The following is a 72,089-nucleotide window of genomic DNA, read 5'->3' on the forward strand; positions in this document are numbered from 1 at the left end:
TGTCCATCCTGTTTCTTCTGCATAAGTGTCTGGATTGCAAAAATCCTGACCAAAAATAGTATGACTGGTACATTTGTTGGCAGCCTAACAGCAACAGGCCAGATATGGAGATTATATAAATGTTCCCCTATCAGCATTAAGCAGTGAGATCCACAACTGTTGGTTAGGTTGAAAGAGAGATGCTTCCTCAGGTCAGGTTTAAGAGACATAAAGCAAAAAAATTTGAATAAAATGACAGATCTAGTATTACTCACGTTATAAGTAGTATGAGACTAGAAGTTAGGTTCCAATTCTGATATTAAATTAATTAAAAAAAAAAAAGAGAGAAAGAGAACTTTGAAAAGTTCTCTTATCACTTTGAAAAGGACCAAATGGAAAAGCATTTTCTCAACTACTGTGGATATTTTTGTTTTCCATAGGCTTTCTCTGTAGTGAGAGGAGAGCAACATCTGTGGAAGAGCCTCTCTCCGAACTGAGTTCAAAAAGTCTAGTGACCCTCTAGCTGCTCAAGGCTATATAGTAGTCCATGTTTACAAGCACTGCCCGGTATGTCCAAAGCAGCAAGGCTCTGATCCCCGATTGTGGCAGCTAAGTACTTCTACTAGATAAATTATAAACCATAACTTTCCCCTGCAATCTGTCACTGATTTTTTGTTTCCAAGGTAAAATTTCCAGTCAGATTATTCCTTGGCCTTGGAATTTCACATGCTGAAGTCAACACAAGTATGTGGCATTTTACTTGAAACTTAATCTTAGGGGCAAGCTTTGTGCCTCTTAGTAGACTTAGAAGTCTGAAGTAAGACTCAGCAGTGCAGTAATTGAGTGATTACAGTGCAGTCATTGTAATCCTTCACAGTTTCACTCAGTAAGCATTTTTTTGTAAGGGATCAGCTCAAGAGATGAGATATATTCCTTTTTCTGCGAGACTCCTGTGAGTTGTTCTGCAGAAGGGCAGTAACTACAAGGCTATTTCTCTGCCATGCATGTGCATATTATTTCTTTCCAAGTGTGTTAATAGTTGGAAGAGTGACTAAACATGGCATCTTGGGAATTCTGTGTTTAATTCATTCCCTCTCTCTCTCTCTCTCTCTCTCTCTGTTTCTTTCTCTCAATGACTTACAGATTCACTTTCTTAAAAGTCAGGGGTGAGGGGGAGGGGATTTGAAAACCAAGCGGCCTGTTTTCAGAGTTACATTCGCTAGCCATTAACGTTCTCCAGTTGGAATTTTGCTGGCAACTTGTGACTGATGCACGAAGTGGAATACAGTTCAAGTGCTTTCCCAGTTTTACTGTTGATACTATGGTAACTAGTGAAACTTCAGACGTTTTTAGTTACAAAATAAGCAGTTGTGACACAGAAATGCTTTAGGATCCTAAGTGCTGAATACAGATTTATATCTTTATATACTTAGTCAGCACACCTGAACGGATACAGGTAAATACTTTTAGAAAAAGAGACAGGAGGCACTTCTTTACTGCTTAGCTGACCAGGAGTATCTGCAAGGCTTTTCTTGGAGATGATAGGGGAAGTCCTAACTTCTCATCAAACAACCATTCAGATAACCTTTTTAATGCAGGTGTGAAGGCATAAGTTGTCAATATTAGGTGGCATTGGGCTATCCGAGCTTTTAGGGGGTTGTACAGATGACAACGTTCTCTCTGTTTTTGCTTCAATTACCTGCCTTGCTTCTCTTCCTTCCTTCTTCATTTCTTTGAAGAGGAGAGATGGTATTTGCCATGTGCAAGAGAACTCAGCTTTCATTTCCATTTTGACCATCCCTCTACTCCGACTCTAAATATATCTCCCTCCTGCCCTTTTTTGTCTACCTCCCCTCTGAGACTTCATGGACCCTGTGACCTCCAATGGAGCTCAGCACTGATGACTGTACGCCTAAAGACAATTTCCTGTGGGCTCATTAGTATTGTGCTGGGCTGCTGACATTGTCTCACACTGCTGGGTCACCTATACCGGCTTCCTCTCCTGTTCTGAGGAGCTGGGCACCAGCATCCAGATTCAACTGGGAAACCACGTTTACATCTATCCTAGAAAATTAAATGTGGCCAAGGTGTGGGTGACTCAGACACTGGATATTCATTCTGTGCTGTTAAATTCAGTGTGCTCCTTGGCACGGTTTTGATCCATGCAAACTCTCTCCTAGACAATAGTTGAGAATATTTATCCTTCCAAAGTCAATCTGTGGGCTTTAAAACCATCTGGCCTGTATGTGGGAGCTCTTATGCTGACTATTTTAGAGTGCAGATCTGAAGGCCAACCTCATTTTCCTCATCCAGCTGTCCCTGTTGGCACAGTTTTGATTCTACATTTCCCTGCATTATAAAATCAGTAGACGGGAGTGCTGGGAATGGGTTGGTCCTCCCACTGGTATGTCATGACAGTCTAATTGCAGCCTATCTTGGTTATTGCAAAACTTAGAAAAAATCAGTACTTTGTAAATATTTACCTATAGTGCTATTTCTCAATTTTTCCACTGATAAAAGAAAGGAGAAAATTGATGCCTACTTGCTTTTTATTCAGCAGTGCTTGCGCAGTGAGTTAATAGTTTGAATTCTGTTGTTTTGTAGTTGTTGACTGGTTCTTTCAAGACTGAAGATGGAGTTTGGGGCTTACTAAAATTGCTTGACATATGCTGGATTGGTCCTTGAAACAGTCCTCAAGAACCTGCTGTATGCCCTAGTGGTATTTCCAGGTTAGGAAACTCTGCATCTTTGATATGTGCTTGACAAGTCTCCCAATAGAGACAATTCAATCAGCAAGTAGCAATGACACCTCCCTCTAACAAGGAGTCCATTGCAGATGTGTCATCTCAGCAAAATAAAATTAAAATCAAAGGACTCCACTATTGTCCTGCCTTTCACCTGGTGGCCAACCTAAAGGATAAGGCTGTTTTACACAGGGGTGAAGAGAGACTAATCTTCAGCATGTCAGTGACAGAGTGGAAATAGTTTCTGAGTAAGTTCTACCTTCCTATAAGTTTTGAGGTCTGTGATACCTGCTGTCATTAAGAGGAAACAAAAGCAGAGTAGGTCACGTTCAGTTTGGGATTTTGTTTTTTGAAGAGTGCTGATCATTTATACCTTAGGCCTTTTTTTTTTTTTTCTTAATTACAGAAGAAGAGCTGCCAGGCAATTTTGAAAGATTTATTGCTACTTAACTTAATACAAAAACTGAAATAAATACAGGCGCTACTAGGAAGTGATTTATGAATAACTTATTTGAATCAGTTTTTAAAAAGTAAAATGGTTTTATTTTTGAAATACTATAAGGTTCATAGCAAAGAAATTGAATGGTCCTTAATTTCACCCTGCAGGATTATTGCTTTAGTAATTTAGGTGGGAGTTTTTTTCAGTATGCCTCTGAGCAAAGTATTTAGGTTTACTCAAATCAGTTATGGTGCATTGGCTCAGCCCGTAAAATAAGAACAGGAGAAGTAAACTCTCCCACTTCTTTTCTTGTGGCTGGAAACTGTAGAACTCAGGTCAATATATCAAATTAGCATTTACTTGTATTTCTTGCAATTTTATTATTTCAGCCCATATCAGAACAGTGTAGCTGCACCTGTGGTTAGGTGATTCATGTAATGCTTTTATACAGTGGTTATCATGAGGAAGAACACTGTAAGTTGTCCAGTTTAGTCGTTCAACTTTACATTGCTTTTGTACTACATTCATATAGGCCTGTGTGGGGTCAAACTTTTCCTTAAACATATGTTTTATTTCTCATGTCTATGTCTTTGGGGAAAAGAAAAAGTTTGAAGTAGTGTTGATTATACCTGTATTTCTGGGCTGTTGCGATGTTGGTGTTTCTCTCTCTTAAAATTCAGAGACTTGCACCTTGTAGAAGGCTTGTAGGTCTTTTCATATGTTTTCCTTTAGTTTTCCTTTAGTTTACATTTGATCTAGATCATCTTACGAAGATGATCATCTTAGCAAGAAGATCATCTTCTGCATCTGTAGACTCTTCTGAAGAAGTAACCATTTTTGGCTAGGCAGCCTGCACTGGTCTGAGCTTTTCTGTGCAACTGCCTTCACAGCTCAGCAGCAATAAAGCTGCAGTTTGTGTTTTGCAGCGGTGCAACTGGTTTTAAAAGGCATTAGTTCAATGGCAGCGCACACAAATTATAACAGGTGCTTTTCAGATGTTCTCGTCTTTATCCTCCTCTTCACTTTTCTTATATGCTATAGTACTGGGAATAGTGAAAAAAAACCTGGAAAGAATTGTCCACGGGTTGGATTTGAGGAATCCCCTCAATGCTAAACACGTTGAAATCAGGTTAAATCTCATAAAGGACATTGTAGGGCCAATGAACTTCAGTAGTACAAATGCAAATCAGACGAGTAAAGCTCTTATCTGTCTATGGGGATCTGTGTGTCTTATGTGTGAAATATGGCTTCCTGCAGCGCTTTGTGGCATTAGTTTCTCATCCCCAGGAACGGGTTTGAAACTCCTGTCCAAACTGCAATGCATATTATTAAAAAAACAAAACATAATATTCCAGGCAGTGGGTAGAATAGTTGTTAAGAGCTCTGCTAGAAACATAAGTGAAATTTAAATTCAGATGGTGATTGCCTAGTTCCCAGTTGACAAAAGTTTAACGACCTATGACCACTTGCTGCTAATAGAGTCACTTAAGAACTTGACTATTGGTATTCTGAAAGAGAAGTAGAACAGTTGCTTATTTTTCAGTGTTTGCCTGCATGATGTCTTTGTGTTGTGAACCCATTAGATACCACAAGACAGGCAGATTGGGATTGAGCCATTAATTGAATAGGGGAGTTCTCCATACCTCAGCATGTCTTTCAGTCTGTTGATGGAGTCAGTACGTGAGGATGGTGATGGGGAACCTTGTAGGTAGGACTGCTCGGTATCACTATAGTTTGATAGTCTGTAGATAAGCCAAGTCATAAAAGACGACTGTTCTTACTGGAGACTTTTGGCTTTCTGCTTTTCACTGCAGTCACACTTGAATTGTCTCTGTGCCATAAACCATCCAATACCAAAACAAAAGTTGTGTTCCACTTCAGAAGTTAACAGCATAAATTGTGAGTCAGGAGATCCCAAACGCACACCTACACAAAAGGTGTTAAGAAAACATACAGATAGTCAAGCAGCTGGTCTGGCTATATAAGCATGTGCTCACATGCACTGGCACTCACACACACATATGAGAAAAAACATTTGTTACTTCAGACCTTGTTTTAAAGTTATCATTGGATGTCAGTTGGACAGTTGTTAGTGAGTTTCAATATTCAGTACAGATTTTTTAATTAAACAAATTTATATTGCTGGGTAGCATGGTAAATGCTTCTTCAGTAAAGCTGAAACTAATCAAAATAGACACTATCAAATTGTCTCTTTGAACTCGGCTAAATATACATGAAGATATCCAGAGACAGAATACCTCTGTGACTGCTTTTCCACAGAGGATGTTTGGGTGCTTCTTTCTGCATATCAGCACAAGATTTCTGAAGGTTTAAATTCTTGGCTAAGACTGGTAATGACTGCAGTGCCAATTCAGACAGAGAAGAGTGCTGGAAAAGTGGAAAAACAATAATACCCTGGGGTTGTAGAAAGATGAGATCACTCATGGATATGTTGAATGCTAATATTATGTGACTGCCTATGACCACACCTTCCCAGGGGCAGAATCATTCAGTCAGCTTTCAGTGGCTAAAGGGAAAAGTTTCTGGATACAACCCCTACAACTGCAAGAATAATTTGTCCAGGGACAGGTTCATTCTTGTTTGACAGATTTTTCAGTGTTTGGTTTGAAGAGCAAGAGGATCTAAGAGGTTCAGTATGTCTCTTCTTCCAGTAATTTAGAAAAACAAAAGCATAAAACTACATAAAAATGAAAAAAAAAAAACCCACCCCAAAACTAAGAGGTGTGAGAAAAAGATGCTCCTCTTACTCCTCCCTTTTGTATTGTGAGATACTTGTCTGTGCAGTATTGTTTCGTTCTTCCTCCAGAACTGCGTTATAGTGCTGTGTGGCCTACAGGCTATTTGGGCTTTGTTCTTCCTGACTGTGATCAAGTGGCAAGTGATGCCAACAGAAGTGGAGACTTGGGAACTTCTGTAGAACGCTCCAAGGTTCAGATGTTAACACACCTGAGTATAAGGTGGTAGTTTGCATGAGTGCTCCTAAAAGCAATTTTTCACTCATTTGCACATGTACTTTCTTCCTTGGGAATCTTCACTGTGCACAGTGAGCGAAACAGTTTTTTGGTTTTTGCTTTTTTGGACAGCATTTCCCTGTTTTATTTCCAGAACTAACTGCATAACTCATATCCCAGGACTTTGGATGGCTGGAAAGACTCACAAAATTGTTGGTCGACAGCATTCTTTTCACAGAATCACAGAATAGTTGAGGTTGGAAGGGACCTCTGGATAGCATCTCATCCCCCTGCTCAAGCAGGGTCACCTACAGCAGGTTGTCCAGGTACATGTCCAGGCAGCTTTTGAGTATCTCCAATAACGGAGACTCCACAACCTCTCTGGGCTACCTGTTCCAGTGCTCAGTCACCCTCATAGTAAAAAAGTATTTTCTTATATTCAATAGAACTTCCTGTGTTTCAGTTTGTGCCCGTTACCTCTCATCCTGGCACTGGGCACCACTGAGAAGGATCTGGCTCCATCTTCTTTACACCCTCAGAGGGGTAAATCCCCTCTGAGTCTTCTCTTCTCGAGGCTAAACAGTCCCAGCTCTCTTGGCCTTTCCTCATATGAGAGATGCTGCAGTCCCTTGATCATCTCTGTAGTCCTCCTCTGGATTTGCTGGGCTTCTTCCGTGGACTTGCTGGGCTTCTTCTGTGGACATCTTCTGAAATAGCATCTCTCTTCTGTTAAATACAGTACTATTGATTTGGTTAAAAGTGATGGTAAAGTGGTAATAATAGATCACAGTTGATCATTACTTATAGCTGTCAGCCTAGAGAGAGATTATAAAATATTTGCTTTTCATTATTTTTAAAAGTATATATCTTTCTAAAAGAAACCTCAGTGGTCTTGTAGATACATAAATACAGTGTGTCTGTTAGAGATGGAAATAAGCATGACAATTCAAACATATCTTACATATAAATAGCAGGAAGTTTTGTAGGGAAAGATACCTAGTTTTGGTTTCTATGTTATCTGGATAAGTAAAACAGGGTGCAAAATTTCAAGCTACTTTAAAGAATTGAGACTTTAATTAAAGAGAAACCCTACATTTTACCATGCAACAAATTTATTCAGCACCTTGAACTCAAGGCTAAATGTACATTGGGCTAGAAGATTTCACAGAAGGGCCTGAAATCTGAGTTGAGGGAGGAGGAGGAAAAACAACCTTTTTGTGGCTGTGTGCAAAAGGACTGGAATGAAGGAGATGAGACTATACGTCATGACTTCTAAAAAGCAAGTTGATAAAAGGCAAGCATTTTAGCCAATCAGAAAGAAATAGAAGGCTGTAAATACATGGAAAAGCATGGAAAAAAAGCCAAATTACTGACATTCATTGTATGCAGAGAGAGCATAAGGAAGGAATCAAATATGAGATTGAAACGGCAGTTTGGTACATTCAGTAGCATGAGTGGAAGAGAACACTAATCCAGTTAAACTGCCACGTTGAGTCATTTTTTGATCATATAGAGATTACACTGGCATCTGGGGTGACATAGTGGAAAGGCATTAAGCAATGTAGAACTGAATGGAGATTGTAGGTGGAAGGCCTAGAGATTTTGAACCAGTAATATAAAGGTTACAGAAACTAGAGCAGTAGATGGGATTGCTGGAGTATGAAGAAGAGTGAAGGTAAGGATGCTGTTCAGAGAAACTGTTACAAAAGGAGAGTTGGATGTGGAAAAGCCAGGGAGAGCAGTCTTCTTATATATTCAAATGAAAGATCTCTCGGATACCTAATAAGCAATTTGTAAATGATAAGGACCGATATTTATTGGCTTTATCTTGTATAGCACCTTACAGTTGCAAAGAACATAGCAGTTACAAAAACAGCGTGGAATACATTTCATATGGATATTATTTCACCAAATTACCTTTACCTTTCAGCTGAAGTGCAAAGACTGTCTTCGCTCGAACTCGTTCAGTTCTTAAGTCTTTTCTGTGGCATAAGCCATAACCGGTTCTCCTAAATGAATACATTCCTGCCTTTACCAATCCTTTAATATTTATTTTAAAAGCTATTGGTGATACTTTTCTTGCACTGTATACATGTTTTATTGAATAACTTGAAGGAAAAGTACAAGCTGGTCCCATCAAAAGTGTTATTTAGCATTTTCAGTGTTGTTAGATACTCTGGCTTGTTTCATGGTAGCTTTCAGCTACTGAACTTTCAAAAGATAACATGAAACATAACAGGAAGCAAGTTTTTAGGGTTTTTTTTTCCCCCAGAAATTGAGTTTATACTTCTGTTGCTCTAGTAAACCAGTGTTTTTATGGGAACTTTATGATTTGACCAACACAAAAGTCTATCCAGCTCTTCCTCCCTCCCCCCATGCAATCTATGGGACTTGAAAAATTAGTCAGTTAAATACCATATTTAAGGACAAGACAAAAATGAGTTGCAGTTTTTGCCATATCTCATCAAGTGGGCTTTATTTTTAAAGCAAAATGTCTTTTGTTTATTCCATGATGTTTTTCTAGGAAAGAATAAGTTTGGTACAGGAAATTAGAAGGTAATCTTATGGTTCACGTCTGTCAAGAGTTTTAGTACTCATTCACATTCTGTACTTTCTGTAGTCCCAAAACTGTTTCTCATTTCACTTTCATTTTCTCCAGTAAGTTCTTGATTGATAGAATTAGATGCTTACATATGTAGGGAGAATTTTTGGATGGAAAGGTGGAGTTAAATTTGCTCAGGTAGCATAGATTCTGGAAGGTTAGTTGAGTTTTGAGGTATCTGACTGTGATCATGCATATGGGAAGGTACTGTCAGATAACTTTCCATTTGATTTCTGAAGAAAACCAGCAGAGGTGCTCCTGGGAGAACGATGCTCCTATGAGCAGCAGCAGCCTGGAACGTAGCCAAGAGTTTTCTTCCAGGCCCAAGGCTCTCCATACTTCCCCGCAGTATTCGGGAGAGAGTTTTCAGTTTTCTCTACTGGTGTTCCTACCTCAAAGCCTGCAAGCCCAGTGATGGGAGCAGTTTTAACAGTTTCTCAGTGCTGGTCCCTACTCCCTACATTGTTTGTGCTTTTTGCCCACTCACACTTCCATACGCGTTGCTTGCTCAGGGTAAGGAAAAGAACAGAGGACGTTAAGAAGGTAAGAAAGGAGGACAAGAACTCCTCAGAGAGTTTCTTCTCAAAGAGAAGGGGTCCTGGGCAGCAAACTCATGTTTTTTTAGTAATCTTCTTCTCCTTGGCTCCATGAATCTCACTTCTCTTTCTGAGTAATATCATGACTTCAACAACCTTCCTAGTATCCTGGTGGTTCAAGTTACTGTACTGGAAGGTGGAATACAGCCTAATTCAAGCTAATTCAACAGAACCTTCTTTCACACTTTCTGTGCAAGTGGTTAGGTACTAACCTATTATATAAAGATGCATAGCACCACAGATCATGGTTGCTAGTGATACTAAGTGTGGCTGTTGTGTTTCAAGTTGCACTCAATATTCAGTAGATGGTAGGTGTGCCATGAACATTGCTTTATGAATTGGCTACCTCATGGATTCCTACACTGCAAATCTTAGACAGGTTTAGACATAAGATAGGAGCTAAGATGCTCTGCTTGGCCAAGGTGATGGTGATTATGGGAACAGCAAAAATCCAGAAATATAAATAAATGAATGAACAGGAAAGAAGGTGCTTATGGACTGTTGATAGTAAAATGTAGGCATGGGTTTTTGGAACACGACTACTAGACTTGAACTTTGAAATAATACCTAAAATTGACTTAACATCCTGAGTGCTCTTTATGGAATTGATTTTAGTTATTCATAAAAATATGAGGAAAACTGTGTTATAATAAAAGATGTAAAAAAAGTGTTTAATTTTACTTTCATAATCTCATAGGAATATATGAGTCTATAATACTTCGGATGAATTTCTGAGACAGAAAGGTGCTTCCAATATGGTATAGCATTCAAATTGCATACTGTAACTGAGGTTTTAGATCTAATATTTATGTCTGGAGTTTCTTTCATTCACATCTGAAAAGACAAAGGTAAAACTGTTCACTTCTTACTCCTTGAAACAGCTCCTTGTGTTTATTAAAGAAGTGATGCTAATTTAGAAGAGCTACGCCAGAATTTTGGTGTAGATAAAAGGTAGTGCTAATTTCAGCTGAATGCATGCCTTCCTGACATACACAATCTCTTCTGCCTAGATAATTGCATCCTCACAGACTAGAACACTGCTTCTTTTGGAAATACTGTTCTAGTTGCTAGATAAGTAGTGCCAAAACTTGCCACTGAAAAGTTTCTGCAAAATGCACTTACAGTTTCTTTGCTCCTTTGGGACAAATCTCTGCGGATAGCATTTCTGGTTCTAAGAGATACATGGGAATGGGGGAAAGACACATGTTTAAATATCTATTTCTGTGGCGATTTATTTTGGTTGGAAACCAACAATGGAGTTTTTCAGTTAACTGAGAGCTATGACATTTCCAACTGTTCTGTACTTTAACATGCTATGATGGTAAATATGTTTGTTAGAATGTTCTGCAGTTTCATATCCGGATGTGTGCTGCATGTCATTAGCTGATGAACGTTTGCACTCAGAGCAGGCATGACTTCTGATAAGTAAGAATAGGCCTTACCTGCAGCCAGTGTCTCCACTATATAAGAAGACGTTTTCTCTCTCAAATTTAAAATTTTACAGTTCATGATTTCAAAAATATCAGATCAATTCTTTGAGGTGGCCATTTCCAGCTGAGAGGTGCTAAGCAAAGCCCATGTTTGAGCTATCTCAAAAGGAAAGAGGATTTTTTTAATAGCAAGAGTATATTCATTTGATCCCTATAGCTGCAAGTTCTGAGAAGATTTAGGATAATGTTGCAATATTGCATGACAGATGTGTGTTTGAGTCTCTCTGTCTCACTTGAATTCCCCGTGGACAAAAAGGACTTTGTCGGACATACTCTCTTGAACATTTACTCTTCTGTCAGCCCTGGAGAGTTGATTTGCTTTGTGTTTCGGTAGCACTCCTTTTTTTCCATTTCTCTTATCCTCTTTGTTATCTCTGTGCAGAAAAGGTGAACTGTTTTCTCAGTGACTAAAGGGATTCCACCCTTCTGTAGCTGTAGCTTGTTTCAAGATTGATTCTCTGAGTAGCATTAATTCCGCTTATAATTGGGCTTGTTCTTCACACAGATATAAGTGAATTATAGTAATGAGCAAGAGACCTGTGCAACTGTTCAAAGTGTCATGATTGCCAGGCATCATTCTGACACGCTAAAAACTGAGAATGTGTGGATTTTAGAAGCAAAGGGAGCGTAGGCAAGGTGGTAGTACTAGAGGGAATGACTGTTGCCACTGTAATTTACTGAAGAGTTCAAAGGGGAGCTTTGACGGTCCTTGGTTCTTTTCCTGGGACTGTAAGCCAAGATTATTCTTTCTCATCAGATTGAAACAGGGTGATCTAAACACATACCTTGTACTAGCTATACTTACACTAGTGTTTTGCTTTGGAGCAGCTGTGCAGGTTGGAAACACATCACATGGTTGGCTGCAGTTACCACACACTAGCCTGGCTGATAGCAGTGGTGCACTCAAACTAGGTTCCTTGTGGAGGAAGCTAAACTAGAAACAGCTGTTCAGGCACACACCAAACCCTCTCCAGCCCCCAGTAAGAACATAAACAGCTTTTGGACGGTCTTGAACAACACGTATATTGGGGATATTTGCTCCAGGGGACCAGGCTAAATCTAGTCCAAAGAAAAGACCCCAGACCTTGAATAGGCTAGATGTAGGGTCCTCTGCACAAATTACTTTGATCTGTTGATCCACTACTACTGCACCAAATTACTTGTTAACGTAGACACAACTGCTCCGGCTAAAAGTGATTTTTACAAGCCCCTTAGGAGAACTGCTCTCAGAACAGTGTGTTTTGTGGGCTGTAGATAAGGACTACAGGTCGGATCAGTACAGGCCTTTGCAGCTCTTCTGAAACTATGCTTTGTGATTTTTCAGTGCAACCTTACAGTGCTTAGAGATGCAAACCTTTTCTGAAAAACAAGTTGTTAGCCGCCTCGATGTCATCTGTGCAGCAACTCAAGAGAAGTAAGTGGAAAAAATAGCCAGCTTATTGCGCTTGAGGAAATCATGTAAACCAAAAATGAAAATCTGTATTAAAGCTTGATGTATGTTTTTAGATTTAGGGGAATATGCTGCAGAGTGTTCATGGGGTTGTGCAGGCAGGCAAAATGGAACAGATTTTAAAAATATGCTGTGATATACATGTAAAATGGAGCTCTCTTTTTTTCCTGTTCATTGTTTGCCATGGGTGCAGTTTAGAATTAAAATGTCTCATAATTCTGATACTGCTTAACATCTTGGTCAGCCTAGGAAAAGTTGTGTCAGTTATTATTCTGCTAAATGCATTCAGTGGTCATTATTAGGTTTTCTTCTGCTATATGGTTAAACCTGTTGTGTTTCCACTTAGTATAAAATAGGGAATGAAATTTTCAAAACTTCTTATCAGTGTTACTCACATAGATGAGTAGAATAGCTTGTATCTTTTTTTTTTTTGTCTGTGGAGGAGAATTAATTACTAAAAGAAAGGGTGTAATAAATACTTGTCCTTTATGTGATGAGATACAATATAATCACTGCTTTCCAAACTGCTAGTCCTACCAGAAATGGAGCAGCTATCTGAAATCCAAGTTTTCTAGCTGGATGCAGGCAATTAAATGCAGGATTTTCAAAGTAATTTCTCTCCTAATTGTAAATTGTTTAATCCTGTATCTGATTTTAACCTGCAGCGTGTGTGCACATCTTTTGTCCTAAGGCACGTATTGGCACTTGAGGAGACCCTATGGTAGTCATTGTTATGTTACGAAATAAAATGTACTCATTGACATCAGGATAAGTTATAGTTGGAAGAGTAAGAGACAGGTTATAAGGCGTTAAAACAAGGCTTTTGCACTTAGCAGCACTGGCAATTAATAAAAACAGGAAGACAAATTACAGTTTGTGAAAAATGGTGCACCATCTGGAATTGTGAGAATACTGCTGACATTAAACTGAAGGAAACATGGTCTGGATGGTCCTCTCTTTAGTGTAGGTGACTGAGAAGAATGGGACTTCTAATTGAGAGCGACTATGAAAATTTATTTTAGATTATAAGCGTCTGACAGTTAAATGTGGTGTCTTAACAGCTTATGTAAAGCCTTGACTTGTCAGCCTCATTAACCTCTTGTGTGGGCTTTAGCCCATTCTTAATATGAAAACCCTGCTAATCTGAACTGGAATCCATTCAGTGGCATCATATTGTCTTCTGAAAAACCGTGCTCTTTGTCAGGACAAGCGTGAGGCTCTGAAATGTCCCAGGAGTTTAACTGCATCTTGGCTTTCCCCATGTGTGAAAGGGGTTCCCTGTAGCTGAAAGGTAAAAGCTTTGAATGCTGGTGTTTACTTTTAAGCGCGCTTCCTTCTCAACAGTCCTGTTGTGAATCTGGTCAGTAAGAATGGAGGGTAACTGGAAAGGAGTTGGTGGCTCGCAAGGAAGGGTTATAATTTCAGCTGTAAGATGTGTAGCTCTGTTTAGCTGTGTGCCAGTATATAGAAACAAAGGTCACTAGTACATCGAGGGGAAAAAAAAATACGGTCCTTGGTGACTGGTAACATATTGCTTAATGCACTGTCATAGTTAATTAGCGGAAATAGGTTCGATGCCGTTGTAGCCACCTATAATATTGTTTCCAGTCCTCTTCTTGGTACACACTACTCTTCTGTGTTGCTCTTCTATTGCTCATCTCCTTATTTTTCACACTTCAGGCTTGCTTCCGGTTTTTGGTGCTACTAGGGTGAAGCTTCTGTTGTTCCTTTCAGTTACTTCTGCTGCCAAGCAGCTGGTCGGATCCCTTCTGAGCACGTTACATATGCCTTTAGAAAGGAGCAAAAATGCCACTTACTCAAAAACAGTGCTGCAAGTCAGAGGTGTGCCTACATGCAGAGGTATACTGTCTAAGAGGTGCTTGATTTCAGAAAAGAAATAGTTTATGATGGATAGAGTTGTGTGACACACAACCAAGTTCAGCGTAATAGATTGCGTTCCATGCTGGTCTTTCATAGTCCTTTATTAGGAGACAATACTGCACATAAAACTTTATCTCCATGGAAAACCCTCTGATCAGTCTAGCCCTTTAGCATCTCAGAAACTTCCTCTACTACGGAATGGGTGGTTATTTGTGTATCTATAGGAAACTAACAAAAAATACTTCTGTTGAAATCATATCACTTAATGGAAAGAGACAAGCTCCTGTTAAACTGTTTTTTTTTTTTTTTGTCCTTTGAACTGTACGTTTAAACACAAAATTGAACCTTGCTATTGTTTACCTATCGGTCATTTTTATTTGCTGTGTTTCTTTTCCCATTTTGAAGTTTCCCAAGCATTTAATGAATGTTTTAAAAGTTGGCTATCTGAAATACCTGATGCCACTTGTGAAATAAAACTTTACTAGGGTCTGTTAACAGTTTCTCAAACTTCAAAACATAATAAAAAGAAGGGCATTTTTGTCAAATTACAATATTAAAAATTACAATATTAAAAATTCCTCTTATAGTGAAGTTGTAGGCAGAAAATACTATATAATGTAGGGTTTTTTCCCAGATAATCCTGTTGCAGATTTCTATGAAACTTACATGCAGATAGCTACGTAACACAGTAGAGGAGGGCTTCTGATGAAATAACATATTTAAATAGTACATATTTTCTTAAGTACAGCTTTATCTGAAGTTGAATCCTTAGCGATATAAATGGGATTTAATAACATCTTTTTTTAATGAAAGTTTCTGGAAAAACTGAGGCAAACAATAGTTTATACTGCTATTTCTCATGGAAAATCTCTATTAACTCTTTCAATCACTTAATAAAAATTCCTTTATGTTATATATCAACAAGGGACTATTCTTCTTTTAAGTGCAAAGGTAATCAAAAATTTGTAAATCAAACCATATGCTTTCGTCGTCATTAATCAGGATGCAGCCAGTGTCTCCAATGTATTTTAAATATTATGGAGAGATGTTAGGTAAATTTCAGTTCAATCTTCTGTAGGTTTTCAGCATGAAAAGTAGTTAACATTTATCATATTTTTATTTATCAATTAGAGCATGTGATTCAAAGATGCACAAAACATCCTATATATGAAAATGTAGTCATGCCACTATTGTGACTGTAATTGACTGCAGTGGGACTTCAAGACAATTCAGTCACAGATATGTTTCCCTTCAAGTCAGTGGAGTAGAAATCGTGGTGATGTTCTCAAAATAACGGTTCTATTTTACCTGGTAGTTAAGGGTGTAAAACTTGTGACTGTCAGAACTGTGACACAGTTATGAGAATGAATTTTCCTAATAATTTCTTTATCAATGCTACAGTGACTTTTATAAATGTGTAGTGGAAAGAAAAGGCAATCCAACCCTTCTGGTAATGTCAGACTTTTGGGAAAACTTTGTGTAGGTTTAGTAAGGTCAACTTTCTGTTGCTTTATATTACATTTCTCATAGTATGGTCGGTTTATCACTTCTGGCAGCAACTCTTACCCTAGTCAGATGTGGAGTAGGGTCCTACAGAGTTTTGCATGTCTGCTTAAGATTTCCATTATGTTTATGCTCCTTCTAGATATTTTACTTCTAATATGGCTTTCAGTTACCATCTTTAGGCTGTGACATCCAGGTGTTGAGAATTTATTTCTCCTCATGTCAAAGAAGCAACCTTGGAAAACGCTTATCAGATGGTTAGTATTGCACATTTAAATAACACCTACTAGCAGAAATAAAAACGTATTCTCAAGAGCATGCAGGTATGAGACTTCCTAAAAGAAGGCTGAATGTGTTATTTTTCATCTTGGGTAATATCCCTCTATGGAAATATCCTGTAGAAATTCATTGGGGTTAAACAAATGTATGCTTTTTCTATAGAAATTATTCAAAAAGCATATATGCCTCATTACCGTGCTTTTTATTTTGCAGAGATTTCACTGTCTGCAATTCTGTAGTAGGACTACCACATTTAGCTGTTGATTGTTAACTTCATATAAAAAGCCATCAAATATTTTCATAAGCCTTGTAGTACGGATTGTAGTATGTAGTTATATATGTGTGTGTGTGTGTGTGTGTATATATATATATTAGAATCGGTTATTAATTTTAATTATTCAGAAGCAGGAGGAAATGCTTTCTTTGTCTTACTCTTCTAAATTAAATTTCATAGTGCAATACAGAAGTATGCTGAAAGTACCTCAGCTAATCAGAATTGTCCAGCAATCTAACAGGGCATATGAGTGAATCCTGTAAGAACTTTGATACTTCTTTAAGAAGTAAATGGAGGGATGAAAAATGACTAGTTTTCTTCAGCAGAAGATTAAAAGAAGGTTTATATATGTAAATAAGGTATATAAAAATAATATTAAAAGGTGTAGGTGTGGGTATGCATGCATATACATATATACGCATATACCTTCTTCATGACAGAAGCTGAATGTTGTGGCAAATGCCGAGCAGTGAAGCTCTACATGACCTAAAGGAACAGGCTTCGTCCGTAGTGAGGACAAGAGTGATAACGTTACTTGAAGCAACCTCTACACTGCTGGTTTCAGTGACAAAGCATATGGGCCGGTATCTTCTACAGACATATAGTTTACTGAGAGCACTTTGGGGCATTGAATAAATAGTAAATATAAATACATCATTTGGAAGGAGGAGAACGTGATTGGGAACAACCAGCATGGATTTACCATGGGTAAATTGTGTTGAACTAGCCCATGCACCACTGTGAACAGACTGGATCCAGTTTCTCAGTTACCTCCTTCTGGGTACTAGAAGGCTACTATTAGGTCCTTTCCCAAAGCTTTGACTTCCCTGGGCTGAGTACAGTTCCCTCAGCCTCTCCTCGCAGGCCAAGGGCAGCAGCCTCCAACCATCTCAGTGGCCCTCTGCTGAACGCTGCGGTTTATCGATGCCTTTCTTGCATTGGAGTGCCCTAAACTGGATGTAGTAGCATTCTACATGAGGTCTAACACATGCTGAGCAGGGAAGGATAATCTCTTCCCTTGATCTACTGACTGTGCTCCTGGTTAGTCCAGCCCAGGATGCTTTTAGCCTGCATCACTGCCAGGGCACACTGTTGGCTCCTGCTCAGCTTGCCGCCTGCAAGACCCCCATCCTTTTCAGCAGAGCTGCTCCCTAGTCAGGCAGTCCCCAGCCTGCATCACTGTTGGGGGTTATTTGCTTCCAAGTGCTGGACTTAATTGTTGAATTTCCTAAGGTTCCTGTTGGCACATTCCTCTAGCCTGTCTAGGTCCCTCTGAATGGCAGATCTGCCCTCAAGACTGGTCCCCCCTGTCTGACGTCATCTGCAAGTTACATAAGCATGCACTGCATCACCTCTTCCAGGTCACTGATGAAGCTGCCAAGCAGGACAGGTCCCAGGAGGCACCCCTGTGGTGCTCGCCTTCTCACTGACCTCCAGGTAGAGTATGATCCATTAATCACTCCCCTCTGAGCCTGACCATCTAACAAGAATTTTTTTTACCCATCTAGTTGTCCACCCATCCAGATCATAACATCCCAAATTAGACATATGTATATTTGTGAGACAGTGACAAAGCCTTGCTAAAGTTGAGATACATGGGCTACTCTCATCTGGCCCACAGCTTCATCTAGCTTTTTTATCATAAAAGGCAGTCAGGCTAGTTCAACACAATTTACCCATGGTAAATCCATGCTGGTTGTTCCCAATCACGTTCTCCTCCTTCCAAATGATGTATTTATATTTACTATTTATTCAATGCCCCAAAGTGCTCTCAGTAAACTATATGTCTGTAGAAGATACCGGCCCATATGCTTTGTCACTGAAACTTGCACAGCTATACATAGCTGGAGAGGACATTCACTTTAGCATTCTTTCTCTGTGCTGGGAAGACATTGCTTCTGAAGCCTTCTGAGATGTTGCTTAACATCGAGCTTAATAGCAATACCTTAACAAAGCAGTTAGATATGGCAGAGAAAATCTGGAGCCCAGGCATTACAGGTTGAATGTAAGTCCATTCCTTGGGTGCAAGCTTTAGCAACTTTCTTGGGGGAGAAAACTTGAGCCTATCTTACCATGAGGCCAAAAGCAATCCTTCCTTCCAGTGATGCTGGTGGGGGCATGACCCAGTCTGTCCCCTGTTATTCCATCTGTCTTTGTGATTCTGTCAAGTGCCTGATATTGGGCTGAGAAGATAGGCATGTAGTATTTTCTACAGAGTCCCAAATTCACCTTCATGAAGGGCAGCTGAGTCTATGAATACCCTCAGCAAAGGGTATACTGCCTTTCATCCATGGCGGTATTGTGCTGCCATGTTGTGACGTGATCCGGTGGAGCTGGGTCAAAGAGCATGTCAGCTCTTAAGCCATTTCCTGTTTCTGTTTTGATACCTGAATTGCTCCCCTGATTTGGATGTTTCGACTTATGCTTCTTTTTCAAAATGTACCATTTTTAATAAAGTTACATACTTATTAATTTAAAAAAAAAATCTATTTTTGATGGTTAGGAGAACTTAGCAAAAAAGTGTTTTTGCCAGTGTAGAAAGAAAGTGACAGCATGTTGGCATAGGAAATTACTATGGTGATTCTAAAATTTAGTAACTTGTGTAGCATTCTTTCTAGTTCAGATGCACTTTACTTAATTTTACCTGTAACTTTTTCTTTGTATTTAAACTGAACAGTACACAGCTCTTCTTGGATTTAACTTCCATCTTTCTGTTTGTTCAAGTGCATTATTACTTGACTTTCTGTTACTCATAAATTGTCAATATGTTATTGAACTCATAGCTTAACTGTTTTCATGAAAAAATACCAGCTCATATGCCTCTGGCTTGAACTACCGTTTAGGAAGGCCTCAAGTGCCTGGACTCACTGAAACCCTTGGTATTCTTTTTCCATTGATTTTGGTGAGTGTAGGATGACCGTCTCAGCAATATGAAATGAAGCAGGTTCAGTTTTACTTCTGTGGCAAACACAGATATTTTTCACGTATAAATCAGGATAGTCTTCACTTTTCTATCCAAGAAAATGAAAGTAGCAGACAGCAGCCTGATTAGGTTATTTAGGCCAGTGTTGCCAAGTGCTGATTAGGCCCACATCAGAGGACAGGAGTGGAGCCATGTCCAGATGAGTTAACATGGACTTCCTACTTCACAGTTAGTCTTCCAGGAAAGCACCTGATGGGCTCCTTAGCAACACCGAGAGACTGTTAAGCCTCATTTAGCATTCCTCCATTTGTCTGTAATGCGATTAGACAAACTGGTGATCCCGTTTCAGTATCTCTGCATCCTTTCAGCTGTGTGAGTCAACAATTTAGAAGAGCATGGAAAACGTACAGAAATTTATGACAATAAAAAAATTCTTAATTTTTTCCATATGCACAGGACTAGAGTATCTAAACATGGGTATAGGGTCATGAGAGAATGCAATATATTGTAACTTCTTAGGTAGTAGACTTCGCTGTTTTGTATGATCTGACTGATAGATCTTTTCATTGTTTGTACTAAATTTATAGTAAAGTTTATATTGTGCTGATTATGTGTATTTTAGTTTCAGTATGATTTCTTCCACTTAAGAGGCTTTCTGAGCGAGTCAGTACAGTAGCACGTATGAAGCTGTAAAGGAGCAATTTTTACCTTTTTACTGAATCACTTTATGTTGAACAGCAATAGTTACCTGTTATCATGGGATTACTGGTTCTGTAAAAGCTTCTAGGTGACAGTGTGTACCTAATCAAAGACCTAATATTACATGTTCTTGCCTACTATCCATTTCATTCTTTTAAACAAGTAATGAGTATCAGTTTCTAGCATCTCAAATATGTTAAAAAGTTTGCCTTTTAAAGTAGAAAGAGCGGTATTCTTGAATTTTTTTTTAATGCTTTGCCTGTGATCTAGGACTGTAGCAATACACCAAATCATATCTGAGGGAGAAGGGTGCATTCTGAAGGAGCTGCCCAGATTTTGATAAGGCCCAACATTGGTCTCTGGGAGACCGATGACTGGAGAGCCTGAGTTTAAGGCAGCAAAAGGACAACTTCCCAACTTTGTCACAGAGACTCCTGTTTGTGTAATGTTGGTAAAATTACTTATGTGTAGATCAGTTTCCTAACCTGTAAAACAGGTATATGGTCTGTGCAAGGCATGTAAGTATTCCAGTATAAAGTAAAGCCTAGGAAAAGCATTGTGAACTACCATGGATTTTTGAGGAGTTTGGGAGCTTAGAGCAGCCTCCACTAACGCTTCCTAATGTGATTCATGCAGGCCCACAGATGCCTTCCCCCAATTTGAGAGGGGCTACATCTACTTTTGACAGGAAGGCATAGAACATGGCTTACTTTTACAAATAGTTCCTGCAGAGGATCACTGTAGGACTTTATATAATCCTGGAAGGAAGAGTTATGAGTGAACAGAAGTGTGGTCCATGCCACTGCAAGTGCCAGTCCATCCTTTATCGTATCTTCACGATGGTGGTTTTATCCCCTACAGGGGAGAAACTTAAAACATGAAGTTCCAAAGTCTCTGATAAATAAAAGAACGTATCACACTACATATTTCTGATAGGAGTTATTTGATTTTTTTTTTGTGGGACTTTGCATATTGTATTAGAAAGTTGCACATGCAACAGCTCTTCTGGCTGCACGTTCTAAAGGAAAAGCAGTTGTGTTACAAAATATTTACGGAGTTCTTTGATTTAAAGTGAGTACCTTGTTCTTGAAAATAATACTATCATCATATTTGAAAAGAGATTGAATGGTATGTTGGTTTGCAACTAGTGTTTGGTGTGTCCTGTCTAGTAATTTGAAGTAGAAATGAATGTAGCATGATGTAACACATTAAACACAAATTAGATTCAGGTTGGAAAACAAACATACAGAAATGGATTCGGATGGTGAGAGTTCAACAGGGAAAAGCCCAAATACTTATCTCGGCAGTGATTGCCCAAAATGTCTGGGAAGATTTGTGACAGAGTGAGTGAAAAAGGAATTTGGAAGGAATTCTTTATTCTCACCAATCAACCTCCTTCCCTTACTTTCCCAGCAGTCCAACTGTGTGAGGTTTGCGAGCAGAGAAAACGGATATCTGTAGAAGATTCCGACTTCTGCAAACATTCCTCCAACTTGTTACAATGTAACCCCTTCACCTGTCCAGCAGATCCCTAAGAAAGCCAGACAGCAGAGACTACTATATGACAGGGGGTGGAAGAAAAGCTTGTTCTGCATAACGGAGACAATCCGTAGGGACATAAAGTAACAAAATGCCAAGAACTCTTGAAATGCCCTAGATGTTACTGACTGCCTGTGTGACTAGGTTTGTGAGCATTTATGTGCAGTAGATTGAACTGTAGAATCTCCGAAATGAGCAGGTCACCTTTGTGCAAAACTTCAGATACTTCATGTGACTAGTTGCATTGGAGAGATTTAATGGAGAATGTTCTTCTTCTTAGACTGTATTTCCATCACTCTGTATGCGAAACGTTTCAGTAACGTTGGGGGGGGGGGGAGGGGGAACAAAATGCCTGAAGTTCTGAATTTTGAAAATAAGTACTCTAGTAGTTCACCTTTGGAAGTGTTTAAGATTATTAAAGCACACAGTGATTTGCAAGGCACGCAGATCAATTTTAGGTTCTGCTGGCAGGACTAGGTATATGCCTTTGAAAACTGGTCCAAGAATCCCTTTTACGTATACTCACGGAGCAACAGTCTGTACTTAATCTGAAATTACAAATAACATGTACCAAGTATTGTGAAGGCAGAGATCGGCTCAGGAGCTGCAATAGAAATGAGGGATCTCAGAAGCCCAGGCGCTTTGCATCTTTGGCATTTTTACTTTAATGAAACTTTCTTTGTAGTTTTACGAACTTAGGAGTTTATGCTTTCAATCCTGTCCAGTTATAGTTTAGAGGCAGGATGTGCTGTAGTTGCAAAGTTAAATAGATGAAGTCATGAAGCTGAAACTTTAGAGAAGTAGAACTTCTGTGGTTTGATTCTCTTTCGTGCAAGAAAACGTGCTTGCTATTAATTTAAGTTTAAAAAAAAAATACACTGCAAAATGTACCCTTTGCAGAAAGCTGTTTGGCAGCAGGAGGAGAAGTGTGCTCCTCCTTTTTTAATGCTCCCTTTGGGAAGCAAAATTATACGAGAATCCTATGTAAATGTTTCCATTAGATCTACTTATTGTAAAATATGGTCTTACTTTGAAATTTAAATTTGGATCAGATTTGTCTTTTATCCTTTTTTGAGCATTTACCGTGATTTATTCTGTGATCAGATTTGAGTCTGCCCTCAGAAGGCAAAAGAGAAACTTGCTACAGGCTCTGGAGTTCCTGGTTAAAAAAGGACTGTCCTTATTGGTCTAATTAATGGTGTAGTATGGGAGACTAATTTATCCTCCTTTATTGTTCAGTCCCAATAACAACACCTTTATTACTGAACAGCTGAAGAGTTCACTGTTACTCTTAACAGGATGTGACTGTGGGTTTGGTCTCCATTGATGGTCGTAGTCCTGGTGTGTGTGTGTGTGTGTGTGGTACCATGTTATTTTGCATTAGCTGTGAAGTTGCTGTCACAGGGCTGCCAGGAAGACCCTCTACACAAGAGCGTGGGACTTCTGTGCAAGGTAAAATGTGAGCTCTGACAAGCTATGCTGTTCTTCCAGGGCTAGTTGGCCCTTTCAGGGCTTATTTTGGCACTCTTTGGTTAGAAAAGCTTCCAATTAGAAAATTTTGTCTTTTTCCTTGAAAAAATAGTGAAGTTCATTTTAAGGTTAACTGAGGCCTATATATAGATTGCTAAGGAAGAGATATTGTCACATAAAGCTACACTCCAGGTTTGTCTTTCATCCAAGTACTGTGTACCAAGTCTCTGTTATATTAATTAAGCTTTCTTACATTCTTGTAAGATGTATTTTTAAAAAAGATACAGTGAAGGCTATTAAATATTGTAAAAAGTCTAATATTTTATTTTTAAGGAGTCTAGCCTTATGCAATTGCACTTTCTTGAAAAAGACTTTAATCTTGCTGAGTTATCATCCATTTTAAGTGACCATCTTTTGTCAGTGTAACAGTTGACATCAAGTTTTATAACCTCAGACTTTTTCTTATGACATTAAAGATTATATCACTGTTTTGAAGGAGAGGTTGGGCTTTTTTGTTTTGGTAGTAAAATTCTGGTAATGACACTGGTCTGAAGTATTTTTTGGAAGTGTGGAAATGTTTCCTTGATTTTTCTGAACTGAAAAAATATAGCTACTAAACATCTGGGGTTTAGAGCACATGTATAAACTTGCAAGAGAGAACTCTTGTATTTTTGCTAGACCTAAAGTATATGAAACTTACTGTTTTGTTTTTGAAATGGAAGTTAACAATCTCCAACAGCTTTGTTTTACGTGTGAGTTTTTCTGCAGCCTCTCAAGATTTTTAGGAAGCGTTTTTACACCACGTCTTTTTTTTTTTTTTTTTTTTTTTTTTCCCGGCGAGTCATAATTTTAGTGTCTCAACACGGGAAGCTCTGCCTGTCACCCTCCCGATACACCCCTTAATACTCCCGTCTTCGCTGAATGTGTTGGAGAGGAGCCTAGGGGGGGCCGCTTTGTGGCATTTGAAAGGCGGACAAGTCTGGAGACCCTGGACGTGTGCTGGTCCCTCTGAGCCTGCCTGCGAGCGGAGAGGGCAGTGTGGGAGAAGTGGTTGGGAGCGTGTGTGCCTGTGCTTGCCGTCTCCAAGGAGACCTCCGCCTTTGTCTGCACATGTCCAAAGCGATTGCCTAATTGATCGCCTCATGCGGGACACTCTCGGTCTGTCTTTCTGTCTGCTTCTCTTGGGTGTTTTTGCACCGCATTGTTAATCAGAAAGTAAAAAACAAGAAGTTATTCCCCAGAAAAGAGTAAAAGAAAGCTGTTAGCCTGCCTGAACAGCTAGTTTGGACCGTCCTTTAGTCAAAGCCCGTTGCTAGTGTGTCGCCGGCATGGATGTGAAACGTGTTGTTGCGAGTATTTTTTCCCAATCTGTGCTATAACTCGTGCATGGATGATGCTAAGTGTCTCTTTGAAAGAGACAGCTGTTAACGCTACTACTGAATTTCCACTAATTATAAAATGAAAGGACTGGCTCTCTTTTCCTTCTCACAGCTCAATAGTCTAGTTTCACTGATTAAAAAAACCACCAACAAAAAATCCCCCCCAAACACAAAAAGCTCAGGGAAGGAGAAGATGTCAGTTAGCGACAGAGCTGAAAAGCATGCTGATGTGCTTTTTTTGTTGCTTGTGGTTTTGTTGGTACTGATGATTTGCTAATGAAAGCCAAAGCTCTTTCAAATTTAGTCTCTCGACACTGGGACTGGAAATGAAGAGCTCAAGTTTAAAAACATTCTTGCTGAAGGGAGGAGAAGATTGTAGAAGGGCAGTAAGAAAAAGGTGCTGAAGCAAAACTGGAGGTCATTGAATACCAGTATTCACATAATTTAGGAGGGGCAATGGGGGGCTTGGGCCAAGCTTCCCTTTCTCGCCAAGGAAAGACCCCTGTGAACTTCAGGGGCAATCTAACCTGCGTTACGGCAACAGGATATTACTGAGAAACTGAAATTACATCACAACTCTATACATGAAAAAGGTATACCATGTTATTGAATAAACTTAGTAATTACTGAAAGAAGTTTTTTTTAATAAATTGGTTCTTTTAAAAATCCCTTTTACTACAAATGCAGCCCTAAAAAAAAAAGATGAACATCAGTTGCATAGCATGGTTTTGTTTGTTTATTTATAAATAGGAAGTGTTTGTAATCTGTGTAAAATTGGGGAGAGGGCATAGTCTGTGTCAGTTTATCTACAATGTGTCACGCTGGGGGTAAATACCAGCTGGTACATGAAAAAGGTCCAGGCGAATGTAAGCCAACAGAAGTAAGCATGGACAGCTTGAGGAGCGTAGTTTGAGCAAATAAGTGGAGTTTGCAGCAGCCACAATTCTCGGCTCTCCTGGTAGCGTTTTTTTGGATCGAATATCATTAATCTGTCTCTTCAAGAAATAATCATCGTGATTGTTATAAGCCGGTCCCTAACCTCTCTGCCTTTACTTTAAACTACCAAGAAGAAAATAACATTATAGGCCTTTGATCTTGAAATTTTCAGTGCTGCTTCAGTCTATTCATGTCAGCAGACCTGCTGAGCAGATGAGTATATTAAACGTGTGAGTGTCATCAGAGTCTTTGCAATTATACATTATTATATGAGGATTTTTATATATATATATATATATATATAAAATAGGTTAATGTATAACCGTGATATATATGAGGATTTCCAAGTAATGATTTGCAGGTCTTGCAAGTCTTTTTGATGGAGAAATATTTTTCTGTGTTTCGTAAAGAAGAAAATTTAGGCAATAAGCAGCTTGAGGGCAGCTTAATGGACAAGGTAACATAGGAAGTCTGGGGTAGAGCAAATACAAATTTGCATACTGAGACTAGCAGGATGCTGTAAACCTGAGTGAAACAAGGGTCCTGGTTAGCACCTGGCTTAGTTTAGAGGGGCCCACTGGGAGAAAGCCGTGCTGGTAAGAAGACACCGTGCTGTGGCTACAAGACCTGAAAGCCTTTCACAAGTTCTTTAGTCCTCCCTCCTTGACTCTGGGAAAATTCCTGAGCTATGCTTAATTAAAGCATGAAAAACAGCACACTTGGGGAGCAGGGGAGAAAACGCAAGTCTCTTCCCCCTTCCTTTCTCTGGCCAAAGTTCTGGCCAAAGCCTGAAGCCAGTTCATCTCTCCTGTGCCGCAAGAATGGTATGGAGTGGTAGGACTCATGACCTTGTCCACCACCTTTTAAGTTAGAATCCCCTGTTTTAGCCAAGAGAGAAAACAAACTCGTAACTACACTGGAATTTTCTTTTTCTTACTGGTTCCTGTTTGAGCCTACCAGGGTTTTGTGTGAACATGGTGCTGTGGACCATAGTTCATCTACAAAGGCTTAGCAGACTGGGCTTGAGGAAGTTTCCCTGAGAGCCAGGCTCCCTCTGGGAGCCTAACAGCGTGCGCACTGTGGCAGGAAGGGAAGAGGCCGCAGAGGAGCGACGTTGTGCTCCCTCCCTGCCTCTGAGCCAGGCAGGGAAGTAGCTCAGGCATTGGGTGCACACACCTGCACCAGCCTGATCTGAAGGAACAAGCCTTTGAATGACACACATGCCTTGAGTTTGGACCACTGTGCATTCAGAGCCTTACACAAACACTCCTGCCTTTATCTGACAGTATGGTAGTTTAATAAACATTTAAAATGGATTTTTCTGACTCCTGTGACATAATATGCTTCTTTGAGGAAAAAGTCTTGAGACTCGACAGCTAGCTTTCAAAGTACATTTGATGAGATCTAGTTCCCTTGATTAACCTGTATGACATTCAACTGTTCTTGAAACATGACAATAATATGTCAACATAGCATACAGCCCACTAAGTCAGAAGTCACAGCAGCGCATATGAATGTTGTTGTGCCAGTGGCACATCTGCCCTGTCACTTGTACGCAGAAACACCGAGTTCCCTGAGCATACCTGCCCGCCTTCTGCCCTGGTTTGGCAGCTGCCAGAACAGGCCGGCCCAAACGTTTTGGCTCTCTGGTACCCTTGCCTGCTGGCCGCTCTCCTCCCTTTCCTCTGCTCCTCCTGCAGCAAGCTGCCCGAAGATGCTCGCAGAAGGGGATTCTAACCCGCAGGAAATGGGTTCATTCTGCCAGCACAGCATATAGTTAATAGTATATGAATTATATAGCATTGAATGTGACGAACAAAATCCATTGTAGGAAGCTATTTAAAGCAAACGAAAAAAATTCCAGGAGCTGCTGTAGCAGGTTTTCTCAGCTTACATGTAGATAATACTCATATTTTCTATTTGTTGCATGTTTCGTCTTTTTGTAATATGATCTCCGTTGTGATGATAATCAGAAAGCTGAACAGAACACGGGTTGATTCTTTGTTTTTTCAGTTTTGGGAAATATTTCGAATTAGATTAGAACAGGAGAGGAACTTACCACAATATCAGGCAAGTTGGGAAATCAAAGCATTGGCTTTTTATGCAGTCTGATGTCTTCCAGAAGTAAAGCAAGCTGGGCACAAATATATAACAACCACAGCATGGGAAGGCACAAATATGACTGTCGTTCTCCTTCATCAACTGGAAGTAGCAAGCCTTTTTTGAAGGAGGGACATTTGAACTGGGTAATTCATGTGCTGTTTGTGTTTTGTTTAACATTTGACTTCCCCTTTCTGTAACCGATTTCATAGGTCTTTTCTAGCATTTTCCTTTTTTTCCCCTAACAGTGAAGGCCATTCAGGTTAAATATACAGTTCTATGGGAATGTGGAGCTGAGAGAACATAGCAAATACATTAGTCATGTTACTCAATTTATGTATTCTTATTTTTGTATATCAGATGACTGCATTTTCTGACTCAGACAAAATCAAATCTCTTCAGTCAGAGCTTTTTGGCCTCTTCTGTAGCTGTTTTCCACTGTCCTGGCAGTGGAAGTGCTGGAGGGCAGGATGTTTTGATTAACCATACTACTGTCTGACACAGACGAGAATCAGGACACTCAGCATAAAATAGTCAATATTTTTTTTCTCACTCTCTTTTCTTCACATGTAAACTTTGATACTGTAAATCTCAAAATGAACTTTTGCAAAATTATAATTGTGTGAAATTTTCATAACAATAGAGAAAACTGGTTAGCTTGGTAGAGCCTTAGGAGCCAGAGAAGTGTTTTCTGATGCCTGCTTGGAGGTATTGCATGACCTTCTGTTCATCTTACAGAAAATTTCCATCCCTGACTGCATAGGTGACGAATTAATTGCTTGCATCACTGATTGCATCAATTGCTAGATTGCCTTTGAAAATAAGGTTTAACATTAATACTACTTTGTATACAAGTTTAGAAAGTTATAATGAAAATTTAATTCTTAAAATTACTCCTGCGTTTCTCCTATGTTGTTCTAATTTAAACACTTCTAAAGAAACATGGGAAACCAAAGCATTCATAATGTTATGTGTATGCTGTTTGTGTTGCTCCCATCATAACGCTATGTAATGTTCAGACAAAGAACTCCCCATGTTAGTCTAGTGAAGTTTTCGGAGCTATTTTTATATTTCTCATAATGACTCCAGTTGTTAGTATTTTATTGTGCTATGCGCTGTAGAAACACAGAACAAAGATGATCACTGCTTTAAAGATCTTGCATTATTTTTTTATCTCTGGTTCTTGTCTAACTTTGGTGCTTGATAAGATGCTTATGTCTACTGCTTTGGTAGATTCAGATGGTATTCCCTGGTTATTATGCTTTTAACTGAACTTTCCATTTACATGTATAGTAGAAGTAACTAGTAAGGTTTTTCCAACTAGCTCACTCAAACCGGTGTGGAAGGAGATGGTATGGGCGTGGAGATGGTAGGAGCTAATTAAGAAATGTGAGTGTAAATAAAAGTTGGATCTCTAACTACTGCAACTGAAGTCTGTTGTGAGGTGCTGCCAGCAGACATTTGCAGGTTATTTATTGAGGGCAGATGTCCTTTGCTTTGTACCCTGGAGTCTTGGTTCCCAGCTGTACGTCCTTGTTGCAAGCTGACTTGTCGTGACTATTCCTGGCAGACCCCGCTTCCCTTTAGATGAAAACCCTGGGCACGCAAACGGAGAGGGAGCTGCACAGCACGTCAGCAAGTGTTTCTCTAGCTTAGGTCGTCAGGAAGTTGGGGCTGTCCCTCTGTATGGACAGGGTGTATGAGACTGACCAACTAACTCCAGGAATTCTGCCTACGCTTTTCAGTTTCTCCCAGTTTCTGCTTTTCAACAGCTGAGGCTCTTGGAGGATGACTCTTTTGCTAAATACATCAGGCTTTCATTCTCAAGAAGAGAATTTCAAGTCAAGAATTTCACTGTCAGGAGAAGGGAGGAAAATAGTGCTTGTTTTCTGAGCCATAGTAAGGACGACACCTATTTTCCTTAGTAGTTTTGGCATGTTGGTTCATTCATATGTGTATGTAATGTACTCATGTACCTATGTAAATGCTCTTGGACAGCGTCCATACAGCATTATTGAACAGGGACCTTTGTCTGTGTAGCTGGTTCATTAGTACGTGATCCCTGGAAGAGCTTTCGTAATATCTTTTAGTAACTTAAAGCTACTCTTAACAACACATGACTGCATACACACACATACATCTCTGCCAGGGAACGATTTCATTTTTTCCCCTTTGCATATGTGGAATTTCTCCCCAAAATTACATTGGCCTGATGCCCGGGAGTCCACAACAGTCAATGGCTCAGTGACATGTTTAAGACCTGCATGAAACAAGTCTTTATGCTGTCGGAAAGGAGAAAGTCACAGTTTTGGGGACACATGGCACTTGTTACTAATTCTGGCAGCTCCAGAGAAAGAGAGTCTTAACATCACGAGTTTTGCATATAAAAAAAAAACTATATTGGGTTATAGTTAGTGGTTTTTAAATATGTTATTTCAATTTTTTCTTTCCCCTCTAAGGGTTAGAGTCAGACATGCTATATTGTAGGAAAAAAGAGACAAAAATAATAACACTCACAATATTTTCTTAGCGTATGCAGAATACATGATGATGTGTTGTGCCGTATTAACATTTTATCGACACTCATTTCTGATGATCCGTATTGCTTTTGGCCTTAACAGTTGAGAGTTTTGTGGCTAGTAGGATAATAGAGATAAAGCTGCTACACCACAGCATTTGCATTCTTCGTAATTTCTGCAGTGTATTTACAGGGTGTGGATAGAAATTACTGTAGAAATTACATCCCTTCCACCTTTAAGCACAAAGAGTATTGATATAGATTGATTTATAAACTGGAATATAAATAAGCAAATAACAAATTTTCCTGAAGGCAGCTTTTTTTTTACCTGCGTAATTGGAATTAAAGAAATAAAAAGTAACTGAAATATGAATAACAATTCATACACACCTTTGTCGGGGGAGGCGTAATGCAGAAGGTGATTGTTCTCCTAAATGCTTTAACTAAGAAGCCAAATGTACATGGAGTTTGATACTAACTCCGGCAGGATGAGAAGGCTTTTCCTGCAAGCGTCTGTCTCTCTCAGCAGCTTTTCTTCCGCTGTGCACGGTAGAAGATTTTGGTCTATGGAACTGTTTTCAGCAAGGCACTGAAAACTATCCCAAAATCTTAGTGGACAGTAAAACACTCTGAAGTCTCTACCTTAAAATTATAATCGTATGGCAGAAAGGCTGCACAAAGGTAATCTATATGAAGAGAACTGCCACTAGAGAAGGAACATGTTCTTGCCCTTTCATGACATGTAGCCAACTCTGCCTGCAGTGAAATAATGCCGTATTAAACTAGCAAGGCCACGAAACTAAGTTTTCATTAACTATAATGTGGAATGGAATGTTTTCCCCCATCTTCAGATGCCTGCCTCTTAAAACTGGGGAGGAAAAACCAGGAAGTTCAAGTGAAATAAAGGGAGTCTCATCTAGTGACATCTGAGAAGTGACTGCTCAAGTCAACTGTCAAAGTATAAATATTGTGATAGAAACACTGGAGCACATATCTTGCGCTAGATGAACTTCAATACCTTTTGCTGAAATATGAATTATTTTATAAGAGGCAATTTCAGAGGAATACGTATGAATAAATTCTCGTACGAAAACATCTTCTTTCTTTTTCCAAGACCCCAGGGGTGATTGCATTATCTGAATTTTCTTGTGCATGCTTTCCTGATGTTGGCCTGAACAAAAATCTCTCAATTCCTTTGTGATACATGCAAGGAAATTTAAATTGTTAATCCAGACTTTTAGATTTCATATTAAAATAGTATGCGAACTTTTCTGAGTATTTAAAAATATTTTTGTTGAGCTACTAGATTAGTGCTATGGTAATCTCTTATTCATGTTATACATGGAATGCAGACATACAGACAAACCTTGTAAGTAGTGAATTACCCACCGTGCACCAAATATGTTCTTGGCGTTTGATGGGGCCTTTTTTTTTTTTTTTTTTAAAGGAGAGATGATTACTTCTTGTAGGTTTCCTTTAAGCAGGGAGTCTCTTTTCTGACAGGATTACATTTTTATCCTTTAAGCAAAAGAGAGATCCTGGGAATCTGTTGTGTGACTTAAGGGAAAAAATATTTTTTTCTATGAGTGATAAATGGAAAGAAATGCGTGTCTAGAGAAGAATATTGTTATATTTACTACTGTGTTCCCCTTTGTGTCAGATAATGCAGAAGTTGTCCTTGCAGGATTCACAAAACTTGTGAATAATTTGTGCCACTACAAAAATAGTTTGTGTAGCTGTGCTGATACATGCAGTTAGTTTGTGTCTGTGTGATGCATTTGTATTCTTCAGGTCTGAGATATGTGCCCACCTGGTCTGTCAATGGCTATACCCATGTTACTTGAGCTCAAGTGAGGCCTCAGTGCCTCACTTTTCTCACTGGTGCGTTCAGGCTCACGTGATCTGTCCTCGCTTACGTTAAAGGCTCCTGAAATTTGGCAGTGTTTCTATGCTAAAGCCATAGAACTCGGAGCCAAGTGTTTGTGGCATTCAAACCCTAGACCTGGGCAAGATTTACAAAACAGATCAACACCCAAGAGCTCAGGGCTTTTGAAAATACAGCCACTCTTTCATGTGTGTGAGAGATGGGTGCTTCTGCAAAGCAGGCCTTGACTAAGAGAGATGATCTCCTTCAAAAAATTTGACCCTAAAGGGCTTGGCAGTATCTGTGCGACTTAGAGCGTATAGCTCTGAATTCTTGAGCTGCCTGTTCTTGTGTTGGGAGAGAGCCCCTCCTGCCCAAGGGAGCGTGGCCTGACAAAAAGAGCATTGAGATGATAAAACTAAAGTGCGTTCCACGATCCGAAAGAGGGCAGTTAGAAATATTTCTAGCATAAATTAAGGTTGTGGGTTTTTTTTGTTCGGTAGGAAGAAATTATACTGTAGAAGGATGTTAAAGACACCTTGTTTGTATTGTTTTTTTAAATCTGTTTAAACCAAAGAATGAAGTTCACAAGTAGCATGATATACATGGAATATAGGGCTATTATAATGCCTTCAAATTGAGTCTGCAATTCACAAAGAGAATATAAGGAAATAATACTTGCTACACTGTAGTATTTTTATTTGAGATAAAGTTAACCATACTTCTTTCTCTCAGATCAATAAATTGAACACTCCAAGATAAGGGATACCGCTCTGCGGGAGTAAAGTTAGAATATGATGGCAGTGCATTATGAAACCTCCTTTACAGTGAACAGAATTCATATTTCTTTCTCTAGGCTCTTTACTATTAAACCACTGTTATCCAGGTATCTGATATGCAATCTAGACATGAGAGAGCCTACGTATAGAAAAACCTAAACAGCATGCATGGACCTGATATCCATAAGCAATGATTTCAGATATAAAAACAGAAGAGTCTGATCCAAAGCACATTTTGGTGTTCCTGAAGCACAACTTTGAATTGCCTCATGTATCCATGTTGTGTGTGTGTTGTGTTTTTTTTTTTTTAATTTTTATATTTGGACTAGAAACGAGAACATGACAAAACATAAATGCTGCAATGTGAAATCAACACTAAATAGCAGAACGGAGAGTTAAACAGCCCTCAGAGAGAACGCAAGGCAGCGTTGCTATTACGTTACACAAGCGATAAACAAAGAAAGGATGGATAAACTTGCTCGAACAGAAAGTTGCTGTCGAAGAGGCTGTGTTCACATCAATGCAGGATGACTTTTGAGATTACTGTAGTTTCTGAGACTACTGCAATATTTAAAATGGATCTCTGATCACTTCTGTGATTACTAATTTAGCTTATGCTTTTTTTTTCCCCCGGTGGTCTTACTGCAGTATACGGAAATATTAATTTAGTAGGCAGGTAGAAGTCTGCATTTAGAACTACCCAGAAGATTGTCCGCAGCAAGAGCACATCACTGTTTTAGCTTCCTAAATAATGGAAATAACTAGGTAGGTTCAATTTTAGAATAAATAAGAGTATGCATGTCTGCAAGTCTGCATGTAAGATGATCGAGGAGATCGTCTGCAGCATGGCCGTATGATTGTGTTAACTTCCCCAATGATGACAACAACTAGACAAATTCATTCTTGGAACAAATAAGGGTGTAACTACATGGATTTACCCTGAGGTTCAATTTGAGACAGCGTGTGAATTCTTCTTCTTATCCCCTTGTTTGGTTGTTCCTAGCGTGGTCTGCCACACTCCTTGGAAAGTAAGTATATTAAGTATATTGTACGTTATCATCTTGAGCGAACAACCTAATAATGAAAATGCTTATCTTAAATGTAAGATTAATTTGCAGCATTTTGTTAACAGTCATCTCTGTCAGGGAAATGAGGCATACCAAATGCACGCTCCCTCCCCCCTCTCCCGTCGTGGCATCCACAGTGCTCTGTGATGGACTGTAAGCTCACAGTGTTGTGGAACGACCTAGGTGATTTACCGCAGCCTACAGCAGGCGTGGGAAATGCCTCCCACTTCACAGACGTGCCACAAACTGCCTCAGTGCAGAACAATTGAGGTAATTGTAGTGCTTGGCTGTTAAATTCAGCGTTTGGAGACTTCCTAATGATGCATTCCAAATGTTTTGGCCACGCAGCCCTTTTGTGCAACTAGGTATATAACCCTGGGTCACTTCCCATGTTGTGATATTGCAGATAGTGTCCCTGCTACCACTGTTTTGGATTGTATTTCTAAAAATGTTGTGGAGCAGTCTTTTAACCTCAATCATAAACTGATGGGAGAGTTGCAGAAGGAATCTGAGCATGAAAAAGCACCTTGCATTAGCAGAACAAGTAATCAGAAAAGACTCTAGTGGCACATATGTGAGTCTCATGCTGATTGTGTAAATCCCTTAACATTTACCCATAAGTTTCTAAAGCTCTGATCTATAATTCATGACAACAGCCTGATTTACAGCAAAGACCAGAAATTAAGAGGATTGATCCTACTTTCACTGAAGGCAATAGCAAAACTGGAACTGACCTCACTGGAGTAGGACAACACGATAGATATTCCTCAAGATCCATCGATATTTTCAGTATAAACCATTCTTCATATCTTTTCTCCAACATAGTGTGATGCAAGTATTGAATGCAGCAGCAGTGGCACCAGTGTAAAATTAATAGTAAAATACGTTTTGGTAAGTTATTTTAATAGGTCTGTGGGCTGCAAGGTCCCGCACTTGCAAACTTATGCAGCAGCACTGTTCCCACAATCGACCTTTGGGTTAAATAATTAAGGATGCTTAGGTTATATTTGAAGCAAAATGAATTATATAAAAAAACACAAAAGGATTCTTTAGATCCTTTGTGATCTAATGGAAGTAGCATAGGCTTTCTGTGCTGCTGCCCGTACTGCTGTGATAAAAATAACAAAGTGAGCAGCAAAATTGTTCCAGGGAGATGCAGCAATTTGTTGCTTTCTGAAGAATTCTGTTGTCCCCTTTGCCTTACGAAATGAGTACAGACTGCCCAGGGGAAACAGGCTATATAATGCTATAAAGAATAAACATATTTTTAGGAAAATATTGGCAAACGTAACTGGGAAGAGTGTCTCCTGGAGATTAATGCACTCCATTAAAAATTAACCAACTTAGTTTTCCTTCAAAGAAAACACTGGCTACGACAAAGCAAAAGCCGCAGAAGTTGCATCAAATGAAAAATGGAAACAAGTTCAAAATAAACTTTTTACTAAAACCTATTTTAATTACAGAAGGCTTAAATTTTCATGATCTGATCATAATTCTTAACATTAAAAACAATTTCTAAGTTTTATTGTTTAAATTCATGGGACATTACTGCTTTTATGTGAGCTGCACCAAGCAAACTTTTTTTTTTTCAGCCTTACTGTTCATTATATTATGCTTCAGTAATACTTGTTGTTAAAACCTGGTTTTGGTTGGCTTAGTAACTGATTTATTGGGACATACTAGTTATGTGAGCAATACAGAAAAGGGAAGTGATCCTGACTCCTTAGCTGTGCTGTCTTGTCAGAATGGACAGAATTGCTACAAACTTTAGCCAGTAAAGTATATAGCTATGGTTCTTTCTGTAGCGCGTTTGGGTAAAGAGTGTGTCCATTTTTTCATATTTGCTAACAGTATTTTTAAAGTGGTTTTAAAGCATACTTTTTATTATTCACTTTACCTTTTTTTCTAAGGGCATCAGAAGCTCTTCATAAAGCATTATCTAGAGCTATTTAAAAGAGTTGTTTCATGCTTTCTTGGGGTGAAAACAGCATACTGCCATATCCTGAACAACCTTTTTTTTTTTTTTTTTTGACAATTCAATTTTTGATGTCTAGACCTTTATTTTAAGGCATATCAGCAAGAATACCTATAACCATGTATAACTTGATCCCTACAGAAGTTTACTCATGCTGCTTGCTCTTGAAAGGTTGTACATCTCAAATCTAGTAGCCAAAGCCTACCATGAAAGAATACCTTCTGCCCTATCCTTCTAAAATTAAAATAATCAAAATCACTCATTATACTGCTATCAGTTGTTTGACCTTGTCTTCCTCAGGATATTATAAACAATGTGAGTTGCCCCTTCTACGCAAAAGTGGAACCTACAATTTTATGTTGGGCAGTAACCATTCTCCAGGCTGAATTCTTACAAATACCTTACAGTTTATTAGAGCAGAAAATGAAATCCAGCCATGTTATTGATTTAAAAAAAAAAAAACAATCAAAAGCGTTCTCTTGGAATTTTAGTTCCGTTCACGTCACTGAGTTTGAATAAAATCCTATCTACGGTCCTTGTTTATTTCTTTTTTGTAACTTGATTTAACAAGCCCGCTGCATAAATTTAGATGCAGAAATCTGCATCTAATTTGTTGTAAGCAGCAATATCAGAATACCACTTCCTGTTATTGGAGATATATTATTTTATCTTTTTATCCTCGAACAAAATACTGTGACGAGAGAAGAAAGATTTGCCATTTCTGTTCTCATATGGGGTAATGCTCCTATGCTCAAATAGTGAGGAGTTAAACTAAACCTCATGGCCATCTTCACCGTGAACTCATCCAGTATTAATCCTGTTGACCAGTGTATGAGGAAATTTGCCAGCTCACAGCAACACTGGAACATGGGTATTTTCTCACACTAGCTAATCAGACGTATTTAAATTTGTTTGGCAGTCATAATTTTCTTTGCAAAGAAAGGATACTTTTCTTCCACGAGCCCAGGCCAGAAATAGCTCTGAAAGGAAATGCCAGGGCATACCTACCAAGGCTTAGGTCTCTGGGGTAGGAGGTTTAAAAGCAAGCTTATGCATAATCTGTTGTGATTCGGATGATACTAAGCGACCAAACCTGGGTGACAGAAAACACATAGTATAGACAACTTTGTGCCTCGCGATTTTTATGGAGAATGAAGAGAAGCTCCTTGACCTTGTTTTGTTTATGTATAACTTACTTTGGCAGTAGAGACCATAGAGCATTTTCCTACCTTACTGGGGTTGGTTGTGATGGTCTGAAAGAGGTTAAAGCCGTGGGGCCATTGAGGCACGTGGGCACGTCGGGGTTGGCAACCCCTGCAGATGCTTGCTCAGCTGTGCACGTGCTTCTCTTGCTTCAGAAAGTTTGAAGAAGCTCATCCACTTTGGTGGTACAGTTTGTATGTCTGCCCCTACAGCTCTGTACTCTGAGCCTCAGACAAATGAGCGTTTCACTGGTGCGTCTGGCTACGTGGTGACGTTATTTCAACTCATTTCAGCTCTAATTGCGTGACAGGAGGGGCAACTATAGTTAGGCACAATCTTGTGAGGTGCCATAATCTGTGAACCGAGAGACTGTTCCTGGCTGCAGCCAGTGTCAGTGGTAGGCTTGGAAAATGGGAGAGCCGTTTTCCCCATTTTAGAGCTTAGAAATAGGCACAGTTATCTTGGTTTCCAGTGATCATGCACTTGATCTGAATCAAGGTCAGCAACTAAAATTAGGGCCCATTTGACTGTCTTTAACAAAGTAATAGCAGTAGTGTTGTCATGGTGCAGCCAGAAAAAGAATTTACATGCCAAAAAGCTGCTTATTTCCTAACTGTACCGACTTGTACTATTAGACATTAGAATCTAAAAGAGACCTTTTACCTACACCTCTGTAATTCTGCCCAACTATCTACTTGTTCTTTCTAGGCTAGAGAACAGAATAACTTGTCTTCAGTCTTCATCCTTGATTTCATCACGTGGCAGAATACTGTCAACCCTCTGCAACTTTCACACCGTTTTGGCAAACATGTTGATCTAGAAAGGTCAAAGGAGGAATGTCAATGTCTTGCCTTTCTTTGTGCCCAGCAATAATAGTGAACACTGGAAATCCAGACAAATTAGGATCAATATTGTAATCGATACTAATGTCACTGACAAATTATTTAAAAGAATTAAATTAGAAGATTTATAATTTATGCAGAAGTGCAATGAAAAGGCAACTTTCAATGAGTTTTAATGAAATAACTGATTTGTTTTCTAATCCGCTTGTAACTTCAGCATAGTATAATGTAGTTCATTTGGTTAGGTATGTTTTGTGGCTTTGTAACAGGAGACTAAGGATAGAAAAATTCAGCCTCTAAATGCTAAGTGTCTTGCCTACTGAGGTCACCAGGGAACCTGTGATGCCTGCAGAGCTGTAGGAGGCCCTCTGCCCCCCAGAGGACAACTCCTGTCCTCTTGCCTTGTTCCGTTGGCTGTATGGGCAGCCAGAAGGGCAAGTTACGCCAACGGCACCTAACCTAGGTAGCTGCATCCTGTGGAATGAATTCCAGCTTAAATACCCTGTAGACTGCTGTGGGCCCAAATGTCCCAAATGGCCCAGACTGCTGAGGATACGCAGCTACTTTCTTAAAGAACATGGCACATGGGCAGATTTTTAGACTATCATTGGGAATTCCTCACTGGTGGGTTACACTCTTTTGGACTTCTATGTTTTTGGGCAGTTTCTGCATTTGTCACTGCATGTAAATCAGTTATTCAGAAGTGCTTCCACATGCTGCTAAAGTCCATTTTTAAATCTTCTCGTGTGTGTTTATGCAGCAGTTTGGTCTGGAAGGTACTTTCACCTTCCTGTTCAAAGTCAGTAGTCTCTTAGAAAGATTATGCCTTACATTTTGCTGTTGGGCGATAGAAATATGAAGTTTTCTTTTTGTGTTCTCTTTTAAGTTATTCTGAGTGCTAGCTGCCTCTGCATTTTGTATGAATATGGGGGAATGTTTATGAAATGGTTGTACATCGTATGCACTTGAATGGAATCTCAACTTTTCTTAGTGCTCTATTCTTAAAGGCCAGATGTTGAAAAGGTTAAAAAATAATTATCTGCCATGCTCAGAATCTAATTACTTACAGATAATCAATTTCATACATACAAGTAGTTTGCTGAATGCAAACAGAAGACTAATGGCAGCTGCTTGCAGGACTATTGTTGTGGCCTGGGTTCTTCCTACTTCAGGGTGATTAGATTTTTGGGACTAAATCAAAGTGCCAGATGAGGAGATTGCTCAGACTAAGCCTCCTGTACAGGCAGTGGGTGATCTGAATTCCCATCAGGAGGTACCCATTTTTTTTTCCAGTGATTACAGAGACAGCCTCGGACAACTAGATGCCTGAATTCTTGAATTTATGTGGAATAAATTAGATGCCTGAATTTATCTAGTAGTTTTAAAAAGGAAGTTCTAAGGCTTCCCCAATGAATGTTTAAGTGCAAGCAGATGACAAAGTCTAGGGTCAGACTTGAGCACTAATGACTCCACCTGACAAACAGCAGGACCTTGGAGATTCTCCCTTATGCTACTTTGCTCTTGTTCATCCCTTTCTTTTGGCACAGAGAATGAGGCTGCTGTAATTGGCCTTTGATGGAAGCAGATCAAGGGATGGTTACTTGATCCCATGCACTCACAGAACCACACGGAGTAAAATAAAAGGATAGCGAGGGCATTCAGATACTCAAGAGAAGAGCCATCCACTTCTTTCCTACTTTAACTCCCTCCCCAAAACAAATTGTTTCACTGAATAAATGCCCCACAGTGGTGCTCTATTGCCTTTCTCCGTCAGAAAAGGATTTTGCTGAATTACTGAGTTTGATCTTCCTTTTCTGAAAGGTGAACGACTTTGTATGTAGCTATTACTGGGGCCATATCAAAGTTGATGAGGTCAATATCTTCAGGTATCTCACTTACCTGAGTAAAAATGTAAGAATAACGATCATTCAAAGAGGAATGTACTCTAAGGATTTTGTAGCTGAGTAGACCTTTTCCTGTGAACACGCTCTTTCCCAAAGTGCAATTTAGTTTAGTGTTAGTTTAGTTCCTTAGCACACAACCATTTTTAGACTCTGTTATTTCTTGTTTTTAGGTTCGCTTTTAGGGACTGAAGCCCAATAGGAGTCTAGAGGATGCAGTCCCTGACTATGGGGTTTTTTTTTGTTTTCGTCTTTTGTTTTCTTGTTTTTTTCCCTCTCTAATTACTAATCCTCACCCTGTTTTCAAGATTATGTACTCTTTATTCTAATAGTTAGTAATTTTACTCTGAATTACCTTTTTTATTTTGGCATTTTAGGTAAAGAAATAAGAAGATAGATGCCTTTTTTGGTCATGGTCTGCATCTTATGTCTCAGTCAAGTGCTTTTCTAAAGCTGTTTTTCCCAGACTGTGTGTTTTGCATGGGTGGGACAGTGGGTTATTGTTAGCCTGTTAGACACAACTCGGTTTGAATACCCTTCAGTAGTTTGCAAGGCAAGTCAGCTCTATTTGCATTTGTTCCAGTCACAAAGGTTTATAGGTCAGCAAAGGCTGGCTGGAAAAATTCAACATGCCAATGCACTATTCTTCTATGGTTGTCAGGAATTCAAACGTGCTGGTTTTTATATTTCTTCTTGGTCATGAATATATGATAGCACAGTCTGAAGTCGCTTTGTTTCTTTGGAGCTTGGTACCAGCTGGGACTAAGATGGAGGACGTGACTTGATGCCAGCTTTTTTTTTCCCCCCTCTCTTCTTTTGCCCATACTAATCAGCAGCAAATCAAACGTCAGTACATCTGGAAGCAGTGAGAGGGCAGTGCTCACCAGTGCACTGTATCACTGCTACCTTTTTCTCCTCTATGAAAAAGAGTCTAGCTGAATCAAAGATGACATTTGTCCTTTCTTAGAAAACATTGCATTAGCAACCTTCCTCTGTGGGTTGTGTTTTTTGTTTTTGTTTTTCTTTCTTTTCCTCAGTTTTGATTTCAATGCGTTTAGGTTGCATCCTGGAACGTTTCCTGCTTAGCTAGATACAAAGACTATGTTGAGCTCTTCATTTATGTATTGACTGACAGATAATAGGTATGTTTTAGAATTCACGACTTCAGAAGTAATTCATATTGGCATAGCTCTAACAGGCACATACAAAGATATCTAATGAAAATAAATCTTGTGGTATCACTGATAACCTGGCCTTTTGACACATTTTAAGCTTTGCTTGCAAGTTATATAAAAAAGAATGGCTTCCCCAAAGAAGCATTTCCTTGCCTTTGTTTTTCAGCTTCCAGTTTTAGAAGAGGTTTGGCCTATTGCAGTTATTAAAATGAAATATAGATGTATCCATTGTAATTTGATTCCTTCCAAACTGCATTTTGAATGTAAAAGGTGCGTCCGAATACATTGCGAGGGGTACTATTGCGGGTCTGTTAGGAACTGACATCTCATTTCCAGACCAGCTTACTGTATTGCCATTAATCTGAAACCAGGCAGCTCTACTTCGGTGTGATTTGTCTAAAACTCGGTTACAAATATTGTTTGTCATTCTACTTGTATCTCGAGTTCTGAGAAGTATTAAAATATGTCAGATCTTTTGATATTCTCATTGAAATGCAAACTGTCACCTTCCTTCTAGGTCTGTTTAAAAGAGACTTTTTGCAAAATATGGACCCTTTTTAGTAAAAGGAGTTATAAGCAAGGAAGGCTACATCTGTAAACTAGAGAGACTGCAACTAAGTCTCATATTGATGCCTCCATTTGAAACAGCCAGGGAGACCCGTTTACTTTTGAATGCACGAGGCGCTGCCAAGTTGGCACCATCTTTCATGTTTATAGATTTAAATTCAGCACATGGCTTTAACTCTTCAGCTGCACTAGCTGCAAACAATTACTCCAAAACAAACGCTTAGGTATAATCAGTTCATTGTCTCATCCATGCCAACTTGCCTCTCACCCTTCAGAAATACAGTTGAGAATGTTATTTTAAAATGCTATCTTGGGTAAGATGCATGCAAATAGCAAAATCATGTTTTACATGGAAATGCTTACAAACAGTAAACCTTAATGTGGAATGGCATCTCATAAAATAAACATCTTATTGTAAAAATCGCGTAATGTACTAATGTGAAGATAAGTATTTAACAGATGAACCATATGAAAAGATCCCGCAGTTAAAAAGAATAATACTAGTAAGCACAGTAAAAATTACCTCCTAATAACTTGGTAATGTTATCTGTCAACCTCCTTTCTTTACTTATAGTAAATGTACAACTGCTTAGCTGGTACAAACATAATAAAATTGTCATGTTATGACAATTATGAAATGCTCTTCCCAGATGAATTTCTAAATATTTCTTAATTTTTAAGTCTTAGAAAAATCAGTTCTGTCACAAGGTTACTTGAGCAAGTAAATATTTCGGTCAGTTTTGACTATTTAATAGCCAAATATTTTTCCACATGTAGAAATTCATTTTTAGAACAGGAACATGATTGGTTTATGAAGAATATTTTCAGCAATTAGATACATGTTGCTCTATGGCTTTAATATTTAGTAAAGGAGCAATAATAAGGTAACTGCGAATGTAGTCGTGCTCTGAAATCAGACTTGACTGTTAGCTTCAAAACAGGACGAATAGAGACCTACAGTGTTGTATTAAATGTCTACCATCCACACAGTGGAAGTGCAGGCTGAATCACATCAGCTGCAGCCACAGCGAAGGTTTGGACGTAGACAAAGAAGCATATAAATGCAATTCTGAAGACTTTATCTGCAGGCCTTTTTCCTGACCAAACATTTTTACCTAGTTTGCTAAATAATCCCCTTGTATGCTTCATATTTATGAATATCTCTGTTACGACACTATTTGATACGTAGATAATCTTTGCTTGTAGCTGTGTTAAATCACATTATGACAGTGATTTTGTTGTTGTTACTACACTTATCTAATTTGTCCCAACAATGTGCAAGGTACAAAGCATTTTGCATATGACAGAACAGTTCTTTCACATAAGTAGTGACCTATGTACAGCATTCACGGTATTAAGAAGGTAATCTGGTAAGTCAGAAGGCGTACCTGCGCAGTCATACATTGGTGCAGTTCAAGCACATGGGAAGCTCCTTGTAACTAGCTCTGAGAACAGACCAAGATCGACAAGAAATCCAGACCACATTGCAAACACATAAATATATCCTGCTTTTAGATTAAGAAAAATTTCTCTTATTCTTTCCAGTCTTTAAAGCTGAGAGAAAGCCCTTAACTGTGCAGGAAAGGCTCTACAGAAACATATCACGTTAATGATTATGGATCATATTTTTTTCTCTCAGATTCTGTTGACTGTACTGGTACAGCTTACGCTTTCAAAGTAGCTTTCTTTGGCAGTCGTTTTACTCTTAAAACTCAGCAATTCCTGCATAGTGCATAAGTGCCAAATTAATTATTTCTTGGCATTATTCTTTTCTTTTAAATAGCACGTGTGTGCACACACATGTGCTGCTTCATTGTTTTGGGGATTTTAAGGACATGAGAAATGCAGAGCCTTTACATAGCTTTACATTCTGTAGTGTAAGTCCATTTTTTAATAGAAATACACGCTACTTTCTGGCCTAGTGTGAAAGATAACTTCATTTGTAGTTAGGTTAGTACATGCTTTTTTATTCCAGTGGGCTCTGTCAGTTACTAAAGCCCTTGGATTACTGTTAAGGGAAAGCAAAAGTTGTAGGTAGAGTTTGGATGCCTGTGTTGCTATTAGGTATCCTGGAATTTAATGTTATCCTGGAGGGTAACATAGCCTGTGCCAAAGGGGCACTTGTTGTTTGTTTGCTTGTTTTGATGGCATTGGGAGTAGGGGCGGGGGAAAAGACAGCAATTGCTTATTGAGCTTTCTGTTCCTCAGAAGAGAAGTGAGAGTAATACTGACAATTTTAGATGAACAAATCCTTCAGTTAGGTGTGTGCAACATGAGGACGTTTGCAGAGATCCCATAATGAAGGTTGTTCTGGGCTTTCATTTTTCCTGAGTGAAAAATATAAAAAAAACTTACTAAATCAGACTGGGAGGCTTGGTTTGTTTTAAGGTGGGAAAGGGGAAGGGAAAGTTGGGTTTTCTTGTCCGGTTCTTCAGTTTTCTTCTACTTGTGTTTTGGAGATTTAGGGTTTTTGTTTGTTTTGGGTTTTTTGACATTCTTTTTAGCTCTGAGATTGTCTCACCTTCTGTGTTTTATCTCCTCCTAGCTCTACTGCCAGATTCATGGTTAAGTCCAGATTGCAGAAATACGCATATCTCTGCTATGGAGAGGTAAGATGCTTTTTGATATCTTACCATTAGAACAAATGGCTATTTTCCTCATGGTGTCATTATGTAGTTCATAGCCCTTAAGAAAAGCCAGGGAACGTGACAAGTATTGACATATCCTGATGCTGCCAGCAGCCTACTGAGCTTCATTTTCTCCAGCCATGTTACCTCTGTCTCAGGAGAGGCCCTCGTGCCCACTACTGCTTGCCCTTCGTCCTCAGCTGTGTATTCCACCTCTCCTCGCTTTCCCTATAGAGCTGTGACAGCCTTTCACGGTCTGCAATTTGCTCACATGGATGGTGACATATTCTCAAGATGGATCTCTCTCTCTCTCTCTCTCTCTCTCTTTTCCTTCTCTCCGTTTTCTGTTCCCTCCCAGACTCAAGTCCAAAAGGGTACAGCATGGTTCATGAGCAGGAACTATGGTCTGCCAAGGCTTGTCATTGCTATAATTTTTCTGTGGTGGATGGTAGAAGATCTAAGGACAGATTTTGGCTGCTGTGACAGAAGTCATCATCTTCCTTCATCTCTCGTTATGGCTAAGGCACAGTGGGAAGCTTAGAGGACAAATTTGGTTGACAAACAGAACTTGGATCCCTGCAAAGGGGACATATTCTCCTTCTGCCAGATCTTTGAAACGTCAGAAAGAGCTCTTGCTCTGATAAACTTTAGTGTGCCCTCTTATACTGCCTACTTCAGGATACACTGAAAGTAATCCACTCATACTGAGAAAATTGTTTTGAATAAGTGACGAACATGCCTGAAGTTAGTAAAGATTCCAATTTTAATGGTGACCACTCTATGAAAAGTTTTGTCTTTGACTTCTGGGCATGTGGGCCTCAGGCACAAAAATACACCGTGCAGTTAAGTGCAGTTTTACTCCTCCCCTCACCCCCACACTCTCATTTTTATTTTAGTATTATTTCCATTTTCATTTAAAATGGGAAACGCTCATGAATTATTTTGTTGAATTCAAATGTGCTAGAAAGGTCATACTTATTTTTCTCTTTTGCAATTTAAATGTTTAAGACCATAATTAAGTTAAAAATTAAATGATTTTTAGATAGCATAAGTCTCAATTTTTAGCCATCTGAAACCTAACCTTGCAGAATTGTTCGTAGCGTTTTACTGTTTGGCACGTGTATACGCGGCCCACTAGCGAAATGAAATGTGACTGAGTGAATTAGATGGGTACTCCACACAACTACTTTAGACGTTTAATTATATTAAAGCAATAATCATGGCACTAACTGATTGTTCTCTTTCATTTCTGCTATGTACAGTAGAAGTTTAAGGATATTTCTTTATAGACACAAGTAGTTAAATGCAAGGGTTCTTTGAGGTATTGGTGTGGAGAACAGTCTCCTGATTAGTTGTGTGAGACCTGCACTTGTTGGTCTGTGTTGAAGAAGTTCAAGGCTAAAGCACGTACAATAACAGTTAAATCTGAAAAAGGACATCTTGAACTATCTGCCCATGACAAAGTTAGTCAAAGGAAACAAAAGAGCCCAGCGTCTGTCCTAGGCAAGACTTTCTTGCCTATTTATATTATTGCCGTGCAGCATTATGCACCAAACGTCTTGCTGTAATCAGCAAATGTATTGTGCAGTTTTCGTGGAACATTAGCGCTCGAGTCTGAATGGGGGCATTACTTTGTGTAAGAGCTGGAGGCCACTGTGGGATGGGGTGGGATGGAGTGCCAAAGGCTTAGACAGTGGAAGAGTCCTCACCAGGCAGGCAGCAGGCTTGAGTAGGACCAGGGGTAGAAAACTGGTGAGACAGAGTAGAAAAATTGCTATGTCCCTTGTATCAAGGTCTGTGGTAGCCTGATCCCTCCTCGTCCTGTCTGCTGTCACCTGTGGTAATACAGTACTTTCAGCCAGCCTGTGTGAAAGTGTAAGCAAAGACAGAATATGAGTAAGTAAATGTGTGGTGTAGAAGTAGGCTGAAAGGTCAAGGAGGGCATTGCCAGCCACATAAATTTTACCTCTCTTCCTTCTAAAAAGAAGGATTTGCACTTGCTGCCTTTAGCTGACATGTATTTGCGAGGCATGAAACTGAGTTAGGTATTGTATATAGTACCTCTGGGATTTTGTTTGACATAACCAAAGGATTTTCACTTTACAGGCAATGTGGGCCTGGCATGTGGCCAGTTCTGACTGCGTTGTGTAAATTTTGGGTGTCTGTGAAAGGGAAGAGGCAATGCTTGGTGAGGGGGCTGCTCCTGCCATGCGTTGGTAGTATTCTTCTTCCCTTGCTGGGGTTAGGATGCTGTTGCTGGAGGGAAAGCTCTAGATAGCTGCTTTGTATAATTTGGAGGGGCTATTAAAATGATGATTGCCGTTAAAGGTGAATATTCAGTTTTAATTACTTTAAAGATGGTAAGTCTCATTCCACAGCCATTTCCTTCTTTCTGTGCATGTATGCGCGCATTGCTAGGAAACTTTAAATTGCACAAGAGGTGAACTAAACAGTTGGCTCTCAAAGGCGTTACAAAAAGCTTCACTTAATGTATGCTTCCAAACCAAGTGACCAAAAACAAATGTAGTGAACTCTTTCCTGAAGAACATCAATGTTTATATATAAACTTTTATAAATACTTAAAGATATGCATATCTGTGTTATACGTGTGCTATGGATTTATTGTATACGGTCTTGTATGCAGTATGGCGATACCCATCTGATAAATCGCATCTTTATCACGAATCCATTCCTTTCATGAGTGTTTCTAACATGCAAAATTTTCTGTGACTTCAGAAAGGCAGAAATCTGAAAGAAATCAACATCTACCACAAAGGTGTTTTATTACATAAACATAGAAGTTTCCTTCAAAATATAGTAGTTATGATATTCAGTCTCAGATAAGCCGTACAGTTTTAGGATCTGGCTGTTCTGGGGAATAGAAATGGGAAGTTTTATTCCTCAGGTGGCATGCACTTCAGTGCAAATTACTACTTCTAACCTTTAAAAGTCTTGAGATACTGGACTTTGGAAAATTGTGGCATTCCATTGCGTAAGAAATACTTTAAATATTTTAAAGGAGTTTAACACTTTCTAGCGTTCTGATCTCTGCATAGCAAAACCTCTAGTAAATAGAGTAACCGGTTTTAAAATGCAGAGGCTAAAGTAGCACCCATGAACATTTTTCAGTGCCCTATTATGGTCCTAAAATAGGTTCCTTTCTACATGTTAGGAAGAGATGGTGTTATGTAAGTAAGTTCTTATCAGCGCTTCTGTCAGCTCTACATGACTCGCTTCAGGAGACTCACATCCATAAAACTGGGTTATACCACAACTGTCTTGTATTTAAGCATACTGTGTGTTTAAATACTCCTAAGATAATTTCAGTGGTATAACTCCCATTAATGGTCAGTGAGGGTCAGTTGCCTAGTGCCCCCTGGCTATACACCTGAAATGCCTCCCTTTAATGTATATTCCTGTTGTTGGTAGGGGAAAACCTTTAAGGATTGTGTGGTTATGTTTCTGTAAGAAAGTCCTCTGTCTGCCCCTACAGACACAGAGTTTTAATCTGACTCAGCTCCTGATTGCAAGTAAATGCTGTATAATTGCACAGCATCAGCTGATATGATAGATGCTATCACACTTCACTCTAGCATGTCAGATGTCCAAACATTTGTCTGAGTAATATTGTTAAAGATTCTATTGTTATCTTAGTTTATTCGTTTCTTGAAAGGATTTCAAAACAGAAAAATTGAATTCATGTGCTAACTGCTACCACATTCTCTGAATACTTCTGAATAGTTGTTGACTACTGTCTTTGCGCGTAACACAATTGCTGGAGTTCAGGGAAAATCACCGAGGACTGTACTGAAAATGTTTGCACTATAAATCTATAGATTATAAAGGTAATCTTTCTTTATAGATGAGGGCTGGTCTTTGTTTATGCTGTGTACTTTAGAAGGCCTTTGGAGCCTTGTAAAGGCAGAAGATGCTCTAATATATCTTTATAGACACTGCACACAATACAGCACCCTTCGGCGCTTGAAAATTGGTAAATCAAACCGCTGAAAGAAAATTATAAATATACAGTATGCTGTTAGCCTTCTGATGAGTCTTTAAAACTTGTATATCCTAGTTAATTTTTGCCTTCCAACTTGTACTTGGTGGGGAGGACTCAGGGAGCCTCTAAGGCTGTTGAGAGGGATGTTGGCGGTTACTTCAAGTAGGTTGCTCTTCTTAAGCTCCACATGAGTCTGTAATGCAGATCTTCAGTGTGTTGAGTTCTGCTGAGCAAAGGACAGGTGGAATGGGGGGCAAAAATGACTTGACTGTAGAAGCACTACCTCTGGTTCTGCCTCCAAGCAAGGTAAAGAAACCTGAGTCTTGCAGAGCCCTTCTAAATAAAACAATAACTGCATATTTTTTTTGTTGTTTGTCTTGCATAGAGTTCAGGGTCCTCTGAGGACAGGCTCTTTTGCTGTAGGCCTGTGCAAATAGACACTCCATAGACAAGTTGCCACCTAGGCAAGACATGCACGTTATGGCAACGGATAACGGTTTTTGAACAGAATGACCAGCATGGAAACTTACTTTAATTTGACAGGTTTTGGTGCATTGGAAGGCAAAGACAGTGAGTCTCAGTTGACCAGAAAGCGAGATGGCAGAATTAGTAGCCAGGTGCTATAGGAGCAAATTAGACTTTCCAGAGCAGAAATCATACGATATGAGAGCAAAGCCTTTTAAACTGATTCTAATTCTTCTGGCTGAAGATACTCTTAGGCATGGCCTCTTGAGATGAAGTGGGGAAGGCTGCAGAGTCTGGTTATGTCTTCTACCCAGCATATTTGTAGGCAGACAGTGGAGATGTTTGCAGATTCCCCATCACAACATCTCCCCTGTGAAACAATGCTGTTTATTTATTGTCCAGTATTTTAGAGAGGAGAGTTTCGAGGCATGATGCATTTTTTTCACAGAGGCATTCTGTAACTTGGAAAATACCATAATATCTTTCAAAGGCTATTTTTGTCCTTGTATAAATGGTTATATTCAGGCCTTCAAAGCTAAGGAAATGGACTGATATATGGAAGAAACTACTGTACTGCAGTTGCATTTCCACAAACATTTAAACACCCTCACCCATTAGTTAAGTAAGGAGGGTTGCATGACTTTTCTTTCAAAGGAAACATTTCTGGTTATTCCTGGTTATCCCAAATAAAACCCAGTTGTTACAGTTGTAGTAGTGATGGTTGCAAATCCAAAGATTGATATAATTTGACCTTACAGTCAGCAAAGTAAGGGGATTAGCAGCCAAACTGTAGTGAAAGTGCTCTGTGTCGTGCTTTCACGGTTGATCTTGATGAAAATTTTATAAAGAAAAGGCTCCATGTTTTGGGGGAGCACTCTTTGAGCTGCATTTTTTTTAGCTCTGCTCCCCCCCCTCAATTTTTTTTTATAATTATCAGTATTTGGAGATATTCAGGCTGAAACAACAACAGATAACACTAAAACATAACACAGAGCTCTGGAATTCAAGAGAGCCCTTAAGTCAGAGAAATTAATTTCCATGTTTAAATTGTTGGATAGATTGAGCATCCTCCCTATTCTGCCCATGCAAAAGCATTGCACCTGTATGATCACACACCCCACAGTCACATCCCTAGTTTGGTCAGGCCTTTGTTCATCAAGCTGCAGTCCCTCGTATTCACTAAACTGAGTGAAAACGTAGGAATGCAAAACAGCTGCAGTACCACAGACAAACAGCGGCACGAAATTGAATCTGTGTATAAATGTAAACCTAGCTGCACAGGTATTGCTACACCAGAGCAAAGGCAGTTGAAGCTTTATGTGTTATTATGCATATGTACTGGACACGCTCTGAGGAAAACAGCAGTGAGAAGCGCAGCTACTGCAAAGCTGGGTGTACTGCTCAAGAAATATGCAAGTAGATAGAGAACATGGTCATCCAGTGCTCACAGGCATGATTACCGAGCATGCGTGGTCAGCTTCTCCAGTTTGTCCTACCCCTATGCACTTAAATCCGTGACCTAGGACATACAGGTCTGCCACCTTCCTGTCAGCTCCTCCACAGAGGTGGTAAAAGCACAGCAAATTATGATTGCACTTTTATACATATATACATACATATATATATATATATATGTATGTGTGTGTGTATGTATATGTGAACAGCTTTTACATGAGTCCTACTTTGAGGAGAAATGCATTACTTTCTTTGGGGTGCACCATCCCAGTGCAATTTTTCTCCCCGGTTTTTCTCACGCAGCCCCATGTCCCTCAGGGAATGGGGTTGGTTCCACGGGCAACTGTTGCTGAATTTTCGGACTGTGTATTAACTGTGACATATCCCAAATGATTTTTCTTCCTCCCAGCCTTTCCCTGCATTGTATTTCTCCTCATTAATATAGATATTAATCCTGTAAGTTTTCCAAAGCAAACCCTACCACAGCTGTGCCCTAAAATTAACACGGGATCCAAAATACTCCTGTAGTGCTAATTAATATCAATAGTAAACTCTGGAGAGCAGGTAACAGCTAATTAATGCCAACAAAACCCATTTTTCTGGAAGCGACCAGAAGATGACATGTTCTGCGCTGCCCTGTTAGTTCCCTTTGCGATCCTGTCCCTCAGACGATTATCTTTGCCAGTTATTTTTTTATAAATGGAGTGAGACCATCTGAAAACGCTGAATCCGTAATTAATACAAGCGCACAGCCATTGCGCCATTCCACAGCCCTTCTCGCTCGCGCGACCTCTGTGTAAGCGCTCAGCTGTTCAGCACTGAGCTCGAGTCCAGCTAGGCATTGGGCCGCGATCGCCTAGGAACAAGCTCGCGCTCGCGTTCCTTGACCGCGCGCTCTATTATCCGACACCAGATGAGTAACCGAACAAATTCTGAACGACAGCTCTAGCCCTGAGGCTGCGTTCCTCCTAGCAAAGGAACTAAACTACCTCAAACCTGCCCTCACCGGGACGTTTGCCTCCTACCTTTTTAGCGTACAGCCAAGCTCCTACGCTGCAGTAAAATAATCTTATTGTAGCAGAGTTACAGGCGTTCGCACCAGCCGAGGGATCGCCTCTGAAGACTGGAAGGAGAAACAGCATGTCACACGGGCACGGGCTCTGCTTTGCCATTTTTGTAGCCTTTTCACCTGAAAGGCTTCCTCGTGTGAAACCTTGAATCCATTCAAGTCCTTCAGAGTAAGGCCAGCGGCTGGAAAGGAGATTCAGACCCGTAGTCCTGTGACGCTTATATGGTGACACGCGTTTGCTTTGCGTGCTGTTCGCAGCCTCGTTATCCTCCAGAGCCCTCGGCAGATGGGTGGTGCTTGCGCTGTCCTCTGAGGTCGGCTGCCTCTGGCCGAGGGCTTGGGCCGTTTAGGCAGGAGGAGCCCTCTGTGCCGGGGCCTGTCCCCTCGTGCCTCGGCGAGGAGGCTGCGCTCGGCCACCCTGCTCCCCGAGGCTCTGCTAGGATGGCGAAGGGAAGGGAACCGTTCCTCCAGTGCCGCTCAAGCCATTTAGCGCACATCAGGTGAAAGAAAACACCTTAAGCCACAGCCGCGCACCGCGTGGCGGCTAGTACCGCTGAAAGAGAGACTCCCAGTAAAGCGTCCAGAAGAGGAAGTTACATGAAACTGCCACGTGAGTCATACACTCATCATTTACATGAGGTTTTTCATGTACTTTAGTGGGGAGGGTGCTGGGGGGAAATGGAAAATGTTGTAGAGTAATTCATTATTTTAAATTTCATTAAGTCTTGTTTTTTCACCGTGTGTAACTTTCCACCTTTTTGCAATAAAGCACACTTGAGCAGATCAGATGAAAAAGTGATTACACCCTGTTGTAATGTTGAAAATATGCTTATTCAGCTAAATGTTTTGAAATATTGGCAAAAAGGAGCCTGCAAAGTTCAGACTGGAAGCAGTTTCCATAGTTTCTGTGACGATTCCCTCTACTGTTCAATATATCAAGTGCTCGTAGTGCTGCACCCAGTAATATTTTTCTTCTGGAAAATCATCTCAAGAAAAAAAGCTGTTGATACAAAGCAATATGAACTTGTTCCTTCTCACATATAAAGAATAACAGTGTGAGCAATAACTGGATTATTTTTTGTAAACAAAACAAAGATGTTGGTGCCTCTTTTTTTTTCCCTTCTCTTTAAGGCTTTCTACCAAAAAAAAAAAAAACCCCACACACTAAGGGTGCGAATGCAAAATACAAGCACCGAATGGAAGTACCTTGTTCTTTTTGTAATGTTATTTTTTGCAGTTATCAGTATAAGAAAACCCACTTTTTAAAAACAAAATTATCTTCTACATTTTTTTTATTGCAGAAAATCCATATTGCGATTTTACGTTTTAAAAAAAGCCCCAAAACCATGCCCTAACTTGGCCAGAATTCTGGAGGGAAGCTTCAGAGTAACCTACTGTCAGAAAACTGGAAAATGTTTAATTTAGTCACTCAGATGCTAAAGTTAGTGGGTTTTGAATGAATACTTAATTTTTTTGCAGTTGCAGTTAACCGTCTTGGATTGCATAGGAATACTTTTAAAGTGCTGTTTCCTCAAATAAAAATTGAGAGTTGTATGCTTAAAATACACAGGATTTTTTCTGCTTTTATAAAAAGAAAAGGACCATTGGCCTAAAGAATTGAGAATCAAAGTCTTTATCTTTGTACGGCATCAACGCGTTCTGGCCCCAAGTTATGGACTGTGAGCAATAGAAACGTTCAGTAATTCTGATGAATTCAAACTGCTCAGTATACTTAAGTGTCCTTTAAATGATAAGGAGGGAAAAAAATTCTTCTCTTAATTTTTAAATGGGGAGTGGGGTTGTATCTCAAGTGGACAGAGAGCACTGGATATGAAAGCTTTGGCTTTTTTTTTTTTTTTTTCTTTTAATATAATTGCCCTGGTCTTTCCCAAATAATTGCAATTTTCTATTCTTTTTTTGTTTGTTTGTTTTTGTCAGTTGCCTGTGCAGACAGATTTAGGCAAAACATCTGTGGTGGCTATAAATAGGTGAATTTTCTGCAAGGCAGTCGAGCTCCAGACGAGCTCTGTCCTCTTTTGAGCTGCCTTCCAGTCTGAGATTTGAATCTCTGTTAGGATCTCTCTACAGAAACAACATACCCTTTCTTAGGCTTGGCCCATATTACAAATAATACATGAAGATAGGAAAGCTGTGCAAAGCTAAACGCAAAGCATTGCATTTTCTATTATTTTGGTTCTACGGGAGAAAAAAATACCTCTCGTATTTTGTAGCTTCAAACCTTGATGATATAAAATCCAAAGGGTAAAACTTTTGGGGGGTTATGCTCGTGCCGTGGTTGCTATGCTCTCTACCAACTGTAATGTGAATCTCCGTAATTCTCACTAATCTTCAGTCAATGAGATTTGTCATATAAAATTCTAAATAGCTTTAGGTAGGCAAGCAATTTTTGGATTAAAAATAATATGCCTTAAAATAGTGAAAGGAAGATATAAAAGCACATCTAGAAAAACCAATAAGGCATGAATTGCTCAATAAAATAAGATCTAACATTAATAGTGCATTATGGTAAAGTAATCTTTGATATATTCTTTTTCATCACCTGTTTAGTTTTTGTGTATAAATTCAGCAAGTTACAGCTTCTGGAAACAGATTTTGATTAGCTTGATTTATATTTGCACGTGAGAGCTTTAGTCACAAGTATATTTAGATTGGGAGCAGACCAATACAGATTTATCTTTCAAAATACACAATACTAGGAGATACAAACTTGCACATGAGTTCCTGACAGATGTATCTGTATAAAAATAAGCAGGCAGAATGCGTTTGGCCACTTTTAAAAATTTCAGAATAACCTTAGAACTGCTATTGAATTAACACCGATTTCATTACTCCACCCCACTTTCTATTATTTATTTTACTTCAAAATAATTCAGAAATTCTGTTTGGACTAAAACAAATGCAAAAGAGAGCTTTTAGTGTCAGCATGCATAGTAATGTGGAAGAAACTAATGACATATGGCAGAATGCATAAACATCGCTTGTCAAGCGGTTCCTATGTTAGAAGTAAATTCATAAACAAAAAGCCATGTTTCAATAACATCAGTGTTGTAAGAAAAAGAAGCAAAGCTAGAAAATAAAGTTAACACTTGACTATATTAGTTTAAATTTCTGGTTGGTTGATTTTGACTTTGATTCACTGAACAGAGGATGGTGCGGGAGCTTTTCCACTTCTTTCACTCTTTTTCCTGTTAGATATCAGCCTTACATCCCAACAGTGGAGTGCCTTGTTCCAGAATATGTGAATGCTGCTCTTAGATCGTTAAGATAAGAATGATATGACTTTTATTCAGAGTTGCGTGGTTGGGAACGCAGTAAGAGAGAAGATCTAGCACTTTCTCATCTCCCATGCATGTTGTTTGTGTGTGTGTGTGTGTTTTTTTTTTTTAAATCGCTTGCCTTTTCAGCAATCAAAATTAATAGTCAGTGCATTGTAAACCTAACTTAAACTCTTAGTTTCCTACTTTTTCTTGGTTAGATCACTTATCAGATTAACCTTTCCCTGATTATGGGAGTGCAGATATGGAAGTTGTACTGTTCTCAAAGTAACCTTTTTAAAAATTGAAAATTTATCAGAAACATACTAATGTTCTGTAGTAAGAGATGCTTTCACATGCAGGTTTATTTTGTTCATTGAAAAGGTTAACACCAAAGGCAACCTTTTTGATTAGTTTGGGCCATTTCTTCCTCTTAGGTCAATTCTTCTGACCTATGAGTCCTAGGATTTCAGAATGTAATTTTAATGTTTTTCATCAGTTCATCAATTTTCATCCTTTCTTTTTTCTTTGAGCGGTTTTATAGCAGCCCTATGATGAGGAAAAAGGGGAAAAAAATACTTTGTAGGGAAAACCTTAATTATTTATTGCTCCAGATCAGAAGAGTGCCTTCAAAACTACACTTGAGTCCAAATTCTGTTTGGACCAGCTGAACTATTTCTCTTCTGGAACAATTTTTCTTTTGCCTTGACCAAGTTTGACCTGAGCCAGGTTGACTTCAAATTGTAGCACTGTGCTAAGACCATTTAACCCCAAGCAGCAATCGCTGTTCAGTTGAGAAGATGCTAGTGGCCATACTGGAAACCACATTTTCAAAATTTTGCCCAATCCCATTATGCTTTGAGGGTAATTTTTCTGGCATACCTTTGGATGACTGCTGCTTCATTAAAACATACTATGACTCTTATTCAAAACTGCCATCTGTCCACATTTCCATTTAAGGTCTTTGCTGTTTGCATCGTGATACTCTGATGTAGAAGCTTATTCTTCCGAAGTCTCAGTCTGCCTCTTGGTATTCAAGACTCTGTTGCTATGAAAAAGGTGTTTATGGTTAGATCTCCTTTGCAGTGAATTTTCAGAGAATCACTCATCTTGAAAATCATTTTTCTTTTTGGATTCCTTCACATTTAACTTTCATTTCACCACTCATATTATCCATTATCTTTTTTTTATTTTTATCCCATTTACAATTTTGCTTCCATGGCTAGGTTAAAGCATTAATGTAATTGGCATCTCTCAAAGATGGCTGTATGCCTTGATGGCCATTTGGCCTGGAACGCATTTCTGATGGCCACCTTGTAGTGCGAGCGCTTGCCAATGGTGTTTATGGTTAAAGGCATTTATATACCTGAGTTGACAACACCTGACTCTGTTCACGTGACCCCTAAGCAGTCACCAGTTGCAGCTGCTGTGAGTCACAACTCGTGTGTGTTATGTTCAGCCAGACATGGAAGGCTCAGCAGCCCGTTACACCTCCCCCTGAGGCATAACCAGCACTACCAACTGTGCAGCTCAAAACTTATGAGTCAAACCTCCCCCAAACCATAATATTTGCTTCCAACAAAGATATTAACAGATAGAAATTATTTTTTTGTAATTGATTTTATTTTCTGTTGTCTTCTGGAACTGTGATGCTAAGGAAAAAAAAACAAGTTTTATCAAACTGTGGTAACTGCAAATGTTGCCTAACACCATAATACATACTATTATTTGCCTTAAAACTTCTGCTTTTAAGGAAGTGTGTTTATTTGGCAGAAATACATTAGGCTAGGCATTTTACTTTTGTTTATTAACACAGTGATTGTAAGTCTGCTAATTTTGGTTCCTTGTTTTTCCATTCGAGTCCATGAACTGTGGCAAGCCTTTGCCACTGCCAGTGAATTCTGGGAGAAAGGTGCATTCACCGTACAGTGCCAACGTACACAGTGCTTGGTAATGCTGAGAAACGTGAAAAGCCAGGTTCTTCCTCTCAATTTGAGCACGGAAAATGGACGCATACTTGTGCCAAGTTCTCACTCTTTACAGTCAAGGGAATATATCTCTCTTTGTGAAGATAAATTAAGGGATCTCTGAGAAGCATTCAAGGGCCACAGTGGTAAGTGCCTCAGAAAACCCTTATAATTCTGGCTCCAGAGGGTGGCTCAAAGATAATGCAGGTACATAAGACATGGGGCTGAACACTGTCTAGTTGAGAAAAATACAAAATACCGAGTTCCTGCTAATACTGGCATTATCTGGTTTCATGCATCAGATGAAGCTGGCATTCAGGAGAAAAGGTAGAATACGAGTCGCGATGGAGAATTCTATAATAAACACGCACAAGAAATGTTGCTGCACAGTAGCCTTTATTCCTATTTTTCCTTTTTGATACTGCACCTTTTAATCCTGTTTGAATAAGATTGACCCTTGTTTTAATCTAGTTTTAACATGTGTTTGCCTGTGTATGTGTGTGTGCAAGCACGTGTTTGTGCATGTATTTTTGTGCAAGTTGCAGGGGGTAGGTTAAAAACAAATCGCTTAAATAGAGGTTTTATCCTGTGGCAGTCTGCTACCTTCCAAGTGAGTCATCGGCAGCAGTGGAATATTCTGTGCTGTGCCACAGTGCCCTGCTCCTTGAGCCAGCTGATGGCAGTAAGAAGATAATTCTCTATTTTGTATGAGACATACATACAGTATTGACAAACATACAGTTTGTCAAAAGCAAAGAGGGAGTTGCTATGTGCTCCCTTTTCGGTGTTTTCTCTTTTTCTCATTTGCTCTCTTGCCCCAGAGGTCCAGTTTCTTTATGCAAATAGTTTCAGCTTCCCTGCCTAGACTGGGAGACCAGCACCGTTTTCTGCACCAAACCAGTCTGTTCCCTTGCTCTTCCAGGGCTCTAGCAGCGCACTGATGTTCTTTTCCTTCTACTCTCTCTTTCTTTCTTTCATTCTGCTTTGATATCTTTAGTTCTTCTGTACTTAAATCAAACAATTTTTTCCTTGATGCTGGCTGGATGCAAGCAGGAAAGGTAATTCTGAGCCAAAAACATTTGTTTCATGGCAGCTAGTTCAGCACTTGTGATTGAGCCTAGTTCAGCCTTTACAAGGCTGAATTACATGGCTCTGGTCTAGAGCACGTGATGGTTTTCTGTGCAGTCTTGTCAACCTGCAGAGCTGTGAGGGGAAGCAACATGTTTCGTGAAGGTGGAAGCCTTGGGAATCTTTCCTATTAAACTTCAGCAAGTGCGTGTGAACTGAAGTTTGGGAAAGTTTACAACCTGACTAGAATAAAGTAGCAAAATGCACTTCCCTAAAACTATCTCCCTTCCCAATCTCTGCTCCAAATATGGGGCTGCAAGAGCTTCTCAAAGAAAAGGTTGCTGCAATTTTGCAATGTGGACTGAAAAACTGATGCTTCGATAGGCTTGTTCTTGGAAAGGTCTGAACCATTTGGCTGATAATTTATTTGAAAAATAAATTATCTCTGAGGCACACACCTGGTAGGGACGTTTTCAGCCAAACAGTTTAAGTTTGGCAAACTTTTAAAGCAACTGAAAATGCAGTCTTATAATAGGAGGTATTTGGCAAATCATAATAATTGGCAGTTGTACCAGCCCCACCTATAATATTTTTGGGTCATTTAATAACGTAGTGAAGGTTTTTAAAGGAGTATTCTTTCCAATAAAATTCAATAAGATACAACTGCACAGCTCCCTTGTAGTCCTTTGAGCTACCACGCATAGAGAGGTCATTTAAAATAAGCATATTGAGTTTGTCATCAGTAGCCAATAAACATAAGCTTGATAATACGGGGAAGTCTGAAATTATTTGAACGTGCATGTACAAAATAAGAGAAAATACAGTAAAATCTTCAGTGGTTGACTTTTTCAGTTGTAACACCCTCAGTATACCTTTAATTATTTAAAACCCTATTTTCATAAGTTCTAGAAATTATTTTAGAAACTTGAAATTAGTCTTACTGATGTGTTTCATCCATATGTGTTTGGCTGTTTGGTTAGGGTCAGCTCCTTGAGGGTGTCATGCTGCTTTAAACAAAAAAGCATCAGCACAATAAAGGAGTGACAGAATATGCGACAAACATGCATTAACAACGGTAACAAAGTACATTTTGATGTATGCTACTTTTGCTTGTTTTAGCACAATGTTTGGTATTTGTTCTTGTGACTACACTTAGCAAACTTCTTAAGAGAAAACAGCAAGCTTTTTATTCATTTTTAGCCATGTCTATTAACATTTCTTATAGTTGCAAGATTATATCCTCTAAGAATTCTGTGGCCGCTGAAAACAGATACATATCTACATAGCGTGTGCCTGCCTTCATAAGTCTTTGTGGATTAGGATTTGTTCAGTATGCTTTTTTTTTTTTAATTTACTTTTAGATGCCAACTACCAATGCAAAACACTTGGGTATAAACAAGTTGCTCTTCATGTTGCGCATCAGAATATAGTAATTTCTGGTATAGTAAGGCAATGAAAATTTTCTTGATGGTGGTAGTCATGCAATGGCTTTGGCAGTTTGCCCACTGTGGCTTCCTATAAAACAAGGATAAGCAGGTCCAGTAAAAACTTTTCTATAACATTAATAATAGGGAGGAAAACACAAAAACCTGTCATCTCTGATCAGACCAGTAGTTGTGGGGTTTGTGGAGGTGTGTGTATTTTGGGTTTTTTTTTTGTTTTGGTTTGGTTTTTTTTGCAGTTCTGCCCTAATCTCTGTCATTGGAGCAGTCACCAAATGCTTTAAGCTGAAGGACTCTGGTAGATGGGCATACGTTAACATGTAGATGGGAGAAATTTCTTTCTAATACCAAGCATCTAGTGATCGGTACTAGGGTCCTTTAAATGATATTATTACATTTTGCTGCTTCTCCTTTCTCTCCTTACTCAGAACATTGATTAATATGCTAAACAATACTGATGGGATTATAGGTCTTTGGGACAAACTTGCTTCCAGGTTAGGAGTTGACCACCCGAAGGAAATGAGCATAATTGGCCTAAATGCCACCCGGATGAACTCAGGTTGCTGGAGGTGCCTGGCAAGTGATACGCAGAGTTCACACGCTGCAAAAAAGTTTTTGAATAAGTTAAGTCAAATTGACATGTTCTTGGTTTGACCAAAAAACAAACAAACAAAAGGAGAGCTTTTGTTTAGTGCGTGGTCCATCTGTTTTGAACGTTCCCAGCCAAAGTGCTCTTATGCAGAAAAATTTATAAGCTTTTGCTTTTACTGTATAACACTATTAATCAAGGAAACTGAAGATTAAATAAGGATGAATAACCAAGCAGATGCAGATGAAATTCTGCATTACGTAGATTTAAAACAAGGCAGAGGTTGCAAAAATAAAAGGGTTAAAAACGTGCGCTTGGGATGCAGATGGCAGGAGAACGAATGTGGGTAGCAACAGCCTCTCCAGAACAGGCAGAGAGGAGAAGAGACTTTTTTTTTTTTTTTTTCTTCTTCTTCCATGATGACTGCAGACTGCTGAATCACGCTGATCACGTGAGCCCCGAGCGCGACTCTGGCCCGCGGCCTGGCCGGGCGAGATGTGCGCCCACCAGCCGCGCGCTCCGCTCCCTCGCCCTCTGCGGAGCCCCCGCGCCGCCCCCCGGGCTCCGCACTGGGCACGTCCGTCCCTTCAGCGGCCGCCCCGGGGCCGATGCTCGAAGCAGAGGCCCCGGCGCTGTATGTGCACGAGGGACCCTCGGGAGCAGAGCAGCAGCTCATGACCTGCAGAGCTCACATGCCCTTCCTGACTCTCCAGGGGGCTGGCTACTGTACAGAGGTTTTCACGTCTTGAATTTCCGCAGCCTAACTAGTATTTACTGAGAATTTCAGGAACTAAGTGGTGCTGAGAAACACAGCCTTTGCCTTAGAGACAAAAAAAAACCTCCAGCATCTGTTACAGTTAGGTCTGAAAGTACTTGGAAGAAACAGAATAATCTGAAGTTTAAACGTGCTGGTAAATTGCTGTTAAATATTTTGATTACTGTATACAGCGTATTTATTACATGCCTTCATTTATGTTTGCGAATCTGAGATTCTGTGTGCAAGTTAATCACAGTATTTCAATATGAAATATTTTCATAGTTTGGAGCACTCAGATGAGTTTAAATTACACTTTTTATTGGATTTTAATTGCAATATTTCTTTGTATAAATAACTTCGTAAATATTCTTTTAACCTCACTGCCGGAAAATACATTAATTTACAATCATGCTAAAATTTATAAGCAAGTTTTTTTTCCAAATGAAAAGCTAATGATGAGTGGATTGCAGTAAATTCTCTTCATTAGTTTGTGGCTATTCAGAGCCTTGCAAAAGAGCTCACGTGGTTGCCTAACTCCACAGAAATAGCATAATTAATATTCCCTCCGAGTTCCCAGCAAGCACCCAGCGGGAGGGATCCTGCACGCTCGGTTTGGGCGTTCGGGGAACAAGGAGTTAAGGCAGGCAGGCGCTCTGGCAAGTCACACTGGGCAGAAAGCGCAGGCCTTTCCCTTTCCCTTTTTTTTTTTTTTTTTTTTTTTTGCCTTTTTCTTCTTAATTAATCATAGGCTGCTTCACAATTTAAATATGGAAATGGCAAGCCGGTCGCAATTATTAATGAGCCTGCAGGCTGTCCCGTGGCGTTTGGAGCCGAGCTGTGTCAGCCCGGCGGAAAGCAGCATGGCATCTCCTTCCCCGGGCGTGCGAAATTTATGTGCACAAAGACTCCTCCTTATCTATGCGCAAACTAAATAAATAAATAAAGGCTTTTGTCTGCCAGGCTACTTGCACATGGCTGTTTTGACTAAACCCGCTCCGTGTTATGTGCAGTTTACAGTGCCTTGCGAGAGAAAGGATTGGGGGGGGGAGGAGAAGGAGGGGGGAGATATGCCCAAAACCCAGCTACCTGCCTCTGGGCAGATCCTCCTCAGCTGCAGCCTCCCTGGGGGCTGCTGGGGCTGGGTGGGACTTGCTCGGGGAGGAATAGAAAATTCAAAATAAAAATAAGCCAGACCACTAAAGTTTGCCCTCGCCTGACACCAGCCTTGCGACAGGAGGCTTGGCACGCTGCCAGCGCCTCGCCCGCTAAGCCAGGGCAGGAGGAGCGGTGACAACATGGCCGATGGTTAGTCTCCGCTCCTAGCCCTTGCTGGCAAGGAGCCGCTCTCCAGGGCCGGCGAGGCTTTATCGCTGCGCATCCGCGCTGGTGGGAAAATAAAGGTGATGCTCCTAGGACTAAAAAAAACCTGCAGTAGCCCGTTTGTTTTTTTCCCTTCCGGTATGTGAACTATCCATTTTATACAACTTATGACTGCTAGGTTAGAAAAAAATAATAGTAATAGGCAGCTAGTTTTGTCAGGTTGGTTTTTGAGAGCCTTGATAAATGAGGAGCGTTAAAAGGTGGGAGGAGGACGTCAGGACCAGCGGGAGCAGGGGATGCCGAAAGGATAACAAAGAGTCAGGTGCAGCGCTGTACGCTCACAGGCGTTAGCGTGCAGTCTGTTTTGGTCTGTTTTTTTAACATTCCTGTTGTGATTAAATATGAAAATAGAAAAGGTTTACTAGCAAAAGTCAGATTTCTAATTGCAGCTGCAGGCAGTGAGAGAAATGAAGGTAGCGTATCAAGTGCTGTTTCTGCAGTGATGGGTAGGCAGTACCATCCAGTTCTGTGGGGTAACAATGTTTAAAGATATGTCTGCTTTTTTTTTTCCCCCCCTCTGCTCCAAAACAGTCTGCTGTTTTATCGTACAAAGGTAAAGATCCCTATAACGCGTTTTTTGCAAGTTTGCCATGTTAGATAAGAGCGTGACTTTGATGTCTTGATGCAGTTTCAAAGTGAAACAAAGCGGGGCAAAGACGGTGATTTAGGCTACAGTGAGAAAAAAGGGCAGGAAGATCAGGATATGATAAACAACACTGAAAAATGGCAGGAGAATAATGTTTACTTTTGAATGCGTGGCCTGCTGCCAGGTTGGCGCTGGTTTTTAGGTTAGCAGAGGTTGGAGGAAGGGCCAGACTGAGGCGTGGCTAGCTGCTGTCAAGGAAAAAAAAAAAGGTCTGTAAATTGCTGTTCTCAGCTTTTTTCTCTTCTCTCTTCTCCCCCCCCTCTTCTCCCCCCCCCCCCCCCCCGAGAAAAGGCAGTGCTTTCTCTTAAGGCTATTAAAAATGATGCAGAATTTTAACCATCTGCTGTACTGGGTACGCGGCGGTGCAGAGAGCGCTGCCAAGCTGTGTTTTCCAAAGGGAAAGAAATGCAAAGCTTTCAAATTCTAAAACTATTTTGAAGCGTGTAAATATTTCCTGAAGTAGTGTCTGTAAGGAAAGGAAGGTTATTTTACACCGAGGTTTGAGAAATAGGTTTTTAGCAAAAGCGTAGCGTTTTCAGGAAGTAGCCTGCCCTCCCCAGTTCACGAGGAGCGAATGGGATTTTTCCTAAAAGGGATTCAGGTGTTGAAACGCAGCGTGTTTAGCGCTTTAGAAGCGTAGCGAGAGCGAGCAGTGTAAGATTCAAGAAACGATGCAGCGATGGAAAGTGATAATTTCTGTACTGTAATGGCTCTTTAAAGGATTTCTGTTTCAGTGTTCAGGACAGAGCTGAATGCAGCAAAGTCACTTCTTGCACTTGACCAGCTGCTTATGTGTGTACAGGAGTGAAATTATTTAATGAGTAACGTGGAGACTGGTGAAGAAATCTTGCTGCTGCTGTGGCATCGTTAACGGTCTTCGTATGTCCAGTTCACAAAGGAAGAATATTTCTAAACGTTAATAGATGGAAAAAAATGCTTTTCAAGTGGTGAAGTTTAAAGAAGAAAATAGCAGGACCCTTACATGTGGTATTCTTACTTCTTGAAAATTATATTAAGTGTCGTGAAGAGCAAAGAAGTTGTTTTTAAAATAGCTGTAAGTCAGAATATAAATGTTTATTTGGAGTAAGAATTAAGGAAATCAAAGCATATTGCCTTATAATTCAGCTACGTATTTAAGGTCCCATAGCAAGTTCTTGGAAAAGAGATTGTAGTGAAGTATTTGAGGCAGAGAGTCGCTTTGAAAATGCTTTATCAGTTTTTGTTTGTTTGTTTGTTTTCTTTTAAGCTCTCTGAACCCTGGATTGTTAGCTGTAGCCACTGGTTATTCTTTGCTGCGGGGAGAGCTGTATTTTCTTTAAATGAAACCTCTGCGATCTATAAACGAGCCTTAACAAAGGCTGCTTTTACTTTCTGAAACCAACGTAGGGCCCAGTTAAACCTGTTTAAGTTGCAAGCAAAAGTCTCAGAAGACTGTGGGGTAGATGTCTTGTACGCTAGGTAAGTTTTCTTATTTGTAAAGCTGGAGGCTGGGGGCTGTATGTGGTCAGTCACCTGTTGCCTGTAGCACGGGAAGGGGGACGTGGAGGGGAAAGCCATACCGACCGGGCAAGCTTTTTCACCCAGCTCGCCGTTTGCCATTTCACTACTGTGCCATAGAGAAAGTAACCTCTTTTTTTTCCTTTGCTTGTAGGTGCCATATAAAATTGTACAATACGTTTGCTTCGGATAGTGCCAGAGAAGCATAATGAGGTGTTTAGTCACAGTTTGGATGTGGTAGTGGTAGAAAACAGTACGGGAACCGTGGGCTGGATTTTTAGGGGAACAGTCCTTGTAATCCAAGGCTGCCTAAATCCCAAACTGGTGTCCAGGTGATACCGAGACACTCAGTTCTCTGTTCACTTCTTGTCAGGCTGTTAACCTGCTGAACATTTTCTTTTTCTTGCAAGGTCTTCAGTATGGCTGGGGATTTTGGTGTTGGGGTTTTTTTCCTTCCTTTTTTTTTTTTTTTAATTAACCCTTGGATTTCTGTTCGCTCCCTTTCTTGCAGAACATCAGCGTAAATAGGAATGCAAAGAGCCTGGAGTAAGTGTGCTATTCTGGCATAGAGCATGTGGATGGGAAAGCTTTGTGGGGTGAATATTATAGACTAGTAAAATACTAACATGCTAACATTTTTCCCACTAGGTTTTTGGATTTGGTTTTTAAAGTCTCGGTTATACATCAGAGCATTTCAGAATGGTGAGAGGCACATGCATCACCTAATATGCTGCAGTTCAGGGAAAAATGACTTTTTTTACGTGACTAAACATTTACACAAGCGCTATAGTATTGATACTATTCTGCAAGTTAATTGTATTTTACTGTATGCGTGGCATGCAGCAAGCATACTTTATCTAAGCTTGCATTTTGCAGGCTTCAAGATTTCAAATTTGTATGTTGGTAACCAGTTAGGATTCGGGACTATATAAAACTGGACATCTCTACTAGTAGTGAAAGTGCATATAAGAATATTTTTCTCTGTTTATGGAAACATACATGAATAAGATTTGGCATTATTTTATATGCTCTATAATATGCGTTGTCATCACCTAACATGCGTCCTAATATAACTTTAACATTTTTATTTTACTATCAGTTTGCTCTTTCAGCAAACAAATTAAAATGGCATGAAGCTGTGGATTGTGGTTACATATGTAGTTCTGAATTTGAATAAACAAGCCGTTTATTTTAATGCTGCAGTCCTAATGGTAGTTGAACACTATTATCTTTATTTGTGCAGTTGTTTACAAAAATTAAGATTATGCTGCTTAACCCTAAATACTGTATTTTTGGTTTGTTTTGAATGCTGGAAGTGGTTATTTGAAAATGAGTGTTTTTCTAGAAGCGCTGGGAAATGCTGGTTTTATCACTGTGTATTCATATTAAATATTATTGGGATAAATATAATATGAAATGTAGTATAATTACAATATCATGTAGATAATGCATTAAAGCCTCTGGATGATACAATATGCAAAACTATAGCAACGATCCATTTTTATAATGTTCTGTGTATTGCCCAATTACTGATAAAATAAATGGCATGAAATATCATAATATTAAGTATATGTTGAGTGATACACGCTATGCAGTTTCATTCTGACAGTGATAAATATACAGTGAACCAAATCGTTTGGTAGTCTGGGTGAGGTTCTGAGTGATAGGTAAGCTGGAGAAGATTTGCTCAGATATTACTTTCTTTTCTAAAGCCCGAGTTAAACAGATCAGCTCAATTTTAAATCCACAGAACCCCACTGATGTAGGAGGGAACCTCTGGAACACCTTTCTAAGCTGTCTGTGTTGGTATCCATTGCTATTATAAAATACATAGGCTTGACAGAAGCTATTCTGAAAAGCCTCTGATTTGTATTTTTTTTCCAGTACCGATGGAGTTGACGTTATAATAAATCCTATAAAAGAATTGGGCTTGATTCTTCTGTCAACACAGAACACCTTTTAATGATGTTTCCTGTGATTTGAATAGAGTGCCAAATCAGGCCCACCAAATTTGTTTGAAATGAAACAGAAAACAGAAATGTATGTATACAAATATATTCATTTGTTTTTAATCTGTGTAATTAAATCAGTAATACGGTATCTGGTGTCCATTAAAAATGTATTTTTTCAGTGCCTGGCTTAGAAAGTATTTCATGGTCAGTGGAAAAAAATGAGGAAGAGGAGGGTGTGGATGCTGCCTGGAGAGTCTGGCCACGCAGACGGGGCTGCTGGAGGCTTTGGGAGATGCGGTCCTTGATCTTTACAAAATGAAGACTTCTTTTAGGTAAAACAGAAATATTTTTATCAGAAGTCAAGTGGGCGTATAATCCTATTACTTTCTTAATGCAGATGACGGATGGTCACTTGTTCTCACTTTAAGACTGGCGGCTTTTTATGCGTCTTTGTTTTGCCTCAAATTGCTCAACTCCGTCATGAATCATGACAAAACCCACAAAGATTAGTTTCAGCTTTTTTAAAGTAGTAAGGAAAGTGGTTTGACGCTTTGTTTATTGCAAATATCCATCAAGACTCTAAAACTTATCTGTACCGCCTCCTTAATGTTGATTTCCATGCAGAACGCTGCAGTATTAGCCCCTGAATTGGCACATATACACACTAGATATTTCCCCCTGTAGTTCCTTGCATTATGAATGCAGTTACAGGAATCACAAAAGCTTGGGATGAGAATTTAAGAATATCTCAAGTAAAAATTCTTTAGGGATGAGACTTTAAGAATGTTTCCAGTAAAACCACATATTTTAAGATGCAACCCACATTAGTTACAATGGTTATTTGCTAATAAGGCTTATTTACATTCCTAATTCTGTGTAATAGATTTTAAAGCAAATTTTCTGCAGCGGCAAGGTTTTATGACCCCTTTTTCCTCTGCTGCTGCAAATGTTGTTTAAGGATCTTGAATGTGTGACCATTTTACCAATATAATGAGTGAAAGTGGAGCTGAATAAACTCCTTCAGTAATATAACCACTCACAGGGGTGGTTACAGAATCTGTTCCCTCATCTCCTGGCTTATATTTTAGCTCATCATCTCTTAATTATGTAGCCTTATTTTCCTTTGAAGAGCAGCAGTGTGTGGGTTGTGGGTGAGGTATTATCACAGTTTGGGTGAATTGTTCGCCACAAGACTGAAGGCTAAGTGTAGCAAACCACCATACAAGTGGCAATATCCCAGCATCTGACACACATCTTGGGATCTCTTGTAATTATTAAATGGTTTTTGCAAATAATGAGGTGTGGGTGGGGAAAAAAGATAATAAAATAAAGGAGGAAATGCCTTTGTTTTGTAAAATAGTATCTTATATTAATTTAGGTTCCTCCTAATTATTTATGGGGAGGGGGAATAGCAGGTGGCAAAGTCAACATACATTTTTAAGTTTTTGTTAAGTTAGAGTGATGCATTGATAGCGTTGTATCAGGTACTGTAACTTAGATGATTATGTATTTCACTTTTGCTGAAGTGAACTTCTCTGTTTTTTTGCAATTGCTTTTGGCCACAGGAAGCCTTTGAATATAGAAATTACTGCAGTGGATCAGATCCACAGCCTAATAAATGCTGTTTCCTTGACAGTTTTTGCAAACAGTCGATTGGTAAGAGAATATAGGACTAAGAGGACCAACGCTTGATCCTTTTGGAATATCCTGTCCTTTCTGGAAGTGGGGCCAACTAGATCCCTTGGCCAACGGTTTAATCGTGGCTTCCTGCAAGGGTCTTTCCAGTCTTTCCAGCAAACAATCCTATTTAATGCTGTAATATTCTTGTAGGCTGTATATAGCTCTGTATTCTTCCTGAATCCCATTGAGGTCCCTTAGTGATGCACTGTGTCACTGATTTTCACATGCTGAGCCCGCCCTTTATAAAATAATATATATTAATATTCCCGCGGTTTTAACTTAACTGCTCATTTATTTTGACTGAATGGTGTCCTGTTTGAGACTGGAAGTAGGTGAAGATGACTACAATTCTGACTTTTAAAGTATGTATCTCTGTTGTGTTCCCTGTTGCTCATGTGCTTGCTAACATAGTTTAATCACTTTATATGTTCTTATACGGGAGTCTTTCTGTGAATCAAATCGCTGCAGTCCTCTGAGTTTGCATTCCTGTTACTTCTGGAGTTGAATGAGGTGAGGGGAAAGACCTGTAGGCAGCATTCTCCTTGAAGGTATTTCCCTGGCAGGTGTATGCCAGAAAGGTAATGTTTTCAGTATTGGATTCTGTGCTTTTTTGAATGCATCATAAAATTTGTCTTTTTTGACATTGCTGTATATACGAGAAAGCTTTCAGTGACTTCCTATGATGGATGGCATCTAGGTCTTTTCCCTCTGCCCGAGAACCTTGCAGTGTGACTGACTTAGCAATTGTCAAAACTGAAAGTTATTTATCATAACAATTCATGTACACCCAACTTTGTTAAACCCCTTCAGTCACCCAAACACATATCAATCGTTCTGTTAGTTTTGCTGCCTCGTTATACAGCTGTTTTTCCAGTCCACTAATTAATGTTGAAAGTTGATGCAAGCATGCATTCTACAGGCAACTACTGCTAACCTTTTTCCACTGAAATTGTCTCTTTATTCCTACGTTTTACTCTTGGCTGCTTAGCTAATTTTTAATCATGACTTTAACACTCAGTCATGATTATTTTGTTTTCTTTATGGCCTTTATGAGTCACATTATCAAAGTACTTTTGAAAGGCCAAATAAATAATAATTTCTTCTGCGGATGCATTCCAAGTTAAAAAAGACATATTTTTCATTATGTTAGCAATGCTGTTTTTCTCTCCATTATGTAATCTTTGCTTAGGCATTGAAGTTATAATGCTTTTTAAGTAGCCTTCCAGCCAGTTTGCTAAATGCTAAAATTCACTGGCATGTAATCTGGATCATTTGTAGCAATTTTTAAGGAGCGCTACCCTTTCGTTCCTGATAGGAGAGGGTGTATGTTTTTGTTGGAAACCGTGGCTTTGTCAACTATGAGCTTCGTCAGAGCTCTTGCATGTGTATCTAGTGCTCTGAACGGCTTGCTTTTTAACTTCCTCGGCTATTTCAGCGCTTTCTGGTTTGGTGTGCGCTGCTTTCTCATCCTTTACTTGCGAAAGAGTAGATTAATAGGATTTGAAGTCTAGTGGGAACGGACAGGTACAGTTTGATCACTTGCATATCCCAGATTTTTGAACTGTTTCCACCTTGTATTAAACCTAATAACTTCTTTTAAGCTAAAAGCTGTCTCTGGGTGTGTCCTGATTTCTGGACACCAGGAGATACAGAAGTTCAGCCAGGAATAAGAGGTCGGGGTCATTATTGCTCCTCTCCCCAAATGGCCTGTACAAGAGTTGTTTGTCACAAAGTCATGCTTCCTTCTACTGTTTCCTTGTAGAGAAGGAACATCTTATTTCGTTGCTCCTTAGAGTGTGGTTTTAGTTCCCATCTTGGATCTAGATAGTTCTGCTGACTGCTGTTAAGGTTAAAGAGAACAAGAAAATGAAAGGCTAGGAGGAATAGTCTAGGAGGAATAGAGTTTCTGTTGGGAGGACTTTATATATCTATATATGTATGTATCTCTTTATGAATATATGTAGATATGTGTGTACATGTGTGTGTGTGTATGTATGTATGTATGTCTCTATCTCCCAGATCAGGAACCCAGCTAACAAGAAGGGCTATCATGGTCATCTGTACAGGGTGAGAAAGGATGAGTTTACTACTTTGCATGACTGAATATCTCAAGGTCATAATTAACCATTATCTTTTCTGCAGTGTTTTTCCTCCTCTTTATTCACTCCCTTTATTTCCCAGTACTCTTTTAGATTTACCAGACAATTGTTGTGCGGTCTTCTTGCTTCCAATATATGTCAATAAATTGGTTCAGTCCTTACTCTTAAGATGAGACTAGAAGCATATACTTTGAAAGTAATATTTTTGTACTAGTGGTTTCGATTCAGTGCTTTTGGTTTTTGGAAGAGATTCCTGTTTGCCTCAACCTATTATAAAGCTTTTTTTCTGTATATAGTTTGTCCTTGCCCACCTGCTTCTTCTGTATTTGAGATTCTGTCACCCTTTATTTCTGACTGATATATGACTGCATAATCGTCTATACATAGAAGCAGAGGAAAAAGGGGAGATTGAATAAACATTCAGTATGACAAAGTGGTACTGTGATTCCAAGTGGCTTATTTTAAATACCTGCTATATATTTTTGGTTTTTCCCTTAGGTGCTTGTTTTGCTCTGGACATTGACTTCAAAGCCTGTTGTCTGTCAAGACTTTCTGAATCCACTGCTCTTTCTTTGACTCCTGATCTAATAAAAAGCCCGATACTTTCATATTAGATTCAGGGGAGCAGCAATCACTGGAAACGAACGGTATGATCGGATTCAGTCGTTCCAGGCACAGAAGTGGAGAGATGGGAAAACGTAGAAGTGAGTTGTACCGAGTGCCAGTCTGTCACCCGCCCGTGGTGGGAATACTGCCCATCATGGCACAAACTCAAGCTTTGGAAGTTTCTTTGTTTTAACTTGGCCTCCTCGGAGGTTGTTGTGAGTCGCCTGGGCTAAACCCCATGCTTCTCAATGGGACATGTATACCGGGACGGGTTTTTCCATTCGGTTTTCTTGACGGCAGTAAGTTTCCCTCTCTTCCTGCTAGGGAAAGGAAAGATCAAAAACAGGAGCGAGGAACAGCAGTGATGGGTAAAGAAGGGAAGCGATTCTTTCCACAAAGGGAAAACAGAATAAAGTGAGCGTAATGCTGTTTTTATTAGATCCTTGATTTCATCATTGATCTGTTTCGACATGAATTTGAAATGCATCTGTTCTGCTCCGAAGAAGCTTGCTAAGGGGAGAAATTGCTTCTCACGTGTCCTGAGGTCCAGTGCAAAGGGTCTTCCTTACTGCCTCTGCCTGCTGCTAGAGGACGGTGGCCTAGCAGAAGAGAGCAGGGAGCACGAGCTGGGATCACCCGGCAGGCCAGTGGGTTGGGGGCGAGGCTGGAAAGGCGACAGTGCCGCGTGCCAGCTAATTGTCCGTGTTGCCTCCCATATGTTACCAATGCAGTGTTAGCTTAGCTGTTTCATGAGACAGTTCTGCTGTTAATAATGCCGTTCTCAGATGTTATAAATAAGTAGGTAACAGAAAGCTTAACCTCACAAGTAGGTGCTTATTTTGCCTGATTGACGCCTAGCTAGCAGCGTGACTTCTGACAGAGAGCATATTTTTCCTTTATTTGCCTTTGTTTCTTTTTTACAAGTGAAATATTCTAGATTTAGCAGTTGTGTTCTGCACTAGCAAGTGCTACTTCTGCACATTGACATACTGCAGGGTTTTTTAAGACTCCAATTTATAACAGCTACAAAAGACGGCCCTTTTCACTAACTCTTTTATGACCCAAACAATTTGGTAAATCGACTCAGAACTTTTCAGGAGGAAATGTAGGAAGACTGTAGTGAGGTGATAGCTTGCGTTTAAAATATTTCGGTAGCTTGAAAAATAACTTCCAAACAGCCCGCTGCTTGTGCAGCAATTAACCCGTTTCTGGAAGGAAGGCCGCACATAAATTTTGCATGCGTTTTTTGCTTGAGAAATAACTTGTCAAAGAGCCAGTTAAGGTGTCTCTATTGGGGGGGGGGGGGGGGAAGGTCGAATGATTTAGTGACTGGAGAGAGTTGCCACTTGCGCGAGCTCCATCCCTAGGGATATGACCTTTTTAATCCTCTTTAGTTAATGTATTGGTGATCTTTACTTAGGCAGAGTAAACAGTGCTGTTGGGCACAAAGGGGAGGTCGCGCTCCCGGCATTACGCCTGATCCCCGGGTCACGGCCTTTGTTCCCCTCTCAATGGGAATTGCTCTCCCAGGGCCGCCGCAAAATGGAGAACTAATTTAGGCACGTGCGGGCGGCGAGTGGCAGCGGAGCAGGTTTGCCTCACGGTAGCCTCCGAGTAGGTAGCAGGACCGCCAAAAAATCAAAGTCGGACGCTTTCAGAAAGCGAGTGGATTAGCTCTTTGCTCGCCAACGGCTGGGTCGTTTAATCCTTTCCGGAGGAAAATGTGTTCCTTGGGTGCTGCCGCTATACCGGCGGCAATTTAATTTCTCTGTTTTGAGCCTTTAAGGTTATTTTTTTTTGTTTCCCTGTGCTTTGCCAAATGAAGAAACGTTAGATTAGCAAAACTTGTGGAATTTTTCTCTCGAAAGAAAGAAAGAAAGAAACCGCACGGTGATTGCAGGATTAAATCTGGGCCTCTGAGGTCACGGTCGTATCTCAAAATACACGTCTTTTTTCAGCTCGCGAGGGAACATGACGCTGTGTGACCCCCTTTCTTCATAACGTTTTCTGTGTGTTATGCCGTTTCAGTGCCTGTGGCCTTAGTATACACACAGGAAAAGAAAACCTCAGTCCACTCTCTATCTCACCAGGGCAAAGCTGAGCACGGGGCGCTAAGCCAAAGTGAACTAGCGCTCCTCTGCATTTAATACTAATTTTATGCACAAATACTGATTTTTGGCTTCAAAAGGTAACTGGTGGCAGAATGGGAGGCATCATTTTTAGTTGCTGTGACCAGCGAACATAGATAATTTATCTCAGCTACCACATGTTTATACGGAAGGCTTGCTATAGGAAACCTGCCACCTTTCTCTGAAAGATGTTTATTATTTTTCATCTCTGTATGCTGTTCCTTGTTCAGCAGGAAAATC

This window comes from Struthio camelus, chromosome 1 (assembly GCF_040807025.1).
Source record: "Struthio camelus isolate bStrCam1 chromosome 1, bStrCam1.hap1, whole genome shotgun sequence".
In the NCBI taxonomy this organism is placed as follows: domain Eukaryota; kingdom Metazoa; phylum Chordata; class Aves; order Struthioniformes; family Struthionidae; genus Struthio; species Struthio camelus.